Genomic DNA, 72,089 nt, shown 5'->3' on the forward strand with positions numbered 1-72,089 from the left:
TTCATTTTAACACATGTTAGAAATAGGTCAAACAGGAAGCATGAATATTCATATAGGATATTACATTATGGTTAAGAATAACATTTCGCGCACATTTATTCTTTAGCCATAATGATTGAAAGATAGATAGAAATACTCGATCTTGCACGTGCAATAAAATTAACGGTACCAATTTTCTTGCACCAGATGCGCATTTCGACAATACATGTCTCTTCAGTGATGCTCGTGGTCAAAATATTTGAAATCCAAAGCTTATATAAAAGATGAAGAGCTATAATCCAAAAGGTCCAAAAAGTATAGCCAAATCCGTGAAAGGAATCAGAGCTTTGCAAGTTTTTATTTATGGAGTTCATGACACGCGTGTGTCTCAATTCCATATAGACCATCATTAGGACATTATTGTACTTTCTACATTTTCCACATTTCTAGTAGCAAAAAGAGGTAGCCTAAGGGCCTATTTCCTCAGAATTTAATTCACTCAAAAGGCCTTTTAATTAAAGTCCTTAAATCTTACTTAAAATCAACAGTAACATAGATTCATAAGTTACATAGATTCATAAGTATATATACTTTTAATGACATTTTGCGCATTTAAGAACACAATTGTGTACAAATGGGAAATGCCTCAAGATGGCTTAAAACTATGAAATTCCTGTAAAACACCATTTGGCGGTATACAGACCTACTTCAAATTGCTTAAGCGAACAAGTCAACAAGCTCCAAATTGAAGTCTGGGTAAAAGAAGTTGCACATGAAAGTTTTGTTTCGACTTAACCGTCATGGCAACATAAAAGAGGGGCGAAAGATACCAGAGTCACAGTCAAACTCATAGATCGAAAATAAACTGACAACGCTAAAAAAAAAAAAGACAAAAAAACAAATATTAGTCACAACATAGAAAACTAAACACTAAGCAACACGAACCCCATCATAAACTGGATGATCGCAGGTGCTGGAAGAGATGTACATACATTTTGAAAGGGTTAATAAATGTTTCATATATGCGCAAAGAATATCCAAATGAGACAGATGCAGGCCATTCGGCATTCCTCGGTAGAATCCGATAGTCTCCTTCTATCCGTTAGATGAGGGTACGGAATCGGCCGAGTTAAGACGAATGAAGGGTATATGTTAATGACAAGGGTAAAAAATGACACCTCATAACCATGTACATAAATTTGATTGATATATCTCGTCGGGAAGCAAGACTTATGATTAAGGAAGCATTCATTTGGCTGTTGTGAATTATAAGTTACATAGTGTGGTAGTGATTAATACGGTCAGTAAATTCCATATGGAATTTACTGACCCCATATATACCGTATTAAGTCACTAGTGCACTGTGTAACGAATTTATCTTACCGATTTTCTTAACATGTTGTATTAATAACCACTTGTTAGTTATAATAGTTATAAAGGTACCAGGATTATAATAGTACGCCAGACGCGCGTTTCGTCTACATAAGACTCATCAGTGACGCTCATATCAAAATATTTAAAAAGCCAAACAAGTACAAAGTTGAAGAGCATTGAGGATCCAAAATTCCAAAAAGTTTTATTTAAAAAAAGTTCAAATGTGTTTTATGAATTTATCACAATCATTCATTGTCTGTTGAAACCTCAAGATTTTTCTCAGTACCGTTTTGCTTTTATAAAGGGACATAACAGCTCTACTAAACGTGTATTGAAAAACCCCGCCTACCTACTAATCTAATATGGAATATACACGGTTTCCACGAGGTTGTTTTTAAACAATCATATTCCTAGAAATGTATAGGAGGTAAGATAAGAATAAATACATAGTCACTTTCAATGGGATAAGTTACGTTAAATTAGACACTAGAATTGGAACAGTACGATAGTCTTAGTGCCTTCAAAATCCAATCAAACAATCATTCATGGGGTATGCAAAACATAAGCGCAAAACCTAATCTTATGTTAGAAAAAAGTAAAATCACAAAAATACTGAACTTAGAGGAAAATCAATTCGGAAAGTCCATAATCACACGGCAAAATCAAATAACAAAACGCATCAAAAACGAATGGACAAGAACTGTCATATTCCTGACTTGGTACAGGCATTTTCAAATGTAGAAAATGGTGGATTAAATCTGGTTTTATAGCGCTAACCCTTTCAGTTTGATGACAGTCTCATCAATTTCCGTTATATTTATATTGATGCGTTAACTAATCAGACACAATAAATAAAATAGTCAAAATATGGGTACATCAGTCATCATCGTATAACAATTTTAAAAGGAACAATTTAACAGAAGACAAAAATATCTATCTACAAACACATTCATTGATTTGTGTGTCTGACGTGAAGCACCATTAAGCTCTATGCACCAGTGAAGACAAACTACCCTTTGAGGGGCTTATATCGGACATGCAGCATTTCATAAATTAGTTTATCTCTATGCATATACGCTCACTATCAGTGGAATTTCAAATAATTTTTAAATAACTTTAAATATGGTCGACCCAATTTGCAGAATCTACTTTTTTTTCATTTTGTTATCGTCTTAAATATGACTGCTCCTGCTGAACATCAAACGGAATTAACAAAAATGGATCTTTTTTTCTATACAACCTGCGAACCATTTTTTTTTTTAAACAGACCAGTTTTTCGAAGTAATGTAATCTGCGTATCCATATTCAGTCACATGTCACATTCTTCCTTAGTGTACAAGTGTAAAAGAATGTAACGATAAGGAAGAACAAATGTGTAATTAAAGACACGTGTCATTGTATCACATGTTCTCAATAGGTCAAATAGGAAACATTAATCATCCATATAACATGATTTCTTAAGATACATGTCAAAAGAAATAATTATATATAACCTTTTAGCTTAAGAACAACATTGCGTTTTAATTTTTTCTTGGGTCATGCATGGTTGTTGAAAGATAACGCCAAATGATTTTGATAGAACCATGGACTATTATGTCAATATATCACTTCCATGATATGTTTTCTTTCAGATGTGAATTAGTTTAAGACCTATGCAGGTTTTACAAAACATGTAAAATTTGGAAATTGGGTTCCACTGACAGCGTCATGTGGCTGCGATGATATACGATTTAGACTATTTGGAAACATATGCCACTGTGATAAAGTATATTATATACATGTATAACATCTTCAGTTTTCAATTTCTATTGAGTTTTACAGCAACAAATATTTTATTTGTCCCTATGAGTGAAACAATTACAGGTAAAATTGGCCTTACTGATGTTTTTTATTAATCAATTTAAAATTTCAGTTCGTTTACGTGACTGTGGTAAGTATTTTATGCATGCTCATGTCTAGAACAAACTTTGTTAAATATATACCGAACGGATCTCACATTGGAATTACTGTGGTGGAAAATTTGAATGTCCGTTGGAAACAAAAACAAAATAAACCTAATCGTTAAGCAGCCGCTGTTTTAATATATAATAACAAGATCCCTTCTTGATTCGGAACACACCTCGCAGCAATCATTTAGGAATCCATATACACTTTCTATCAGGTTGAATGGAGATGTGTCACTTACCTATTCAGAAACACATATAGCCATAGAATATTTCAGTCAATACAATCCACTCAACTATGATAAATATCTCCGCAACATGCGTTTTATTTTGAACTATGGATAGGTATATAATTTATAAAAAAAATAATGAAAATTTTGTTACAAACACTTAAAATAATATGCATGCAAATTAGAGTACACCATCTTTTAATGGCATGTCTGAATTACTGTGGGTTTTTTAACAATGATATATTGCATAGTTTTAGCTTGCAATTAAAATAAATAGAAATATATAAACACTTACCGATATTCTTTAAGAGCTGGAACAGGGTGTGTTGTCTTTCCAGGTATGACAGTTAATTATACTATGGTCTACACAGACACTAACGTTCACCTGTCCCCACTTTAGCTAAAGGTTGATCATTACGTAAACATTGTCACTGATGTTGTTTGTGATTGATTTGGTGATAATAACCGATCGATCTTCCCTAGTGTGGCGTTGATACATATACACATACATTTACCATTTAGCTTATGAATAAAGAAATGGATATATCTTCTTCAGACAGCACCAATTAGAAGCATGATCCAATAAAACAGTATAAAAGATTTCCATTGTCTTTCGTGTCTTAGTTAAATGTAAAATACTCATTATTTAAAGGTTAATCCTTAATAAAGGTTTTTTTTTATAATGTCCCTTCCTAGTTAGGAAGTGAGGGAATTAAGAAATTTAGAACAAAGTTACCACATATACAGCCTGCTAATTGAATCAAAGTTAAATGATGAATTTGCTGATTTGTTGCGTTTCATAAGTTTTCTTTGATAGAATTAGTCAAAGTTTTGAAATTTGAGGAGCTACATAATCGATTTTGTAAACTGTAATATCCGTTAATTTAAAAGTCAAAAGATGGAGCTTATAATTTAACCAGTTTATACCAGTTGCATCAATTATATGCAAATGTTGAACTGCATAATTATATTAATTGAAAAACTGACTCTAAAAAAATCTAGAAAGATCTGGAACATTGTTAATCATTGGTTAGTTTTGGTCTGAAATAGTAAATTATTTCATTAAGATGACAACCATGAGATATTATAATTTTGTGAATAACTAAATTTCGACCTCGATCAGTTATCAGGAATGCCTTACTGATTATTAATCTTCTCTCCGATTGTTTAATGAATTTATACTAATTATAAATATACATGTACACTCTGGCTATCAATGTTTATGTATGTCCATGCTGGGTTACTTTTGTATACACATTTCTCTTGATATCCTGTTTTAAAATGCAGGGGAAGGAGAGATGTATTGTTGACAAACTTTACATTTCCACATTTTACTAGTGCTGCTTATTTATTTTAACTTTTGTATTACTTCTAGTATCGAAGTATGTACTTGCATTTATGAGCAATATTACGCATGATCTTCACATGTGGAGCCGCATTAGATTACCCTTCGAGAACCTGAGATCCCTTTTCCGTTTCATTGGTGGTTTTCGTGATGCTCAGTGTTTAGGTATCTTTGTTGTATTTTGTGCAATGTTTTTTGCCAACCTGCCTTAAAAGGCCAAGTGAGCTGTTCTCATTACTTGGCGCCCGTCGTCGTCATTCGTCGTTAACTTTTACAAAAATCTTCTCCTCTGAAACTACTTGGCCAAATTCAATCAAACTAGGCCACAGGTACATGTACACTCGTTATTGGGATATCTAGTTTGAAAATGTGTCCCACGAACCTACCTGCCAACCAACATGGCCGCCAGGTCTAAAAATAGAACATAGGGGTAAAATGCAGTTTTGGCTTACATCTCTGAAGCTAAAGCATTTACAGCAAATCTGACATGAGATAAAAATGTTCATTGGGTTCAGATCTATCAGTTCTGAAATTTTCAGACGAGTTAAACAACATGTTATTGGGTTGCTGCCCTTGAATTGATAATTTTACGGAAATTTTGCAGTTTTTGGTTGTTATTATCTTGAATACTATTATAGATAGAGATAAACTGTAAGCAACAATCATGTTCAGCTGAGTAAGATCTACTAAAAGTCGACAAGACCAAAATTTTCAATTGATTCCTTAAGGAGTTATTGCCCTTTCTAGTAAATATTTAAAAAAAAATTGTAAAATCGTTTATAAAAATATTTTCTTAATGCCCGCGTCACACTGTCCCGATTTTTACGCCGATGGCAACACGATAATGGAAATTTTCAAAATCGGGGCTGATCGTATCCAGATCGGGCTATTCGTAGTGCCATCTTTAACCATCTTTAACCATCGGCCACTTTTTCTAGCCTTCGGGGACAACTTCGGGAAGGGTTCTAAATTTTTTAACATGTTAAAAAATCCCCGAAGGTGCGCCCGAAGTTGAAGGTTCGTATTGAGTTCGTATCACCATCCTAAATATCGTAATGTCACCGGGAATGCATCTTTGCACATCGTATTGCATTCGTGTTTCAATCGTTTCCATCGGGCAGTTTTGACATTACGATGTCTACACGAATGAATCACGAAGATACCCGAAGGTCTTACGATGGCAACACGACTTCGTGAAGACCTCGTAATCCCGTTGTGTTGCCATCGAATAAAAGTACGAAGGCGACAAGATGGAACTACGACGGCAATAAATCCAGCTAAATGTAAGTAAATTTTCGCGCTAAAATACATTTAAAGTGCCATGCGCGATATGCACTGGTCAGTCCAATACGACAGTTAAGAAAGACGTTCACAAAACATGGAGCTCATATCATATGATTCTATGAGAACAAGAAAGGCGACAGCGTTGTTTCTATTAATTCAAATGGAATAAAGAAGAGCAGCTATTACAGGCCCAGGATTTACTTTTACAAGTAAAATATTATTTTTTGTCAATTTTTTATATCAAGTAACATAATTAAAGGTGAAAAAGAATTTAGAGTTTTTAATTTTTATTAGACAATGTCGGAACATATTCAATTTCTTCTATTCACAACAACAACTCGAAAAGACAAAAACGTTAGTTATGATAATAGCGATATGTTCAGGCCTTTTCCATCTGGATGGTTTCATATCATTACATGCTGGGGTTCCTTTAAATAAACGCGCCTCGAACACCAACACTGCAGGTACACGTATACAGGGAAACCAACTTTTTATTCATTATTCTGACTTTTTATGTATCGTCTGAGTTGTTGTCACACGAATGTTTACTCAATAACCATTTTGTTTTCTATATGTCATATTTTTGCCGCCTTTGTTGCTTTCCCCACATCCTTCCTTGGGCATAATTAAGGGTGATTTTTCAGACTAGTGCACACATTTTACAGTTCAAACAAGGCAATGTCGAGCGTGGCATCCACTCGTATGTAACATATTGGGGACAAATATGGACACTATACTGTATTTGTATATGACACATGCAGAAAATAGTAAATTGAATATGCATATTTGATACATAAACTATTTTTTTTAGAAATCAACCAAAACATTCAGTAACTTGAAATACCTTTAATATTGTCTTTAGAACCAGAAGGTAAAAAAATGAGCAACCAATTTCCTGTGTATTATGCTATTTCAAGGAGAAAAAAACAAGTTCCTCTGCATGACCTTGACCTTTGGCCTTGAACGTAAAAAATGCCAGATCATTACAAGGAGGAACAATTTACCAAATGTGATTAAAGTCTTTGGAAGCATATTGGTTTAAGAGTGTCCACAAGGTTGATATTGCCTTGTATTACAACTGCCACTGTGACCTTGACCTTTGAACTTTAAAGTCAATAGCGCTTAAGATATTCTTAACGAGTAACACCATACCAAGTTTTGAGCATTTTGGTTCTAGAGTGTCCATAACAATTTTATCTACACGCAACTTACATGTAGTAGGCGAGGGGATAATAAACTAAGTTATATTTAATATTGATCAAACAATTTAAAACGCGTGATGCCTTCGGCATATAATTTAAATGCATCGTAAGCTGTACACGACGTCTTTTAGACATCGTATGGCCATCGCGCCATCATCGTAATCCATCGTGTAGCCTTCGTGATATGTCGTGTAGGCTTCGGCTGAGATATGAAGCTTAAATACCCGTCTTCGGTTAACCTTCGTATGTCCAACTTTTGCTATCGTATATAATTTCGGCATCATCGTATAGACTTCGTTATTCATCGTACTTGCTTCGGTCACTTTTTGGTATTTTAACGAGATCGGGACCAACTTCGTACGGACTTACAATTTTCGCATTCGGGTGTCCATCGTATATAAAAATCGGGACAGTGTGACGCGGGCATAAACAACTGCGACAAATTTCACCAAACTTTGCCACAATCATCATAATCATCTAAATGTAGTTAAAAATGTGTTTAATGACCTAGTCTGCCAAGCAAGATGGTCGACATGGTTAAAAATAGAACATACGGGTAAAATGCGGTTTCAGATTAAATCTCTCAAACTATAGAGCAAAAGTGTACTGGTTGCATTATTTCATGCATCAATGTATACAAAAATATCCGGTGAGCGACACAGACTCCTTTTCGACTCATGAGTTTGAACATCCCTTTAGTATTTTAGGCCTCTCTTGTTTACAATATTTCTGCATTTTACGGAGCAGAATATTGCTGTTCATTCTATCTTGTTAATGCAATTATTTTTCAGTTGATACCTGCAGGCAAGAATATTTATTTTGAAATTACCCTTGTCATGTCGCTTCTCATAGATAATACCAGGCGTCCGTTTTTCCCTATGGAAGTGCGTCCGCCGTTCCATGTGTCCGTCTGTCCGTCCGTCCTTCTAGTATAGTTAGCGAACAAGTTAGAAAATCAGGTAAAACTAAATTTTACTTGTAAAAACAAAATTAAAAAGTTGAAATACAGTATTTTCAAATCACACAAGCTAATAAACAAATATTTAAAGATTTATACGATTTTGATTATGGTGTTTAAACTAACTTACAAATTTCATAAATTAAAAGAAACATTCGTTTATATATATAGGTTATTTTGAATATTTTCATTGAAGTCGTACGAAACCTCAAATTTAAAAATTATTAAACCAAATATGTACATATACTTTTTTCTGAAGACAATTCCTTGATTTGTCCACATTTAGATAAAGTTTACTTTTTTTAATTGCTTGCTTCCAGAAAGCAATTCGCCGACATATTTTCCGTATGCAAGTGACCTTAGTGTGACCTGTCTCGTAAAAATCCGGTGATCGCAATACGCATAGATCTCTCATTGAAATAAACTATAATTATCTGATTGTATATGTTATATACACGTGGTCAATTTCCATGCTTCTTTGTTGACTGTTTACTATAATGTGATAATCGGTAAACTTCGCCTTTAAAATATGACAAAGACTTAGCCGCCATATTTTCTCATCATAACTGACAAAGAGAGAAACACAATTAATGATTATACGATATGTTTGCGTAAAAAATGACAAAATAGTGCACAGAAGACTACGTTTATGATAAATACATGCATTGGTTCAAGAATTGAATAAACATTATTGTTCACCAGTCACTCGTTTCATATGACTTTAAGCGTTTTTTTAAGTCTTTTTTTTTTATCATTCTAGAAATGAAAAAGAAGAACAAGTGTTACTATTAGGAATTCCTTTGCTTGATTTGCGTTCAGTGACAAATATTTCAATTATGTCATATATTTAAGTATGTCAATCATTTCAGATAAAGATCTCATAGTTGGCAATGATAACGTCTTAGATGCATGGATGTGAATTCTCTTTGTAATGTTTGAAAAGCAAGTATTAAAGACACGCAATTAATCTAATTCAAGATAAAATATATAGCAATAAAAACTACCTAGTACATTCCTTATGTTCAATGAGTACACGATTGTTGTTCCAAAAGAAGCTGTATAATGACGTATTAGTTGAACTATCAATTCCCTCTATAGTTATTAAGTAAATATATACTAAACTCTAGCGGTGAACAGTCAACGTGATCTTGTTTCACATGTTGTCGAATCTCAAGGAAATTAATATCATAGGTATGTGTCAAGTCAAGTCAAAATGCAAAAATCGATGGGTTTCTGTGAAAACTGTTAAAATATGGAAAAATAAAGGTTGGCAGGTAGGTGAAACTTACATAAATGAAAAGATAAATGAAAAATGAACAGATTGATGCCCGATTTATATAATTCCAAAGCCCTCAATCGGCAGCAGAAGCGACGAAGCAGCGCACCTATTTTGGCTGGGCAAATAGCCACTTTTTGATATGGGACGAGCTCTGACGTCCCACGGCCCCAGCTTGTCTGGCAAAACAGCCGTTGGACGTCAGAGTAATCTCGGACTATTTATAGGGTAAATAGTTCTTTTGTTACTTTAGAGTGTTGTGGACTTTTCATTGATTATTACATCGCACATACTGATAGAAAATGCTCTTTAAAGACTTTGTTAGAAAAGAAAAGAAATATTGAGAACGTGGAATAATTTAGTGTGACATGTCACATGATATAAATGTTGTTTACCGGAGTGATGTGTATTGAATTATAAGGTGTCTTCGTCGAGGTCCACGTTCAGCGGTCTTTTTTGATTGTACATAGACTTGAATAGAATGTTTTTGTTTTCAGATGGTGTTACCTACAGCTTTGATAGGCTGACGATGTAATAATATAATAAAAGAAAAAAAAATGAATGGGAGAAATATGGATATAACACTTATTATGTATGTCTGTGTTGAGATGGCACGGTACTAAAAACAATATCTCTGATGGAAGCAGCTTTATGTTCAAATTTAAAGTAATTGTAATAATTTGTCCGTATTTTCATGATGTTTAGTATTGGATGTGTATTTAATTTCACTGAGGTGTTGAGATATGTCACAAACATCTTTTTGTCTCGGGAGATTAAATAATGTTTTTGTTTTGTTTTATTATAATAAATATGTTGAATGATTTTGTATACTAGCACAAATGTATACTAATTTTATATATGGTTAAATTTTTTAATTTAAATTTCTTTGTCTACAGTTCGAGGGACACTGATTCCCTAGTGGTTTTCCAAGTGGATTGTAGGCAAAGGGATTTTTCCTTTTCAAAGTGTGACTAATGCTGTCTTAAGTGCAAATAAACAATTTGTTATTGGTTAATATATTTTCAGCAGACATGTGAAGAATCAAGTGGAAATACAATTGTCAATGTTCCTGATTAGGAAGTAAAAAGTGTGTTTGATTCTACAACAGTACAGAAAGAGACAAGCCAGCATAGTATACACTTGGAGGTGAAGTCCCTTTGCTTACAAGCTTTCCACATGCTGAAGATGTTATTAAAATAATAAAATAATGACAATGTTCATTTTGATATGAGTTCATTGCCTTAACGCAACTTTTAAAAGTCTGTTTATGGTCAATTTCATGAGAATTTAGTGAATTATGAAACTATTTATAAAGAACTGTGTACATGTATCTTGAAATGTTTAGTAGTGTTGTAAAGTAATTAAGGAATAATATTTAATAAAAAGGATATTTTTGTTTTGAGTATTAGGAATACTATTCCTTAAGGGAAAGCCTTGCTAGTGGTGTAATGTGTATAACTTCATTGGCGGAAGTACATGTGATAGTACATCCTCATTCTTTCAATATCAAAGTGATGGTTGGTTTAAGGGCAATGTTTGGTCAGGCAATACATATTGCCTGTTTGGATTGATGAGATTCTTGATAAGTTCCCCTCTCCCACCCATAAGTAAAGTACCAAAATGTGGATAAGTTTTTATATTAATATTTAAATATTGGTATTACATGTATGCATTTTGGGTTAATGAGCACGAGACAACATTAGAAAAACATAAGGATTGACTAAACAAACCTTCCCTTTAGCGATTTTCAAGGGAATGGTCAATTAGGGCAAGTGTATTCGTATGTTTGTGCTTGCTATTTTATTACACATGTTACAATGATAAAAATAAGATTTTATATCTCGGATGACAATAATGTTGATTATAATTAATGCTTCATTTTATGAGCTCCAGAGTAGTTACATATAAGAAACAACTGCGCACTATATCCAGTGAGCTCTTGTTTATTGCATTGTGTATAGTAGTCCACATTTTGGTTTCTGAAACGTATAGATATTATCTTGTATTCGGTTCTTTCCTCTAGAGTTTTCTATGCCCATAACTTTACATGAACTGGATGCAAGATTATATTAATCACTGAGGATATGTGTATTGTCAGTAAAGTAATGATTATTGGTTTTATGATTACTGCGTACTATATGTGTCCAAAATCTAGAACAAAATAAAATTACATGTAGCCTCAATCATTCTAAGTTAATTAATCACTAATTAGCCTACATGTATCATGTTAATTATTTTTATCAATTTTTTTTTAAAATTCACTTTGTTACATGAAAATGTCAGATGAGAATGGAAATAGGGAATGTGTTAAGACAATAATCCGATCAAAGAGCAAAAACAACCGAAGTCCACCTATGGGACATTGTATTGCTACATATTGTATTCCATTTCTTTAACGAATCTTGATGAGTGGAAATATCAGAAAAACTTCCATTTGAACTTTCTGTTTAATTGAATAAGCAGAAAACACACATGAAAAGGGGGGTTTGAAATTTTTATAAAAAAAAATCACTGATTAAAATTTGTCATGCATATATATATTTTATCTCGGTTTAAAAGGATAGTTTACACTCTTTCTTTGAATTTCAGTAAGAACACGTGGTGCACAATCATCGGGTTTCAGAAAAGGTCATACGCATAAATTAAGTTTCGTTGTTCAATTCTCTATAGTTTTTAATATCTGTCGACACCAACAAATGATATGTGGGATTAAGTGCTATTTTGCAGGTTGCGGGTTGCAGGTTGAAGGTTGCAGGTCACACATATAAATATTATATATGTAAAAAGGTCAACATCTACCCCATGACTTATAAATTTACAATTTATTTCTTACAGTACACTTATTGTAGGGTAGAATTATTTTGTCATTTTTTTTTTTAACATAATCATAATTTTAATAAACATACATGTACCCATCTGTTGATTCTTATCATACTGCTCAATTGCTATTAAAAGTTCTAAACATTGATTCTAGTGAAGTTAAAGTAATAAAAACTTCAAATTGACATAGGCTGAACAGGTTCTATAGAACACATTAATCTGTCTTAATCTAGTTACACAAATAATTAAATTCCTTTGAGTACACATTCAAAATTTTTGAGGCAGTAATTAAAAAATCATGGAATAATTATATATGCTCTTTTTCGCCAAATCAGAAGGGGAACCTCTGATTGCCGATCTTTACTCGGTGATTCTCAACTGTCAAGTCAAACTGTAACTTTATTTCTATGAAACTTTATTCCAGGTGAGCAACAAAAAAACACACTTTTAAAACAGAAGTGTGTCCAGCGGCTTGAACGGCAATTTTCTGTATTTATGTTTGGCCTCCCCAACTTTAAAATGGTTTGTCAGAGACAAAACACAATTATTAAGTTTACATAAAATTTCTCTAATATAGAAGTGACGTACTTTATAGATACTGAGGTGTACAAAGGAAAGCGTTTTAAATCGAGTGACGTCCTTGATTTCAGGTTGCATGTCTTATTAGTATCTTCCAATTACAAGTGCACATCCTAGACATATTTTTCGAATTATTATAACTACAAGTGAAACAAGTGGTCACGGAAGAAACAAAAGCATTATACGACTTTGGAGAAATAAACTTATAAAAAGAGGTTAATATGATAAGTTTCAAACTGCGTAAGACATTACAGATGTGAAACACAAGATTAAAAGTTGCAGTACTCTGTCAAATATATTTGGAAAAAAGGAAATTTCACATACAATGGTAACTAAATATATTGTAAAACAATATTCAATAACTAGAGGCCCTAAAGAGCCTGTGTCGCTCACCTTGGTCTATGTGCTTATTAAACAAAGGACGTAGATGGATTGATGACAAAATTGTGTTTTGGTGATGGTGATGTGTTTGTAGATCTTACTTTACTGAACATTCTTGCTGCTTACAATTATCTCTTTCTATAATGAACTTTTATTTATATAAATAAGGTCGTTAGTTTTCTCGTTTGAATTGTTTTACATTGTCTTATCGGGGCCTTATATAGCTGATTATGCCGTATGGGCTTTGTTCATTGTTGAAGGCCGTACGGTGTCCTAAATTGTTAATGTCTGTGTCATTTTGGTCTCTTGTGGACAGTTGTCTCATTGGCAATCATACCACATCTTCTTTTTTATATTGGCCCAGTTAATTAACAAAATTTATGAAAATGTTAAAAATTGACTAAAAAGGGCAATAACTCCTTAAGGGGTCAATTGACCATTTTGGCCATGTTGACTTATTTGTAGATCTGACTTTGATGTACATGATTGCCGTTTACAGTTTATCTCTATCTATAATAATATTCAAGATAGTAGCCAAATATGTCAAAATTTCCTTAAAATTACCAATTCAGGGGCAGCAATCCAACAACGATTGCCTGATTGGTCTCAAATTTTCAGGGGGCAGATAGATATTGACCTTACGAACAATTATATCCTTGTCAGATTGGCTCTAAATGCTTTTGTTTTAGAGATATGAGTTAAACCCTGATTTTACCGTATGTACTATTTTTAGCCATGTTAGCCATCTTTGTTTGCGGGCGGGGTCATCGGACACATTTAAAAATCAAGATACCCTAATGATGATTGCGGACAAGTTTGGTAACATTTTACCCTGTCAGATTTGCTCTAAATGCTTTGGTTTCAGAGATATAAGCCAAAATCTACATTTTACCCCTATGTTCTATTTTTAGCCAAGGCGGCCGTCTTGGTTGGATGGTCGGGTCACCGAACACATTTTTTTAAAACTAGATACCCCAATGATGATTGTGGCCAAGTTTGGTTACATTTGGCTAAGTAGTTTTAGAGGAGAATATTTTTGTAAAAGTAAACGACGACGACGGACGCCAAGTGACGAGAAAATCTCGCTTTTTCTCAAGCTACAGCTTACATAAACAAAATAACACATTGTGTGTAGATTATACAGGGGGAAAAACATCATTTTAATTTATGTGATTAGAATCTAATCTAAATGATAGACTTGTGAAAAAAAGATACGAGAAGATAGCATTTGGAAATGCTTTGAGAATATAAAAGAAAAATATATAGTCACCGTACGTAAAAGATATAGTCTTTGTACGTTTTTCGGGTTAAATACAAATAGGGAAATCCCATAGTAGTCATCCCTGTCTCTTCAGGTAATTTTCCCCCCATAAGCATAACGTTAAAGACGCCATCTAGGATGGTGGAGTAAATTTTCGATATGGGTAAAGGGGTCATTTTGTTAACTAATAACATAATTGAGAAATTTTTGCGTGTTCTTAATAAATAATTAACTTTGATTACTTATTATTAACCTCTGCAATTAATCTAATGGTTTAAATCAGATATTTTAAAATTTATTTTATTATTTCTCCATTCACCCACAAAATCCTTAATCAATTTAATTCAAACTATTGCGTATTATATTTTCCATTAATAACATCTAACCCAAATGATTTTCAGTTTATTTTTTATTCTTTAATAGTTATCCCACGATGACGCGGTGTGTCAGTGTAAGATCTGGCCAGAGGGTGATCTAACACTGACACACCAAGTCCGAGTGGGATAACTATTTTACATCCCAGCTGTTTTAGATTAGACGAAAACCCATTTCATAAAATCTAGTTTAGAACGCCACACAACCATTGTAATATACTTTATACATTACTATATGATTTATACCCTTTTTGACCCCCGAACACGATGAGTAGAAATCAAACAATGTCAACTCGCCCCACTGGCCAATCGGCCCAACCAATATCGCCACTTTATAAAAACAATCGCCCCACTCTTGTTTACCGACTCGCTCCACTTTTGAAAAAGTGTAAAATCAAACTGAACAATCACCGACAAATCACTTATTAACGAAAAAGGTTTAAACCCCACTTAATAAAGGTCTGCCAACTCGCCCCTCTTATAAAATATCTTGCTTCCTTTAAGTATGTTAAATTACTGACAGTTTGTATCCAGTCGTCCTGATGTAGTGGTTGTGTCGTGGCTTGATATGCTAAAGGTTTTGAGTTCGAATCCCAGCATATACACAGGATTTTTTCTACGTGAATTTTGATAGATAGTCTTTTCCGTATAATTGTATATTTAATTATAAGTTTTATAGTGGATTTGACATTCCCGCCAAAACGTTACAGAACAAAGGAAAGTATGCATAATAAAGAAACTCAAACTAGGGTGATCTGGTAGGGTTGATCCGGCTCACTGTTAGAATAAAGGAGCTGGGGTGCAATAAAAAATTCTCAATCTTTAATTGTGTAAACAAATTACTTAATCATTATTGATTTTCGGCCCTCTGGGAACATGACTCATTATTGATTTTCGGCTTATCTGGTCAATCCCTATGGGACATACATGTAAACGTGTAAATAACGATATTGATTTACGGATTATATCATTACTGTGCTTTGGTAAACATAATTTATGCATTTTTTCAGCACCTTTGCGTCTTACATATTTCATCTATAACATGTAACCCTATTGATTTTCGGATATTTTATTCTTAAAAATCCTTGATCTTTAAATTTTTTCGTGTTCGTACTCTAACTTAGTTTGCCTCAACCAACTGTTATGAAACTTATGCACAATGCCTATTACCACAAAACTCAAATCAACTATAAAATTGGGTATTGTCACTTTTACCATTCAAAAGTTATGTCCCTTTATATCATTATAAGCGAGGCCTCATTTGTGTCCCATGTACACATTCCCCCATTATTTTTTTGTGTGTGTCTTGTATTCATTAACAATTGATGTTAATGAGAAGATATGGTAACTATGCTTCTCTAGCCTTTCCTTGAATGCGTAGTCAATTTTCACATATCAAAGGTCATCAAAGTGTTAATGTTGCTAAACTTCTTAAGCCTGGTAAGTATAAGTCTATTGACAGTTTTTCCTATTATAAATTATTAGAAAGCGATGAGCCTCAATAATAAGAAATCTGGGTCAGATTTGTTAACCTTTGTATGAATTAATATGACAAGACTTTCATGTCTAAAATAATCAAGTTTCGCTCTGTTAGGTCAAGGAAACTATCATTTTCCAAAATCTATAGGCACCCTTGAATGAACTGGTCCTGATCTTCAGTTTATTCTGGGAAAAAGAATAAAGTATAAAAATAATGATTTATGTTCTAGAATATTTTAGTGTACTCTGATACTATTTTTATACTTAAATACACTCTTTTTTTCAATTCGTGTCCTATCTTTATCTTCATATAGTTTCCAAAATTTCTTTTTCTGTAGCGTTTTCTGTCATAGCAGTGGTGGACACTGAATTCTTCTGTTTGTGTTAAACGTGAAGTTTATTTTAATTTGGATGAAGCTTAAAGTTTTACATTTGCCAGTTAAGAGACATAAGAATTACCAGTCCTTAAAGGTGCTTATTTTAACATGTGTTCAGGATTCTTCTATCTCTTTGAAAATTGCCTGCCATGCATTATTTTCTCTCGTATTTCCGTGCATGATACAATTATATTACTTACATCACATTACATCTATTCAATGAAAGATAAATTGAGATGGAAATGGGGAATGTGTCAAAGAGACAACAACCTGACAATAGAACAGACAACGTGTATATGCAATAAATGTAAAATATCATATTAAATAATCATACTTTAAAAGGTTGAAACAAATATGAAAAGCAATTTTGATTTCTTTAAATTTTATTCACCAAGTTTAAAAAAACAAAAAACAAATACATCTAATGTATATGTAGCCTATTGAAACTGCGTGCACATATCTTTGCTTTCATAGTGGATTCATTGGAATTGTTATTCTCCATAGAATAAAGATATAAATATGATTATATAATTAATTACCCAATAAATTTAAAGATCAAGGATTTTTAAGAATAAAATATCCGAAAATCAATAGGTTATATTATAGATGAAATATTTAAGACGCAAAAGTGCTGAAAAAATGCATAAATTATGTTTACCAAAGCACAGTAATGAGACAATCCGTAAATCAATATCGTTATTTACACGTTTACATGTATGTCCCATAGGGATTGACCAGATAAGTCCAAAATTCAATAATGACTCAGTTCCCAAAGGGATTAACCAGATAAGCCGAAAAATCAATAATGATTAAGTAATTTGTTTACACAATTAAAGATTGAGGATTTTTTTAAGAATAAAAAATAAACTGAAAATCATTTGGGTTAGATGCTATTAATGGAAAATATAATACGCAATAGTTTGAATTAAATTGATTAAGTATTTTGTGGGTGAATGGAGAACTAATAAAATCAATTTTAAAATATCTGATTTAAACCATGAGATTAATTGCAGAGGTTAATTATAAGTAATCAAAGTTAATTATTTATTAAGAACACGCAAAAATTTCTCAATTATGTTACTAGTTAACAAAATGACCCCTTTACCCATTCGAAAATTTACTCCACCTTCCAAGATGACGGCTTTAACGTTATGCCTACGGGGAAAAAATTACCTGAAGAGACAGGAATGGCTACTCAGGTGAACTAAAAAGGAGTTACAATGTCCCTCGCATTTCACTTATTCAATATTTTCAAGTGGAAAATTAGCTCTTTTTAAAAATATCTGTTTATATAATATCGCTGATTTTAAACTTTAATACTAGCATATTAAGTTTTATAAAAATCAGACAAGAATTGTACCCGTGAGAGAACTAACCAAGACTGGACGAACGGATAGACAGCCATACGAACGGAAGGACGGGCGCCCAGTATTTCAATGTCCCCGGCAACGTGTAACACAGTGGACAAGACGCTATCTATCATAGCGTATAAACGCAGTAAGAATTTAAAGATGCATCTTATTCAATTGAAAACAAGACTTTTAAATACTAGGTAGACTTTCGAGAAGGACCCTTGCTAAGATTGCAATATAAACTTAGCTAAAAAAACCCAGAAGCACCGATAATTACAAATATATATACAATGGTATGCATATACATGTAGTCAAAAGGCAATACCTTTATATACAAACCGTGCGTGTCAGGTCATCAAGTTGATGCTTTAGTATGTATGTTCTATCGATTAGTTGAAAGTTTTACCTAGATATTTGTTACGTTTTCTCTTTTTGAACCGAAAGTGTAAATGTATTATAGATAAACCATAAGAGTGTTAGACAAAATAAGTGCATTTACATCTCCACATTTATGATTTAATGTAAATTGATAGATTTCTCAGTATTGTTGGGTGTCAGTTTATTCACACCAGAAAGTTGTTTAATTTAATTGGATACCCTGACTTAAACATTTATTATAGAATTATCATGTTATACACCCTCTCATGCTAATGCTCTCGTGATACATTTTGTATATATAATACTTAATTTTGCAACCCGGCAACCGGCAACCTGCAACCCGCAACCCGCAACCTCCAACCTGCATTTAAGACTATTTCATGACATGTACGGTTTACAAGTGAGGGATCTTATAGAAAATAACAATAAAAGCATTAAAAATATGCTTCGATCTAACGGTATAAATTATTGTTTTTTTTGGTTTTTTTTTAAATGGATATGGATCAAATGCCTTGTTGTTGCATTATTTAGTCTTTTCTGTCTACTAATAAAAGATTTAATAAAGATTTAAAAAAAAATATGCCTTTCGGTTCCTCAGACTTGTGTTTTTAATGGACAAAATCTAAAAACCAAGATAAGCCATAGTCATGGTAAGTATTACAGACATACATGCAAATATTGTTCCAATGTATTACTAGTCCTCATCATGAACATGCCTGAAATATTTGCCACTGCGCGTAAATCGAAAACCAAGCAATCAATCATACATCAGTAGTAAAATTAATATATTTTTTTTTTTTTTTGTTATATTGCATATTGCCTACAGTAACTGCTGAGATGACTTTATCATTGTACACGTACTTTGTCGGTGTTGTTATTTGCTAGTTATTGAATATGTCTATCGTGAATACCGACAATCAAAGGCACAGGTTCAGTTTATTCTAAACAATAATAGTAGATATACACAGTATACTATAGTGTTTTTCCCCATTTTGAATGGATGACATTTTTTTTATTTCTGTATATATAATAATATCCAATCAAATTTTAAATGTCCATGCCATAAACACATATAAATTGATAAACAGACGTGAGAAAAATCATATATTATAAGCGTGTTAATATTTTACTTCACTCTAATTATTCTTCCGCTTCGCCTACTTCGATACTAGATCCGCCTCCTTTTGGAGTACAACACTTTGACTTTCGGATACCCGAAGAGTTTGGTTTACCACATTGTCCCTCTGAAACTGTACTGCTCAAACATTTTTCCATACAATAACATCGGGATTGTTGACCTATCGATGACATAGTTGTTGCTGTTTGTTCTGAGTCGGGAGCTTCCGTTTCCTGTTGTTCAGTCGTGGTTTTTGTGGGTATAGTAGACTGCTGAATAGGTTTAGGAGTTCCTGCGGCAGATATCACTGTTTGCTTTGAGGCAATGTTGTTGTTTGAAATACCGGACAGCTTTGAAACAACGTTGTTGTATGAGATACCAAACTGCTTTGAATCAGCATTGTTGTATGAGATACCTGACTGCTTTGCAGCAACGTTATTGTATGTGATACCGCTTTGCTTTGATGCAACGTTGTTGTAGGAGATACCCGACTGCTTTGAAGCGTATCCATTGTATGAGATACCGGACTGCTTTTGAGCAATGTTATCATGTGAGATACCCGACTGCTTTGAAGCAACGTTATTGTTTGAGATACCCGACTGCTTTGTGGCAGCGTTATTGTACGAGATACTGGACTGCTGTGAAGCAGCGTTATTGTTTGAGATACTGGACTGTTGTGAAGCAGCGTTATTGTTTGAGATACTGGACTGCTGTGAAGCAACGTTATTGTTTGAGATACCAAACTGCTGATTTCCAAAAGAGTTTACAGTCTGGGGACTTTGAATTGAAGCTATAGTACTTTTTGCAACTATGGCTTTTTTAACAGCAGGATTTCCAACGTCTGCTTTGACGACGTCTAAAATTTTCATTAAATTTGCCACAGAAGTGATTTGCTTTGTACCTTGACTTTTGCCATGGGCTTGAATGTATTTCTTCAAAGCCTCAGTGTAGGAAAACTTCAGCTTATCTTGATTCCCTGAATTCAATTTTGTTTTCAATGAATTAATAAAATTTTGATTTTTATAAGAAAACTCCTTCATGTTCACCCCATTCTTCTCAGCGATTGCGTTTATATAAGAAAAGTCGTTTGTCTTTTTCCTTTTTGTTGAAAATGTATTTGCATGTTTTTCTGTATTTATCGGACTGGCAGAAACGATGTCTTTCTGTACTGGTGCAACTGGTATGCCTAAAATAAAAATTAATGAAGAAAAACAAAATTATTTTGTGTTCTTGTTGTAAAATTTCAATTCACAGTAACACTTAATCTGTAATCCTGGCATCTAAGATGAGTTTAGTTACAACAAGCGTTTTGGATAAATTTGACTATAATTCTTTGATTTTTTTTTAATGCTTTATTTAGTTTCAAAACAATTCCATTTCTAGTTTAAATACAAACTTTATAAATAAGACTATACAAGATTAACGCAGCACACATTTTTACATCCCATGTTCGGTTTTATCAGGTTCACAACACATACAATTTAATATGACGGTGCTTAAGAACATGTTTGGTTTATACAGGTTTTCGGTTTATGCAGGATTCGGTTTAGCCAGGTTTCACTGTATATATAAAGAAAGAGAAATTCGTTTTTTGTTACAGTATATTGTAAGATGAAAAAAAGGACATTCATCAATTTTTTTTAAACGGGTTTCAATGGGGCATGTTTAGGATATTTTGTGAGTGTTCTTTTTCTTCGTATGTGGAACGTAAGATGTAAAAATTATAATTTTAAAGGAAAATACAAAAAAGATATGGCCTAAGTAAAATAGAATCATATTCGAAACAGTGTGGTCCTGGCCATTGATTGACAACCTAAATTATCCCATTGACTGGGACAGATTAGGTGAACGTTTGTCTGTAACGACCAGTGCTCACTTCTTGCTTATTATAGAATTTAAACTGTGGGGTCACCAAAGGTTCTTAACGCCTTTAATAATAAAATAATTCGAAAAATTATTCAGGAATAACCTTTATGTTTTGATTTATATTATTGATATAAATCAACACATCGTATTATTCCGGATTCGTTTTTCGAATTTTTTTATTTAGGTGTTGAGAACCTTTGGTGACCCCACAGATTCAGTGTCTTTAACAAGTACATAGTGAGCAGTGATTGTTACCGACAAACGTTCACCTAATCTGTCCCAGTCAATGGGATAATTTAGGTCGTCAATCAATGACCTGGCCACCGTTTCACAAAGCCTTCTTAACTTACGATCATGGTATCAGTTTACGATCGGTTTACGTGTGGTGCTACGTTCCCGTTACGTGCGTTTCACAAAGGCATCGTAAAGAACTACTAAGTTGCTCGCAAGTTACGTTATGTGTATCATCGTAAGTGTATCGTAAACCGAGAAGAGTGCTTTCTTTCACGTCCGCGCTTTTATCGAGTATGGCATGCCAAATAAACATTTTTAAAGATAATTATTATGGACGGCGAATTATGGCGATATTTTTATATCAACATTAATACAACTAAAGAATTTTAGTCCGTTTTCAATATGAATTCAAGATATATGACGCTTACAGTCATAGGACAAAAGTGAGTTCCCACTCAAAAAATGTCCAAATATTTCAACCAAGGATTTGTATAGTATACAAATCCTTGTTTCAACTAAAATCGGTTTTTTTCAAAAAAATATTACCAAGTCAGTCTATGAGTGATTTTTATAAAATAGATACCATAAGATGCAGAAATGTCTGAAGTTTAGTTGTTTATTTTGCCATATTTTTAGTGAGGTTCTTTTTCATTATTCAATGGGTTAAACACAAATGCAATTTTTTACGATTTTAATTTGGTAAGAATACATAGCAAACTTTGCCGTGAGTCAAGCAATATTTTTCTTTGTGTTCACCTCATCAGTAATAATATATATATTAACAATACTTTGTACCTGTATTCTTTTTGGAAACAAAAACAGTCAAATATATTAAACGAACTATCCGACACAGTGAGGATCTAGATTAGTGGCAACGAGGGGGTGCATTTCTTTGTTCTGTAATTCTTTTAGCCATTCTTATCTTTTCAGCGTTAAAAAATATGCTAATACTTTAAGTTATGTGCCCCTTTAGAATTTGCACTACACAAATGAAACCATTTATCAATTTTGTTAAATGTCTGATTGAAACGAAACACAGAAAAATATAAATATTTTAACTTAGCTTATTTGTAATAATTTGGATATATGGGATGACAATTTAAGCAATAGATAAGATGAAATTAGTTATATTTGATCTTATCTAGTTTGTGATATATGAGGAAATAGTTCCGAGAAGATAGCGCTGAGCATAAAGTTTTATAACATATACAGCAGCATTGGTTATCCGACATTAAGAGTAATCTGCAATCTTGACAGAGTAAAACAATTTTCAGCAGAACATGTTAGATTTTATTATTGATAGCCCAATATAGAAAAAATGCTTATCAATAAAGTCGTTTTGGAGGGTTTTAAAATGTATTTAACTTTTATTCGTAGTGAAAGAAAAATAGGTTTTCCCCAACCCCAAAAAAATCAAAAACAATGTCATCCGTCTTCGAGCATTCGTCTTCCAGATCTATAAAATATATTGTTTTTTTTTTTTTTTTAAATTGAAATGAATTATGGATCTCTCAAATATGAAACTGAAGACGTAAGAATCATTCCGGCGAAAGAGACGTCCCTTAAAATTATCCATAAATTTTGAAATTATAAAGAAACTTAGGTTTCAACTCCATTAGACAAAGTTGATCTTCGTCTGCATGATTTTGCTATTTATTAGGTTATGTTTGGTCTGATAGCTCTTCAACTGTTTCTGTTCTTTGTGTGCATGCTTCGTTCCAAAATTCGAGAATTATAGCTCTTTGATTGTATGACTAGTTGTTGTATGTTTTTTCAGCTGTACAGCTCTTTTTGTTGTCAATGGTTGTTTTTGTCGGAACTCTTTCACGAAATTTCATTGTTGTAATAATTATTGACACAATGTAGGAGAAGGATGTAAGGTTAACTAAGTCTGAAATGGTGGATGAAAATACCATTGCTTTTTTAATGAACATAATTTGCATGGCTAAAATCATTGAACCAGTTCTGATAGGGACCAGTTCAACATTTCATTCCAAATGATATACGTATATCAATATTTAATTTAGTATGCAGAAAACGCAGAGTTTAGTTATTTTCTTAATCAACTTTACTTTATATTCTCTCTCTTTTTTTTTTGGGGGGGGGGGGGGGGTATGGGCATTATTCTCTATTCTGTAAACCTTATTCACAACCTCATATATCTTGTGTTATTTCAAATAAATATCTGATATTCAAGCGCCTATTATCGGGATAGGATGCTTAATACTGTAAGAGTATCCACAAAGAGAGTTTTGGTGGTCTCTTAAAAGTCGGTGCATGAGAATATTACGTTCTCGTGGATATTAAATAATATATACCGATTTGATTGGCCAATAACTGTTTTAACACACGACGCCATCAATTTACGTGAATATTTTGGAAATATACAGACGATATTCCGCAATCCACGGCTCCTAGGAAAGTTTCTTGTAGTGTAACGAAAAGCGGGAAATACGCGTTTATGTAGTTAAAAATTGGTAATTTTAAATTATTAACTTATTTTACATTTAAGCTTCTTCCTTTTTTCTTAAATTGTTACATTATTTGGAGAATTGCGATTTAATGTTATTTTTTTGTATCATTTGTATCAAATTTTATTTTTATATTAAAACTAGAAATTGACCTGTTGTCTCACAAGGAAACAGCTGTTTTGACGTTTTTTCTAGAAAAGTTCCTAAATATTTTAAAAACTTTGCACCCACATTATGTCTTCAATTCAGTGAGCAATATTGAATTTCATGCTAAATACAGGAGCTTACCAGATTAAATTAACGCGACCTATTTAAAATAGTCAAAACAATAAGTTTTTATTCCAATTACAATTGAACTTTTTATATCAATTTGAGATTTATGTCATGTTGATCTGTAATATATTTATTTGTATTAAAACTTGACCAAATTCTTAAAATCTGTCAGACCGTACGCGAACAGTCCGACGTATGCGTATTTTGAAAAAGTACGCATACGGTGTGGAACATAGACATCTATCTATATTGTGGAAAACTATACTATACGTACTATGTTGCCTTCTGTATGTCCTTAGCTTGTCTTTGTCATTTGATTGCTGTCTTATTAACGTATAACCTACATTTCCAACAGTTTTGTATAGCTAAAACGGCTATTGCGAATAGAATAATTGTCTTTCTTTACCTAAATAATATGCTTAAAAGAAGATGGACCGAGGAGAGATGTGCACAGGCACTTGTTTCGATCTATCAATGGGAAGGTCGACAATCCATATATATATATATTACATAGTGATAATCGACCTTCCCATTGATAGAAACAGATGCATGTGGCAATGTCACTAAATTAAAAAAATATAAAGTAAACAGAAAAAAATGCTTCACTTTTAACTCCTTAACTTCCCCTCCCCCTTCCAAATTTTTTTTCTACTGTATTATTTTTATAAGACATGTCGCTTCTCCACAAAGTCTTATTGATCTGCAGCTTACCCCTCGCCCTATTAGTTTTGGTATATATGATCTACATTAAATTCGATCCAAAAATAGTCACTAGAAAGGCATACAGTAACATATCTAAATAGTTGCAATAAATGCCATTAACCACGAAACTAATTACAGTCAGAATGATATTTATTTCGATATTCTAATTAAAATACATTTCTTTTTCTGCCTAAATAACAAAAAAATAATTATTATCTGGTTTGACTGGGAAACATTGATTTCAGATTTATATTGTACACATAACTTTAAAAATGGGAATAAAACATCCTTCTTTAAACGTTTTATCGATTACCACTGTGCCTGTAGTGATATAATTATAAATAGATTTCAGAACGCGGACGTGATAGAAAGCCTATTTATTAAATTGTTAAGACGTACGCCGGTAGGAAATAAGATGAGTAAACAATGATTAATACCTTAGATTTGCATTAAGTAAGTTGCTGGCACATTTGCATATATACAAATAAACAAACGAAGAAAGACTTTAAGTGTAGTTCTATAATATTGAAGATTCTTCTTCGTCTTCTAACATTTGAGGCATCTTGACCAAGAATAAAGAACGCTGCAGCCATGTTAGATGGATTAATTTATTTTCGTAGAAAAACTACGATGGAGTTACGACTGGGTATAGCTGTAGTAAGTTACGCCAGGATTTACGCATTATTTACGATCATCTTAACTTACGACGGCTTTGTGAAACAGCTGTAAATCCTACGATTTATTTACGATGGACTTACGATGACACGTAGACTTACGAAGGCTTTGTGAAACGGTACCCAGGACCACACTGTTTCGAATATGATTCTAAATGAAATCCTAGAGAAAACAACCCAATTACCGAGGTCACAAAAACTGTCAAAATAAACCAAGAACTAATAATCTGTAATATTGGTTTCCTACATTCCAGGACAAGGTTTGTAGACCAATAGAAAAGTTGTAAAAGTTAATAATTAGTCTTATTTTGCTATAAATACTCAAAATACCATAGCAAAGTTTGTAAATATCAACAATAACACGAAGTGACATGTTCACATGACAATGAAATGCAATAAATGGCTTATTAATGACATGTTTTAGTTTTTTGTCACCTTTTCGTTATTTACAATTATAATAGATTAAAAGAACATTACTTTTTGTTATATAAGTTTTCCTTTTATGCATTGTCAAATCAGATTTGAAGTCCGACAATGAGAAGATATGATTGGTGGAATACAACAATTAGTGACAGTGCATGCCATTGTTTTACATGCTATAGGTACCAAGACGTACGAGTCAGTCAACCAATAAACATGCGGCCAGTGCACTTTTAAAACAAACAATTACCTGTTTTAACGTACAACATTGATGATTTATAACAATTTATTTTCTTATTGTTTTTTTTTCCACATAGGAATGTAGAAACACTTGGCATTAGATATGTAATTATCAGTTCAACATTTTTCATACAAATTTGATGTTAACGGAAAGATTTAAAGCTATATATATATATATATATATATATATATATATATATGTAGACGGTCGGGAAAAAAATAATTATTAACTCAAAATTCTGCCTAAGGTGGTATGGGGGTCTAAATTGAAAATGATAGAATTTGTTCATACTTTGCAAAAAACGAAGTATATATATGATAAAAAATGTAATAAAAATGATAAGTCGCTTTTTCGCAAGCTACAGCTTACGTTGCCAAATTGAAAATAACACATTGTGTATAGATTATACAGGGGGGAAAAAACATCATTTTAATTTTTGTGATTAGAATCTAATATAAATGATAGACTTGTGAAAAAAAGATACGAGGAGAAAGCATTTGGAAATGCTTTGAGAATATAAAAGAAAAGATATAGTCGCCGTACGTAAAAGATATAGTCATTGTACGTTTTTTCCCGTTAAAATACACAAAAAAAAAAGCACCGAGCAAAGTACTATGCCTTCAACCCCAGGGCAACTTCTTGTTATGGACCGGAAAAAAACGACCGTGCGAGGGCTGTATAGCCAGTCAAGGTCGTTAAAAACTTCCATTTGTAACGCATCCTTGAGTTAGCTTTTTTGTCTAATCATTCATTTACATGTAATGTATTCATTTTTTACGCATATTCTCAGTACCAACATGGTAGTTTTGTATCATACCATATTTTCTGTCTATATTCATGTATATTCATACTCTTCAGAATTAGGATAACAAATACACATATATATATATATATATAAAATATTTACTGTGAAGTCATTGAATGTCCATCAACATTAAGCTGAACTCTTCATATTTTTATAGTAAGGACGAATAAAATGGAACGATATGCCAAAATTTTCAAATATTAAACAAAAAACAAAGGCCTGATTTATACAACTATGACAGATAGAGGCCTTGTCGCACTTTAAAATCAATCAATCAACATGTTGGATTTCAAATTTCGAGCATGATATTTTGTAATCTAAGCACCGAGCAAAGTACTATGCCGTCAACCCCAGAGCAACTTCTTGTTATGGACCGGAAATGGCGGAGGTAACTCGTGCAATCTTTCTCCTAGCCAGGAATAGAAGTACGAGAATCAAAACATGCTGACAAATTATTAAAAAGCCGTTGGAAAAGGCTACACTCATGAGATTGGTAATCAGAGTACAGAAAATCTACTGTTATCTTGATAATATTTTTTTCGTTGAATAATCAAGAATTTTCTAAATAGACTGCCGAAATTTACCCAAAGGAACTTACATCAAATAAATCAAATGTAAACGGTAAGAATTTTCATTTTCTAGATTTAGATACTTCTGTTTCACCTAGAAAAGTCCACACTAAAATATACGACATTGTTAAATTTTTTTTGGATGGTGATGTTTCTATGGCACTATCTGGTCCGAAAATCTAGTCTTAGATGCATGATTTATTTGTATTAAAATTGAGAATAGTAATGGGAAATGTGTCAAAAGCGACAACAACCCGACCATAGAGCAGACAACAGCCGAAGGCCATCAATGGGTCTTCAATGTAGCGAGAAACTCCTGCACCCGGAGGCGTCTTTCAGCGGGCCCCTTAACAAAATGTATACTAGTTCAGTGATAATGGACGTCATACTAAACTCCGTACACAAGCAACTAAAATTAAAAATCATACAAGACTATAACAAAGGCCAGATGCTCCTGACTTGGGACAGGCACGAAATTGCGGCGGGGTTAAACGTTTATTTTTTTAGATCTCAACCCTCCCCATGTACCTCTAGTCAATGTAGAAAAAACAAACGCATAACAATACGCACAGTAAAACTCCGATGTCAGAATATGAAACAAAAGAAAATAAACAAAATGACAATAATACATAAATAACAAGAGACTACTAGCAGTTAATGACATGCCAGCTCCAGACCTCAATTAAACTGATAGAAAAAATTATGTCTTCATCACATGAAAATCAGGCACAATCCCTATTGTTAGGGGTTTAGTATTACACGATCATGAAATATATGAGAAGAACATAACCCGTGTCATGCCAACAATTGGTTTTAGAATAAATGTGTTTAATTCCGATGCAAAGACCCTATAAGTGAATCAATATTAAAGCCAACATATGCAATCTTTAATGACCTGACAACAGTATCATAACTATATCCCTTCTTAATAAGTCTGTTTAAAGGTTTTGTTAGCTTTTGAGGTGAATTCTGAAATTTTTGTGCTTTGTTAGAATATCACCATAAAAGATTGGATGTGAAATACCTGAACGTATAAGATGTCTGCATGTTGAGTTATATTTACAAATTATTTCCTTTATACCGATGATAAGATTTAGTAAATGTTTTGACTAGTTTGTGATAACGAAAACCCTGGTGTAATAATTTTTCAGTAATACACAAATTTATCTCGCTAAAATCTAATACGTTGCTACATACACGAGCGAATCGTATAAGTTGAGATATATAAACACCATAAGATGGTGACAAGGGAACGTCACCATCTAAATATGGATAATTTACGATAGGAAATGAAAAATCATCTCTTTTATCATAAATTTTTGTATTAAATTTCCCATTAATGATATAAATATCAAGATCGAGGAAAGGGCAGTGGTCATTGTTAGTATTAGCTTTATTTAAAGTAAGTTCAACAGGATAAATTTCGTTAGTGTACATACTGAAGTCGTGGTTATTGAGAGCCAATATATCATCCAAATATCTAAAAGTATTGTTAAATTTTTGTATCAAATGTTGTTTCGATGGGTCTTTGCTGATTTTAGTCATAAATTGTAACTCATAACAATTTAAAAACAGAAATAAGTGATTATTGGCTTTGAACTAGCTGCTAGCTATATATATAGTAACTACGAGTACTCTCAGATCTGTACTTAGTGTCTTTTTGTTGTTGAGATGTACAAATACACGGCCACGTGTACTCTGTGTTATTATTAGATGTACTAATATTTAAAATTGAGAAATGAAATGGGGAATGTGTCAAAGCGACAACAACCCGACCATAGAGCAGACAACAGCCGAAGACCACCAATGGGTCTTCAATGTAGCGAGAATTCCCTCACCCGTAGGTGTCCTTCAGCTGGCCCCTAAAAAAATATGTATACTAGTACAGTGATAATGGACGTCATACTAGACAAGAAAATAAAATTAATATTTGTATCCATCTGATGAGTTAAGCCTTTTCAACAGATATTTATAGTTCGTTCTTATGTTGTTCTGTTACACCTCTTTCCCAGTTTGTTTGTTGTTTTTTTTTTTTTTTTGGAAGGTTGGGGGAGGGGGGGGGTTCGTTTCATGCTGTGTTACATATTTGTTTTTCGTTCATTTTTTGTACATTATGAATAATAAGGCCAATAGCTTCTCGATTTACAGTGTTTTGCATTTGTCATTTTGGGGCCTTTTATAGCTGACTTTGCGTTATGTGCGTTTGATGAAGGCGGCCGTACGGTGACTTCTGCTTGTAAATTTCTATGTCATTGTCTCTTGTTAAGAGTTGTCTCATTGGCAATCATACCACATCTTCATTTGTATAGTGATAAAGAAGGAGTAATTATTTTTCGGAATATCGGGATTTCGAAAAAAAGTTCAAGTTTTTAAGGACAAACAAAAAAGAAATATTCTCCTTGAATTTTACAAGTTTTATTTACCATGTCTTTCAAGAAAGCGGTATTACAGTATAAAACGTTATACATTCGAATCATGGACCTCCCGCGTCTTTTTGAACAGCCAATACTATATCCACCCTAGATTTATTGTATAGTATCGGCGGAAGAAAAGGACAAGACACACATTTCCACAAAACAATACATAGAAGACAAAAGATGGAGCAACACGGACCCTATCAAACATTGTTGGTAATTTCGGGTTCTTCGGAAAGGTAGGCGAAATTATAATGTAATATAATATACTGTATTGTCTCTTGCATGCTATTATTCAAAATTTTTGTTTTGAGGGTAACATTTTTTTTAAAGTTTTGAAAAGAAAAAGCATGTGTCGTTCATTATCGTATATAATAGGAAACGAACTTTATTTTATCATTTGTTAGCCAAGTTCTGATTTCCTTTTGAGAATGAATTAAATACGAACCGATAACATTTGGAATCTTTGACTTTTATACTTATATAATAACAACATTAATAATAAATACAATAAAGTCTAACAACAGCTGATGAAAAAAATGATTTAAAATCTTACCGTTAGATAAAGTCACAACACCAATAACGAGGATTGATATTAATATACAGTTCTTCATTTCGAAAGATCATAAATAAAGTTTTTCTCTAAAATTGTCAAAAAGCTGTCCTTAAGCTTCTAATAATTTAGAAAGAATATGTTTCATCTATTAGTTATTAATATACTCATCATTGTGTAGTACTATACATTAATCACCTAATATATATCCGACAACTAACAACATGTATAACGCTATTGACATTACTTACACCTATCGTTTCATGAAAAGAGGGTCAAACTAAATCTAAAAGAGTTAGGGCCATTAATTAATAAACAGTGTAGATCACATCACACAAGTCAGCTGTTTCTTTTACTTTACTTAATATTTAATTCAAATCATCATGCTTTTTGTAAATTCAAAAGAAAAAAGGTCGACATAATTGAAAGATATGTATTAGGACATAATTATCATATAAGGAAGCTTGTTAAACAAATAAATAGAAAAATAAGGTGCTTTGTGTTGAGTAATCAAATAAAATTAATTATTTTGACATTTTAAGTAATTTTTCGAATAAGAATTTAAAATTAGTGCAAGTTTTTTAAAGTACAAAACGTAAATAAAAATTGATAACATATATTTCATGTCTAAAGTCAGGAACAGCGTCATAGGTTTTTGAATGGCATAATATTTTTGTTTTCTTTGTTATATAAATAATTTGACTTTAATGACAGGTCTTTGACTCTTACGGTTTAGTTCATTGACCTTTGTCTAAAGTCAGGAAAAACGTCATGGGTTTTTGAATGGCATATTTTTTTGTTTTGTTTGTTATTTAAATAATTTGACTTTAATTACAGGTCTTTGATTCTTTCTGTTTAATTCATTAACCTATAGCTAGCTTTAAACTCAATAGCCTGTTTTAATATAAAACAAAAAGCAAGTGTGGTTTGATTGCCAATGCGACAACTCTACTAAAGAGACCAAAATGACACAGACATTGCAACAGCTATAGGTCAGTCAGGTTTTTCGAATGTGGTTACCTCGAGTCATAACCATTTTCTTTGGAGATTTTATGTTTAGATTGATATCTTCCGTAGAATTTCGTTTTTATTTTAAACTTTTGAGATTCAAGGCTATTTAAAGCTTTGCATATTGCACAGAATTCTCGTCGCGTGAGTAATAAAATTTTCTAACTGTTTTCGTTTTCTAAATATTAGTAAACTAAATAAAAAGAAGTAAGCACCATGTCCTAAATGTTTGACTGAGAAATGAGACTCAACAAAAGAGTTCAGTTTATTGAAATAACGAGCAGCTGGTTGCCAATGAGTAGTTTTATTTTGAAAAAAAAACAAGTACCTTAAATGAAGTTAGGAGAGGGTTGGGATCCCACTTACATGTTAAACTTTAACCCCGCCACATTCAGTGTATATGTGCCTGTCCCAAGTCAGGAGCATGTAATTCAGTGGTTGTCGTCTGTTGATGTGTTACATATTTATTTTTCGTTCATTTTTTGTATATAAATTAGGTTGTTAGTTTTTTCGTTTGAATTGTTTTACTTTTGCACTTTGGAATCTTTTATAGATGACTATGCGGTATGAGCTTTGCTCATTGTTGAAAGCCGTTCGGTGTCCTATAGCTGCTAATTTCTATGTCATCTGGTCTCTTGTAGACAGTTGTTTCATTGGCAATAATACCACATTCTCTTTTGATATTATAATGCAGTTGTAAATCTTATAACAATTTTCAGTGAAATATCAGTTGATATCAAACTTCAAACTATAGCACTATGTTTTTATCCGACTAGATTTTTAAGCTACAAATGTATATTATAATGCAAAAATTGTAAAACGCAGAAATAATCTATTACTGTCGTTCATTGGATTTCTGTTTAATGTTTTGTCTTAAGTTTGTACATTTATTTCTGTCTTATTTACTAGTATATATATATATCTTATCTTTGATTGTTTCTTTTTCATTTCATTAATCCCAGCCATATATTCATTCATATACATATATTAAGTCAGGAACCTCATTTAAGAAATTATTTTGCTATCAATTGAATTTGACTATAATGACGTTGTCGTATAAATTAAATGAAGTGTAAATCTGGGTCTCAAAAATTTGTTTTCCATAAAGAAAGTAGAATCATATTTGATTTTATAGAAATTTCAAATATATTTTTTTTTTGTTTTGTTTCCGTTGCTGTGAAGTTAGAGAATGATGTACACTATAGCTTCTGAAGTCATCCTAGTAGTTACGTTAGACATGAAGACAAAATTAAAGCATAATAGGAATTCAGTTTAAACTTCAGTTTTCAAAGAATATCATCAGATCATATGGAGAGAAAACAATTTGAATGAGATAAAAACATTTAAAGGCAACGGGTGAGGACAACATATCTAGTCAAGCAAAACCTGTTTGGAGAGTGTTTGAATTTGAAATTGTACATATACATTAGCTGCTAATGCTGATGATACAGATGTTTTGCTCATGCTATGGTATATATATAAATTTGAATAAATGATGTTGGATGTTTGACACGATCGCTCATGCTACGGATAAAATTAATAACAGAAGGGTTACAAATTGAACCTTGAGGTACACCTCTCTGAATGTCACCCAATCTGCTCAAGACACTATTGACTTTAGTTTGTTGTTTTTTGTTGGAAAGATATGAATACAAGAGGAATACTGAATGTGTAAATACATCACAAGCTAGTTATTTATCACGGAAAATATCGGGAGGTAAAAAAATCAAATACCTTTGAAAGGTCAATAAGTTCAACTGCAATGAAATGATTGTTTTGCTAGAGCATGACGCTAGTCTCTAGTAATGTAAACAGTGTTATCTGACATCCGTGGTCCCTTCTAAAAACACAGATATGAATAAGATGTCGAAATGAAAAAGTCATACATCTGCATGTGTCTCAAACTTTTATCATACACTTTTAAAAGAGGTAGAATAGATAAAACACTAACAGGAGGATAATTGGATTTATAGTGTATCCAATTTACCTGCAGAAATAGAAATGTCACAGTATAGTAAAAAATAAAATCACAAAAATATTGAACTCCAAAGAAAATTCAAAACGGAAAGTCCCTAATCAAGTGGCAAACTCAAATGATAAAACGAATGGACAATACCTGTCATATTCCTTATTTGGTACAGGTGTTTTCAAATATAGAAAATGGTGGATTGAACCTGGTTTTATATAGCGCTAAACCTCTCACTAATACGCCAGCCGCATCAAAGTCTATTATATTGACAACTATGTGTGAACAAAATGTCACAAATAGGGATACAACAACAACACGGACCCCCCCCCCCCCCCAAAAAAAAAACAAACTTGGGGTGAATTAAGATACTCCGGAAGGGTAAACATATCCTGCTCCACAAGTAGCATCCGTCGTGTTGCTCAAGTTATTACAAAGCCGGTAAATAGTCTCATTCTGTAGGTCACATTCGTAAAAAGGGGACAGGATTGAAGTTACGACATAAGGAACATATCCGATATTATCCGTGTAACGGATATTCCATAACGGTCAACCAACTCGTGATGGCGTACGTAAAATGTACGAAGAAGTGTTTTCAACTTCACCATTTTGAACTCTTGGTTTGAACTGGAAAGTTCACAATTGGGAAGCTAATACCATCTCGTATGTCGTAAACTTTCGTTTTCAACCGACCCTTATAGTCAATTTCTAGATATGTCATAATATTGGCAAAATCAAAAGCTCTAACACATCAAACGAATGGATAACGACTGTCATATAACTGACTTGGTACATACATCGTATGTAGAAAATGGTGGATTAAACCTGGTTTTATACCGCTAAACCTTTCACTTGTATGATATTCGCATCAAATTTCATTATATTGACAATGATGGGCACATGTGAACAAAACAGACATAATAGGTAAAATAGTCACAATATGGGTATCGCAGTAATCATTGTGTCAACATCTCAAAACAAACATAAATTATATTTAACAAAAAAGCACAAAAGGCATCCATCAAATTTAAAAACCACATTCATTTTTTCGCGTGTATGAGGTCAGAAAATTTAAACGTTACATAGGAAGAAATACAACATAATTTTGTCGTTCAAAGTATTTAAAAAAAAAATCACATTGGGAATGGTGGTATACAGAGTTAAAAAATTTATGTTAGAACTTATTTCATAAATAGACCAAGATTTAAAACTATCCAGAAATTCTCAATTTTCAAGAATTCTACACGTGAGTAAACAATTTTGTCATTCAAATTATTTTCAAATATATAATAGATCAATAATATTATGACATATAATAGAACAATAATATAATGATTGGGTCTTTAAAAGTACAGAGTCACGTCATATGAACCAAAGAAACAACAAAAAAAGTCGCAGATACGGAACACACCAGCAAAATTGAAAATAATACGGACACATTGACGGGATGTATAAGTACCGAGCCACGTCAAATGGATATCACAGAAAACAGACCAAACAGTAAAAGTTATATAAATAATAGAACAAAAACAAATAAAAGAACAATAAAGCACTTTGTTAAGATGACGAACAACGTCAGTACGCAGAATATGCACCAAGACCATCATGTATTATTTGTGAAGTTGATGCGGAATATTAATCAACAAGGTCTTGGTACCTTCTGATGAACTTTTTTTTCAGAAAAAAGAACGAGACTTTCTATGAAATACACCTGGTAATGGTTTGCAATGTGCTAGTATTTGCATCTATGATACGGAAACGTGATTTTAAACTTCTTTCGACAACGTTCCTTGTCTTCATGTGGCATGCATTATATATTTGCTGATTTCTTGTTTTGGGGTTCAGCACAGGATTTGGAAGCCATGGTCTAAGTAGACTGGTTCTCTGTACTTTATCTGTTTGGCTCTGACAGATATGACAGATACCCTTTTGTTGTAAGGAAGAGGACCAGCCTATGGTCTAAGTGGATACCCATTATCGCCTTATAGCTATCAATGATCATTTGTTCTAACCTCAAATATTTCACTTTAGCTTGAATTAGCCCAAATAAGGGCGCCATTTAGATACAATATTCAGCAATTTCATGTCAGAGTCGCATACTTATTTAATAGGAGTTATATTTTTTCTCTTCAAGTATAAATGTTCACCTTCTGATAGAATTTTTTATCCAAAAGTGCATTCTGTTTATTGCTCCGACGATATTTGAGAAGTCATCAATGCTATAAAAGCCTTCTACCACGTTATGCAGCTGTGTTTGAACAGTTAGCATCTTGATGTAATGGTTGCATTCTCATTTCAAGCACTGTCTAATCAAGATGGAAATGTTATGTTCTTCGGCATTGACGAACTGAAAATTCCCAGTTTGGAAAAATCTCTAAGCAACTATCAATTGTAAATACGTAGGGAAAGTGTGAGACCACCTCGTCGGTCTTTGGAGATCAAATTCAAACATTCTGCAAATATTTATACTTACAGAATATGACAGTCTGCATTTTGTTATTATTACTGCGTCATTTCAGTAATCCAAAGGATTGTCAGGATCTCTGAGTATTCTATTTCTGCATTTATTTTGTTGCAATCGTCTACGGCAGGCATATTTGTTCACAACTCATGTTAGGACATCATAACGATGTCTTAAATAATTAATGTCAATGGACCATTTTAAGACACCTTTCGTGTAGTCCTAACTTAATGATCGAATATAAAAGATGCATATTAAGTTATGACCACTTTGTGTAACCAATTTCGAACTAAGATTTGTCATTGTGCAATTAACTTAGGCTTGTAAGATGGATTAGGAATCTGGTTTGCGATGTTGACCCAAAAAGGTAGGCCCAAATTCCACTGAATTCAATTCACAACATGATCATTTTCAAGAAATCTATTAGTAAATTGAAGAGTCTAACAATGTTAGGCGTTACATCTAAACATATAATCGTAGGTAGCTCAAAACAGCTACTGTTGCCTGTATTTGTCAGTGTTTGCACATTTTGCTTATCTAGACTAGAATCTAGTATATAGTATCTACAAGGACATCATTAATCAAAACTCAAACTGTGTCTGAAGTGTAGTAATTTATTGGGTTTTTTTTTAAATACAAACTAAGCTATTTTGAATAGCGTCCTTCAGTTTGTATACATAAAAATAACACATTCAAGGCGCTTTTCAGAGTTTACCTTTATTAGGAGCTTGCAAGCTACAGTTGAAAGCCTGACGTACAAATATGTACGAACGTTATAAAAGCGCTATGTGACTAAAAAGAAACATAAAATCTGTATAATAGTCAAAGAAATATAAGACAAATTTTGTCCGAGGGTACCTTGCACATTGTTTGAGACAAGTTTGCGATTTCGCTGCGTGCTAAAGTTGACATCTTAATATTTGTAAATACAGAAGAGGGCCCTCATGGGGTTTTTGATTATGTGATTACTTGGCCGTTTTTTTTTTAATGATTATTTGATTATTAAGCCAAATATTTCATGATTATTTGATTACCTAGGACTGTATTTTTAGTTTATGATTATTTGATTACTAAAGATAAGCAAATATTTAATGATTATGTGATTATATTGGCAAAAAAATGGTGATTATGTGATTACTAGGACCCCCCCCCCCCCATGAGGGGCCTCACAGAAGCACTAATTACTGTAATGATAATATCCACAGGACCTAACAATCCAACAGCTGCTGAATTTATCCAATCCTATTAAATCGAATATTTTCTTGATTTTCCATCAGCCGGACCGCTTAAATAAATAAAGCCTTTAGTTTTCTCGTTTGAGTTGTTTTATATTTTTCATTTACGGGCCTTTAATTTTATAGCTAACTACGCGGTATGGCCTTTTATTATTGCTGAAGGCCAAACGGTGATCTATAGTTGTTAATTTCTGTCATTTGATCTCTTGTTGAGAGTTGTCTCATTGGCAATCATACCACATCTTCTTTTCTATATACACATGATTTGAAGGCCAGTTATGTATGAATACGTAGATTTCTGCGCGGTAGAAAGAGTCATAATTATGATGGTTATATGTTATATTAAATAAAATCAATTCATAAGATATGTAGATATGATAAATTAATGCTTTATTCGATTCACCGGTCATATTGAAAGCTAATGCCATTTTCAGAATTCTTAAATGTAAATATTGAACAACTATGAGTAAAACTAGTTATGTAAAACAATAAATAACTAACAGAAAAGTGTCAACCTCACGAATTGCAGTGTAAAAATACGTATATCGTCATAATGATAAAAAATTTCTTTTTTTACACAACCGTCATACATCAAATATTTCATGCAATCGACATGTCCCACTTTTTCAAATTCCAATGTTTGCTGTTTTTCTTCGACATCTTTATCGATGATGATTCATGTAATTCGATTTGAATGAATTTTATAATTTCATTTGTTCGTTTTATAGTCTAAATTTACACAAACATTCTACATCCTTCAAAAGAGTACACATCAGGTTAACAAATATAACAGATATAAAACATCATACCCGAATAGAAAGTAATTATAGCAATTAAAATGGTTGATTATCTATATCAATGTATAATCATTATCTGCATGGTAAGTATTGCTTTCTTCGCCCTGTTGGACTGCAAATTTTTCTTCCTAATTGTACTTATTTTCCAGTGGCACTACTCTATATTAAGCAAAGAACAATAAATCAATCTCATACTATAGTCTGTAATACATTTGTAGCCAGTTTTGTCACTAAAAAGCTTATTGTATAATATAAACGTATAACATTGGTATTTACTCTGCCTTTAGTATCGATATATTATATCCTCCTTTTTTCATCTCAAAATCAACTACAATTGAGTTTGCAATAGACATATTTTTCAAACATAGCAATGTTTGGATGTTGTTTTATCAAAACGTTATGAGATACAAAGAAATGTCTTGAAATGCACCGTTAGCTTGACAATGACGAATCGGAGGGCCTTATGGGATCATAAGGACCGGATGAAAGACTGTCAACAACCTGTATTCCTTGAGTAACACCATTATTTACAACACGGTTCATATGTCCATTTTGCATTTGTAAGGAAAATGAGTTTGGACCATTTACAATACGCCCATAATCGTCGTTATATGGTTGTTCATTTAACAAAGGAAGAGAAGGCTGCCGCGGTTGATCTGAAATAAAATTCAAACTTTATTATAGACATTATAATATAATCATCAAATTATCATCCTATTGTTGTTGGTATCATATTATATTTATATAAAAATCGAATACTATTATCATAGTTAAAAGGATCATTATGTCGTATTTGTATTTATGAACAATGTTCGTTTAACTGAAAATACTTATAAACTGCATTTTTTATAAACATCTTGCAGTTTTCTTTTTAGTAGAAATTTAAAAAATCTCAAAACTAATAAGCAACAATCACAAGGTATGTGTAAAATAATAAAGACACTTAATAATTCAAACTGTAATAGTTCTAAAACATTTTTTTCTGAATCAGCGAGGATCAGAAACTCCAGTAAAATTAGCCTTACACCTGAAGAGTTAATATTAGTTTTATTAGACATAACCTACTGAAACCATTTGACACACATAACGAAGAATGTAGCTTATTTAAAATAGATATCATCATGATGCAAGACGTACAGCCACAGAATTTTATTTATAGCTGTCCTGTTTATATGGGTCAATTTCCTTAATGCGCCACGAAATGAGGAACCCAAAAGTTTGGGGTACACACAATTCTCTGTGTAGTGATATTGAACTTGTTTCTATTTTTAACAAATGACTGAGCTTAACCAGTTGCGGATGTTCGAGATATGCTAATTTACGGGTTTACAAGTAATCTCACTTCGTACCCCGAAAATTTAACCACATATGTGGAAATGTCACAGCTTCGAAACATGTTATCATACAACTCAAAGTATACGATATAGACTGGGCTTCAGGAAAAAACGTAACCAAAAAATTTACCGCCTATTGAAAAACAATTAAAGATATTGACCCATATATAACTTAAGTGTGTTTTTATAAGGTGTGATTTGTGTTCTGTATTAATAGTTTTTTTGGGGTTTTTTTTTTGGCAGATGTTTTGGTACTTTTTCTATTGAAAATTGTTCTATAAGAATTTTTTTCAACACAACTTTTCAGTACTTATTCACTCTCTTATATATGTTACATACCATGCACTTGAGCCGCTACCGTTGCAACAAGCCTATGGTGGTTCTGTTCTTCTGTAATAAAACTTTTTTTATTTGTAAAACGATTTATATCTTCACATGTCCATATGGAAAGTAAATGAGAAAGTGTTTTGTTTTCTAAACCTAACGAAAAAACCTTTAATCATATATGTTTCTCTTTTAATATCTAGTTAAAACGCAGTTTATGATATAAATGTATAACCGAATTATTTAAAAATCGACTTCAGATGCGCAAAAAGTACATATATCTCAAACCGTATAATAGCTAAATAATGAAGAGATAATGTAAATACAAAAGTTTGCTCGTCTGACGATTGTTATATTTGAAAAATGTGCAAAAAATGTGCAAAAAATGCTCAATAATGTTATTTTCCGATTGCGAATTTTTCAAAGCGACATTTATAGCAGAGCATTTATATATAAAACTGAGAATTGAAATGGAAACAGCCCGACCAAAGAGCAGAAAACATCCAAAGTCCACCAATGGGTCTTCAACACAGCGAGAAAATCCCGCACCAAGAGGTGAGCTTCAGCTGGCTCATACACATAAATGTGTACTAGTTCAGTGAAAACGGACGTCATACTAAACTCCAAAATATTTCAATTAACTAAAGTTAAAAAAACAACATACAAGACCAACTAAGGCTAGAGTCTTGCGATTTAGGACCACCTCAAAAATGCGTGTAGTATATACATCCAAAGTTCATACGATATTTTAGAGTTTGCTTTTGTATTAATAGTTCTTCGATAGAGGATAATTTATTGCAGACAAGAGAGCTATTACGTGTAAGACCACCACTGATTTCCCCTGTTAGTCTTCGTTAAATGTGCAGAATTTATCTTTGTTGCAAATAAAGAAATAATTGGCATGAGTAAAGTTTTATCCTGTCCAGTTCTATAGAAAAAAAGTCACTAAACATTTCATTGCATACTGTAAATTCAGAAATTATTGCGTGCATTTATTATTGCGATTTTTTCATTTTAGACTTAAATGCAATTTTAATTTTTACGATTTTGCGAAAAATCCTGTTAAATTCATATAAAATATTTCAAAATGCGAGTTTTAATTATTGCGTTTACAACTCAGTCGCATTTTTCGCAATAATAAAAACCTCGCATTAATTTATGAATTTACAGTATAAGATAATGACCATCATTGGAAGTTAACCAATCAAATTTCTCCCCTTATTTTATCTTTGTACAGGGTTTAGTCACCATGTAACCTCAAGATTACAAAAGATTCTATAGAAATCCCAAATAAAAAATAATGGTGTTTTGAAATACCCAAGACATATATTTATGAAACAGAAATGTTTTACTGCAATAAAATGTATGATTTATTACCTACAACTGTCAAATTCAAGGGAATATTTTTTTCAACCTACTTTCGTATAAAACCGGATGTGACATACCATGATTTGTGGTATTTCACCTACATCAAGGGCTTGACATAGTGGAGTTGAAGTTATTTCTCCGAAAATTTAATAAAGTTACATGTTCATACTGTTATACCTGTGAAATATACAGTCACCACAAAAACTAGTTCCGTGATAGTGAACTCCATACTAATTTCCAAATTGTACACAAGAAACTTAAATTAAAATAATACAAGACTAACAAAGGCCGGAGGCTCCTGACTTGGGACAGGCGCAAAAATGTGTGTTTATATAAAGTTGTAGGTCATGTACTGAATTTAACACTTTAAGTGATTAAAATTTCAATTGTAGTAAGATTTTCGATATTACCGTCAGCAACACTGCCTCTTGCACCCCTTTGAGATTCTTCTTCATCAACAAAAGGTATATTTTGTTCTTCCGTGTTTCTTGGTGGTTGGTTTCCAAATATTTCCTCTTCATCAATACGCGCTGTATCATTAGTAGGAATATTTTGTTCTTCTGTGTTTCTTGGTGGTTGGTTTCCAAATGTTTCCTCTTCATCAATACGCGCTGTATTATTAGTAGGAATATTTTGTTCTTCTGTGTTTCTTGATGGTTGCTTTTCAAAGGTTTCTTCTTCGTCAATAGGCACAGCAGTAGCTTTCTTGTTATTTTCTTTAAGTCCACTATTATAACTCATTGTTTCTTCCTTTAATGTATCAATTGCTAAAATAGGATAAGATAGGAGTCAAAATAAGAAAAGTAAGATTTTTTTTTAATTTTTTTCTTTTTGAGAAACAATAATATGAAATAAAAGTTGGCTTACTTTATCATTCGATAGGTATAAAAAGACAGAAGCTGATGAATACTAGTAGTAGCCTAATGCTCTTTATCTTTGGTTATAATCTTTTTATCTAATCTATATCTAAAAAAAAATAGACAGAAGACACCCAGGGGACAATTTAGCTTGATCGTTTATTAAACTCTAGGTCAAGTCATGTGTTAATATAAATAATGTTTCTACATACTGTCTTTGTTCTCTTCATGCTCAATTCCACTTTTCAATAGTTCTGTTTCTCCATTTTCTACTATATATATAAAAGATACCATTTCATAAATGTGGGCAAAAAATTACCTATTGCTGTTCAAATGTTAAAATTGTTAGCATATGACAAGTAAAGACAGAATAAAGAATTCAGATTGCATACCATGTCAATTCCGTTTAGTTATAATGAATGTGGCTATATCAAATTCATTACTAATACTGCCAAATAATTAAAGACTATGTTTAGCCTTACTTGGTTTTTTATAACGAAAACTGCACGTACGATTTTAACTGTTACTAGTGTAAATGATTCTAAACCTTAACGTCTGTAAATCAATTTTAATACTACAAAAAGACACCAAGCCTACCCAGGCAATCTATGAACTTCAACCTAAAGAAATAAAACCATCTCTAGATGGCTCATATTGGTCGTCCGCGTAAAAATGAATTTCTATGTGGATCTTGTTTAAGCAATAATGAAAATATATGAGAAAAAAAATTGAAGTGAGTTCGGTATTTTTGTTATTTTATCTCTTAACTTTTGCAATATCAGATTGAATCACAATCATAACTTGCTAACCCTGCTCCAGTACATAGTATGCTACTTTAAGATTAGTGTAAATTTGAACTGACCGGCAATGTACATGGATATCTCGTTATCAAAATACTAAAAAATAATCATAATGTATGTTGTAGCTTGTTGGATTGTATCTAAGATTTATTTACCATTTTCTTTCTTTCTTTTCTTTGGTCGCTTTTTTCTTCTCCTTTTTATAAGATAAATCATTATAACTATAAGAAGAATAAAAACGCCAAATATCGAACTGAAATGCAAAACGAAGAAATAATTAGGACGACACTTTTGGTATTTTTTTTTTATATACATATATTATATACATATAAAGATAAAACGTTTGGTTAATATAAATTTATTTGTATACAGTTATGTTGATATAGGATTTTAGTGCAACTGTCAAGGGGAATTTTAACGACAAACTCTGACATTACCTGTTAAATATCACCTTATTGGAACAAAATGCTAACTTGATCTTTGACTTGTCAAAGTGTAAACTATATAACAAATATCAGGTCAATATGTTCAAGCATTACACAAAAATGTGGAAAATTGATTATTAGAGAGACCATAACTCTGCACAAAATTTTCAGACCGGAACAAAAACTTGATCTGGAAATTGTGATAATTAAACAATATACCTATTATCAAATCATTGCCTTCAAGCATGAAAACAAATGTGGAAATTGATTTGACACACGGAGAGACAGAAAGACAGAGTGACAGAGTGCAAACCTTAATCCCCTTCATTTTTGTCGGTAGGGGACTTATAAAAAGTAAAATCACAAAAATACTGAAGTATGAGGAAAATTCAAAACATAAAGTCCCTAATCAAATGGGAAAATCAAAAGCTCAAACACATCAAACTGTCATATTCCTGACTTGGTACACTCATTTTCTTTATTAGAAAAATGGAGTATTGAAATTGGTTTTATAGCTAGCTAAACCTCTCACTTTTATCACAGTTATATCAAGTTTCATTATATACGTGAATAAAACAAACAGATATAATAGGAACAAATGTCAAAAATACAGCAGTCAACATTGAGTTATAATCTAAATCATTAAAAAAAAATATACACATATGTAACAAGGAAGCACAAAATTGCATATAGAAAAGGCATATTAGCAAACATTATATAAAGACAAGAATACACAAATTTACCATAATACAATAACACAAAGATGGGATGTATAAGTACAGAGCTACGTCATACATGTATATGTAAAAGATAAAAATAAAAAGGCTTAGACAAAGCACATAGCAAAAATGAAAGACAAGCAACAACAATTTTTCGAAGTAACACCAAAAGTCATATCTATAGACAAAGCACATTAGCAAAAATTAAGACAAGAATACGAGAATATCATATACATTAATGACAGGACGTACACTAACCTCGGGTATATCGATGGGTATTAATGTTGTGATAAAGAAATGTGTGGTGTCTAGTTGTTTGTAAGGCTAAACACTATACACTTGTATAACATAGTAAAACCTGAATGCAATCCAACACGGGCATTTGGGTCATTGTTTGAAAATCACTTTTCTTATGTATGATACAACTGCGGTTTACACCTGCACCTCTGTCTCTTGGTGTTGTTGAATCATTGATTGATATTCGATAAACGTGTAGTATACTGTATATTTATGAAACCAACAAAGAAGTAACTTACCCAACTACTACTCCTAAAGGAAATTCTGAAATAAAATAAAACGGCTTACATCACTTTTGTTATACGTCTAGAAAAAAAAACACCAGCTGGGAACATTTTCTTTATTAAAAAAGATTATGTAAGGTGCATATTAAGTGTTGCTTTGATCGATGGAGTCCATTCATTTAAAAAGTAGACTGAAATTAACAAACATTTTTAATTACTAGTTATTTAAAAAAAAATACAGAAAGAACTCTTACCTCCATCGGTAGTTGAATTCGATATAGTAGAAGTACTCGTCTTTTCTGTCGTAAATACAGGTTTAGTGAGTGGATTAGGAACACATGATCGGTCAGTAAATCTATCACCTTCTTTGACTGTCTTGCCAGCTGGACATCTATAGATAAAACAAATCCGACGTGGTTAAATATTTTCACAAGCATACATATTGTTTTCCTCGACTGAAATGAAAAAGATGACTATAAATAATTTAACAGCTTTCAAGTTATGCGACAATTGATGTTCTCTTATGAGTATAAAACTATGACATAAATCTATTTAGTGTTTCAATTGCACACTCACAGCGACACATCCTCACATCTAAAATGAAAAACACAATCACAATACATAGTAACTTACGTTATATTTGTTTTTCTTTGACAAAGGTAATTACTAGACTCTGATTTGTAAAATCCCTTATTACAATTACCACAATATCCTACAATGAGAAAAAAAACATATGTCGTGAACTTGCGGCATAGTAAGTAAAATAATCGTTCTTTACAACAGTAAAAACACATTGCAACAGTAATGCATACCATTAACTGGTGACTATATACCATTTACCGTGTTACATACAACCTAAGATGAAGCTATATTTTATGAAGGTTTTTTTTAGTTCTCTAGGGCGCTGGACACAGCGCAAATATTGTTGCCGCGATATCAAACAACAGATGCTAGAATCTCGTTGATTGATGAATAAAACATTTGCAGATCTAACATTGTTGGGCTTAATTTGAGACGATGTATTATATATATAAAAACCTTTATTAAGTGGTTTTTTATAAACTTTTTTAAGTATCTCATATCCCAGAAGAATTTGTAGAGAATTCATGGCTGGTCTCTGTTATTGTCCAGATATTAGATTTAGGAATAATCGCTTGACCTAGGGAAGAAAAACTACACCGTCACATACTCCATTTACAATGTCTATACAGTGTTAAGACAAGTTATCTTTTTTTTTAATCTATTTTCAACGTGATTATTATTTTTTTATGACGAAATAAATGACTCCAGAAGCTTCTGAATCTGCTGGAAAAAAACTATTGTTACATTATGCATTATCGTAAAATAATTATCTATTCGACAAGGATTAATTACCTGATTCATGTAGCTCCTCGCCAGGCTTGTTACATTCGACTAAAGTTAAAACACATATATTTTCATCGCCTCCACTTTGTTTTATATATCCTTTAGTTCGATCGCATACACAAATGCCTTTTTCATTTCGTATTTGTTCTAAAAATGAAATTTGGAACTAATAAATATATATATTTGGTATATATATTGTCTATACAAAAGTAGTAACTGTAGTGAAATTTAAGAAATAAACAATCGTGATAATGGTTATGGTAAATAAATAAATAAATTTAAAAAAAAAAAGTGACGGAAGCTACCAAAGGATTATTTAAACTTATTAGTCGAAGACAAATTGAAAACGCCATGTACACTATTGGTACCTTATAAATTAAATGATTTAGACGCGCTTTTCTTATTTTACCTGAACAAGGAACGTTCCGGGAATTGTCAATGACTGCATCATTTGTCGATGGTGTTGCAAATGAGCATGATGAACATCATGCTCATTGCTTTGTATTTTATTTATCCTTAATTGTTGGCATCGATATCATCTCATGAGATTGATTCAAGAAATAAACTGATAACATACATCAATATCTTTCAGTTCAAAAGATTTGTTTAACCAATTATAAATATTCTTCTGATTAGGAACTGCTAAAGGAGAAGGTTCATTAAGACCCCTTTTTCAACAGCCCCCGAAACAAACTTATTAAAAGTAAACTAGTTACTTTTTTGGAAAGTAGAATACTGGTACTACCTAAAAATGGGCTGTTTTCGACAATATAATGCACATATATCGGGTACTAGCATCATTAAGTCAAGATAAATTTCTAATCACTTCATAATTTAAGCATTTGAGTTAGATTTTAGACGGTTTCTAATGAAAGTGACCGCATTTGTGTTAATTCTTAATATTTAAATGTAAGTTGTATTTGATGATTTTACATAGAATTGGAGTGAACACGGATGTGGCCACTTTCCTTTTTGACAAAAACACAACTAAAGAGTGACATATTATGGTATATTTGATAGATTTTTCATATTCAAGCTTGAATTTTGGTACTTTCATGATTAAATCAGTTCCATTCTTTCATGTAAACTAATTACTAAGACTGAAGTAGTCACTTTAGGTAGTGCATAACACTACAGGGAGATAACTCTGTTAAAACAGCCGACCGTCTTAATTACGTTCTATTGCTAAGGAAATATAAAGCTTTTCAATGATTATAATAGGTGTTTGTCAAACTGCTATATAACACAGAAGTTTTTTTTTCTGTTAAAGTGGTTGGTTGAAATTTTACGAAATGTTTTAATTTATGTCAAAGTGTCAAAGTAAATATTTTGTCAAAATATTATTCAAAATTAAACGACCCAAATTAATATAAGTTAAATTGTTTGGTATAGCCTTAAGTGTTTAAAAAGTTTCCAAAGTCCTTCATCAGATGAACCTAAAATTTTAGGTAAAAATCGACACTTACCGGACTTTCCTTTTATAAACCTTAAAATCTTTAAAAATTCGAAAATTTAACAATAGATAAATATTTATTCCAAATCTTTACCTTTTTTTTTAATTTTTAATTCAAAAAGGATTCGGGATGGCTTATTGTAACTAAAATTGCATAATTACACAGCATTGCTATTACAATTCTCACCTTGTAGGCATGTGGGCCGGTCTACACATTGTGATCGTTCAAACCACTCTGTTTCGTATGTATCTGCAATGTATTGTCCTTCTGGACATGGAACACAAACATCTGTGCTGTTCTGTGTGTTACAGGGTTTAAAGTCCTCAGCTTTGAAACAAAAATGGATAGCAGTAACTGTCCATTCGGTTTTTTTTTTAATTTCAAGGGATAGTAAACTAACTCAATATTCGATACTGAAACCCAGAACAACATTATTCATGTGATTATATAATTTGCCCTTATTTATCTTACTCTTTTTTATGTGACTATTTTTTTGTCTACATATTTGTGCTCTGGCTGCATTTAAAAATGAGAATGTTGGACAATATAATGCATGATCTGTTAGATTGCTCTGCTAGATAAACATGATAGATCAATAATTTGTTGCCTAAAAAAAGTAAAATTACAAACAAAATGAACTCCGAGGAAAATTCAAACCGTAAAGTTTCTAATCAAATGGCAAAATTAAAAGCTCAAACACATCAAACGAATTGATATCAACTGTCATATTTCAGATTTGAATCAGGCATTTTGTTAATTCGAAAATGGTGGATTGAACCTGCTTTTATAGCGTTAAAACTCACACTTGTATTCTAGTCGTATCAAATTCATTATATTGAAAACGATGCATGAACAAAACAAACAGACATGTTTATGGGTAAAAAAGTCAAAAGTAGGGGTACAGCAGTCATCATTGTGTTACAATCTTAATCACAAAAAAAACAAACAAACAAAGACGCACAAATCAGCATATATCAAATTAAACAACCCCATTGATTGCTTTCGTATTTTGTATATTATTTTTGTATGTTTAACCCCCCATTATGGATTTAAAAATTCCAAGTACTGGGACTTAATGGTTAAATTAACATTAACTCTGACATAGAATTGATCGTTTGACATCAGAATGTAAACGTCACATGGGTAGAGATGTAAAATAATTTTGTCGTTCAAAATATGAAAATATAGTCTATATTTCTTTTAGGTATATCCTCTGCCGAATGTAGATTAGAAGTTTACCTTGTCCCTCTTGCTGCTTGTCTATATACTTATTGTGTATTTTTCTAAATAAGAGCCACGTCATTATGTATCAAAGAAACACAAAAAAAGCATATAGACATAGCATAAGCAAATATGAAAGACAAGAATACAAAAAAATGCAGCTATGTTCTGCAATGCAGGAATGACAATACTCTACATATATAAATTATAATTCTAGAAAAGTGCTTGTGGTTCTAAAGACCGTCTCAACCTTGTTGCGAGTGTGTGCTCCATACAAAATGCTTAATTGAAAACACCGATTAATGTACCCTTTATTTACACAAGGGTGTCGTACTTCGGTGTGTCAAACCGATGTTCATATCCTTTTTTCTCGTTATATAAAAGCTTATAATTATTTTTTGTTCGATCACAATTATATTTTATATTGTGTTGACCATCAAGAACACGAAATAAGGGATAAAATAAGAGAAAACGAACTTAATTGTTGATTGTATATACTAAGTATTGGATTATGTTAAAAACTTTGATCTATAGTTAAGATCATGTTGTCAGGGTTAAATTACATGCATGTTGTCTTGTGTATTTATCAGGCTCAAACTTATTTTGTCTACTGATAACGAAGCACCACTAGTTGACAGTTACATCATTTTGAATTATGTTACAGTATAAATCTTATCTTTGATACTATGGTTTTATCCTTTGTTCCACAGTACGATCTTAAGTTAATATGATACTGATCATATGTCCGAATTAAGACAGATGACATGCTATATATAATACAAAGTTGAAGAGTATAGAAATCAAAAAATCAAAAGCAGTGCAAAATATTGCGTAAGCCATATGTTCGAGCAGATTAAAAGCCCCGAATAGTTCAATATTTAATTCTTATTACACATAAGATAAATTGAAATCCATTTTACAAATTGTATACCTACAGCACTATGGAATGACTAATTTATCTTGTTGTTTAGGAGACGAAGTTACATCGCATCTGAAATAAGTAATGTACCTTTACATTGAACCGTCCAACAGCAAACGTCTCCTCGCTGCTTCTGTCCACTTAAGCAGTGATGGTTTGACATCAGATTATACAGAGTTTTTGTAAAGCTGAAAACATAAATAAAATGTTAATGGTATATACTCTTGCGATCTTTAAATAAATGTGTTCTATATATACATTTTATAATTAACCAAAGGTAGGTAAGGGTTTTGTGCATTGTTGAAAGCCATACTGTGGCCCAAAGTTGTTTATTGCTGTAACCTGAGTCTAATGAGAAGAGTTATGATATGGGACGTATTACTGGAAACCTCATTGATGAACTTATCCAAAAACCCCTGTCTAAAGATGGACTGGTCTTTAATAAGCGAACCGATTAAATCCCGCCTAGTCAAGTGAAATAAATCAAGTAATAGTAACATTAGTTTTCCGATATTCAATTCTCATCAATCTATTAAGGACAAACAATTTTTTGTAAGAAAGAAAACACTCAAATATATGATATACAAATATACAATCAACGTTTATATGAGTTAAAAAAAATGAGGAAGATACAAAGAAAAGTCATGTTAAAATATTGAGAAAGGTAGATATGAAAAGATCGATAACGATAAAAGATTTTGTGGTCTGTGTCAAAATATGCAGGTTGAAGACGAGTTGCATTTTTTAATATGCATGGCATATGAAAAGGACGGGATTTATTCTCAAAGAAGCAAACATTCAATGTAAACACTTCCCTTTTATTTAAAGTATGAGCAATTTGTTTGGTTGATGTCAGTTGAGTCTGAAAATATTAATATGTCAGTGTCAAGTTTTATAAGTACTTATTTTGAAATAAGAGACATCCCAAAAACTACATATACATGTACATATAGAGTGATGTAGTTAAATTTTATGTATTAGAGAGACAAATTATTCTAGTACGGAGTATAGTTATTTTATCATCAGGTCGAAAAATTGATGTTCTTAAACCCTGCTGATTGCCGTTGACAATTGCCAAACAACATGATCATATGATGTCTTAAATTGGATCTTTATATTAATTTAATACCAAACAGAAAACAATAAAATTGTTGCGCAGATTGTATTCCACAAACATGAGGTACTAAAATTAGTACACCATATCCGGATTTTAAAAATAAGTGTCACTTCAATGATGTTAGGGATCGAAATGGTATTTAGAAGGCCATATAATTTACCTCAATTTAAGACAGACTCTCTTAAAGAGTCGAAATAGGATGAACGGGTTAAATAAACCGGAGGGAAAATATAATACAAGCCCAAACGAAAAAGTCTAAATTGAAAACAACGTTCAAATCTATGATTGCGATGGATAAAAACTGCAATTTTTATTATATATATAAAAAATATATATATATATATGTGTTTATGTTAGGAAAAGGTGCCCTTTAATCGGATTCAATATATATACTCTTATGTTAATCGGATTCAATATATATACTCTTATTTAAATATTGCTCATTTTCTACATTTATGAGAACCTTCCAATAATACCTACTTATGGCTTTTAAGACTTCTGTTTAATATTGCCCAGCTTGTGTTTTTCTAAATGTTTGCATTAGGACTTAAATTGACCTAACAAGAGTTTTTTATGATACGTACCAAGATAGATGCCACCTGTATATTTGAAATTAATTACCTTTCCCGGGTTTTATGTGGCTTAGTTTAATTGCTTTCCTTGTTTTCCTTGTTATGATCGAGAGATGCATGTTGTTTTGTATCTGTCGTAATTTCAATATATAAACTTCATTTCATCATGACTGCTTTGGTATTTTATACATACATTCAGAAAATCAAACGAATTTGAACGTTTCTGGGGTAGGTAAATCTAGAAAAAAAAACATTTTTTGGGAAAACGATTTACAAAGTGGTATTTTCATTTTTCATGTATGTACCATTTCTTTTCTAATTGTAATGCTCATTGCATGCCTATCAATCAAATTACAAATATAGACAGTACAATATCATTATGATTATTAATACATATAATAAACAAATATTGTTCGGTAATAAAACGGAGAAAGTCAGCTCATACAGTTTACAATTAGAATAATTCCTGGTCTACTTCTATTATTCATAAGCATAGTGTTGAATAACATTTTAGTTTTGAAGATAGAATATTTGTTTTAAGATCTTTTACCCTTTTTGTTTCAAAATTAAATACTGATAATCACTGAATTCCGATAGATTGTTTAAAATATATTTATTCCAAAAATGAATCAAGGAACTTTCCAAAAATGTTTTATACAAAATTAAAGACGACAACACTTTTTATCAAAGAATTGTTTAGCATGACGTAGTTGTACATGTAGCAAACTGCATGTAATTATTTGACATAATCCAGAATAATATATAATCTTTTTTTTCCAGCACAGGGTGAACTATTGTTTGATGTTCATTGACATATAGTGTCAATATCGTTTAAGTAGACTTAACAAGGCGATGATAATCCACATACATGGGGTAGAATATAAAAAGAATAGAGGGAATTTTCCTTGTTCCGATAAAGTGCAAAACATGTACAATGTTTTATAACACCAGAATAAATTTAATAAAAAGAAGATTTGGATGATAGTCAATTAGACAACTCTTCACACGAGATAAAATGACACAGCATTTAACAACTATAGGTCACCTTTTAGCTTATTTTGCTCTCAATCTTTGTGTATATCATTTAAGTATATACCTATCCTTCCCCAATTTTCACAGCCGTAAAGTAAAATTGGCTCTATAGTATGAAAACTTATATGTTAAATGGTTAGGACACATAACACTGATGACTTAATACTCTAATAAAATTTAGAACTATGTTCGAGTTCTTGTATGTTCTTTTTAAGCTTCATTAAACTTGCTATTGTTACATATGTTAAGCCTAAAATATATATATAACATTCTAAATTCTATATTATTCTCTCCTATACAAACATATTCTGTAAACACACGGCCTTTATTATTACAAATAATAAATGTTCCTTTGGTATACTATTTTTATATACAAGCTGACATATACATGTAGCTAACTCTGCTATAAATAGAATATACGTCATAGCATAGAAATTTGGGTAACAATAACACTGACTGAACAAATGATTTTAACCTTCACATAGAAGTAAGCACTAATCGATACATGGAGATTAATGTGGTCAGAATACATCAAGTCGACTACACACAAATAAATTATCATAAAACAATGTTGAGGGCGGCAAAATTAACATTTCGTCTTTGATTTTCTCAGGTCAGTTTCGAATAAGACGATGTGTATCGCTTTGAAATAATTAGTTAACATATATACCCGTATCAATAAGTCACCGATTTTATAACCTCATTTATACGTACTTGAAGATTACACAAATTCATCAATATATTAATTATGTTGACATGCTTCTCACCTAAACAGGTTGAATAGTGTATAATAAGCTTCTAAAAAAAGATTGTGAATTTTCACATAAACACTTCCTGTTTGGTTATTTTTAGACCGCCTATTTCCACAAAATATGTCTTCAAAATGTTCAATGACTAATTTTATTTTTTTACAATATTTTTACAATATTTTTTAATATTTCATTAGCTGAATTACAATTACTACCTTCAAACTTTCTATATCAAGTTTTTCAGGCATGTCAGAAATATGTTTATGTTAATTCATGACAAATGTTTAAGATAAAAATAGATCTGCAATTTTTAGTTTTTTGCAATTCTCGAATAAGAATCAGACTCGGACTTCTCTTGAACTGAATTTAAACGTGCGTATTGTTATACGTTTACTTTTCTGTATTGGCTAGAGGTATAGGGGGAGGGTTGAGATCTCATTAACATGTTTAACCAAGCTGCATTTTTGCGCCTGTCCCCAGTGAGGAGCCTCTGGCCTTTGTTAGTCTTGAACTATTTTTAATTTTAGTTTCTTGTGTACAATTTGGAGTTTGGTATGGTGTTCATTATCACTGAACTAGTAAATATATTTGTTTAGGTTTACTTTTTAAAAATAACTATTAACACCACTGGGTCGATGCCACTGCTGGTGGACGTTTCGTCCCCGAGTGTATCACCAGCCCAGTAGTCAACACTTTGGTGTTGGCATGAAAATCAAAAATGTGGTCATTTTCATAAATTTTCTGTTTACAAAACTTTGAACTTTTTGAAAAACTAAGGATTGTCTTATCCCAGGCATAGATTGCCTTAGCCGTATTTGGCAAATCTTTTTGGAATTTTGAATCCTCATTGCTCTTCAACTTTGTACTTGTTTGGCTTTATAAATATTTTGATATGAGCGTCACTGATGAGTCTTATGTAGACAAAACGCGCGTCTGGCGTATTAAATTATAATCCTGGTACCTTTGATAACTATATTTACACCACTTGGTCGATGTCACTGATGGTGGACGTTTCGTCCCCGAGTTGAAAAACTAAGGATTTTCTTATCCCAGGCATAGATTACGTTAGCCGTTTTTGGCAAATGTTTTGGAATTTTGAATCCTCATTGCTCTTTAACTTTGTACTTGTTTGGCTTTAAAAATATTTTGATATGAGCGTCACTGATGAGTCTTATGTAGACGAAACGCGCGTCTGGCGTATTAAATTATAATCCTGGTACCTTTAATTTGATAACTGTTTACGTATACACCACTGGGTTGATGCCACTCCTGGTGGACGTTTCGTCCTCGAGGGTATCACCAGCCCAGTAGTCAACACTGCGATGTTGGCATGAAATTTTAATCAATAATGTGGTCATTTTCATAAATTTTCTGTTAAGAAAGCTTTGAACTTTTTGAAAAACTAAGGATTTTCTTATCCCAGGCATAGATTACCTTAGCCGTATTTGGCAACACTTTTTGGAATTTTAAACCCTCAATGCTCTTCAACTTTTTACTTGTTTGACTTTATAAATATGTTGATATGAGCGTCACTGATGAGTCTTATGGTGACGAAACGCGCGTTTGGCGTATTAAATTATAATCCTGGTACCTTTGATAACTATATTTACACCACCGGGTCGATGCCACTGCTGGTGGACGTTTCGTCCCCGAGTGTATCACCAGCCCAGTAGTCAACACTTTGGTGTTGGCATGAAAATCAAAAATGTGGTCATTTTCATAAATTTTCTGTTTACAAAACTTTGAACTTTTTAAAAAACTAAGGATTGTCTTATCCCAGGCATAGATTACCTTAGCCGTATTTTGCAAAACGTTTTGGAATTTTGAATCCTCAATGCTCTTCAACTTTGTACTTGTTTGGCTTTATACCATAAAAGGAGTAAAAAAGCTATCTTTTTGTTTTTATCTTAACTTTGACAATTTATATAATAATACAAAATCTTATAATCATATCTTTTTTTGATTTAAAGTTTTGATACGATTATTAAATTTAGCAAAATTTCTGTAAAATGCTGAGCAGGGGAACATGCAGTGTAAAATAACCAAACTCTGCATTTTTTTACTTTTCATGCAAGTGAATGATTCTACCTCTTTGAATCCGTATACGTATTCATGTGAACTTAAATTTAACCCCCTAGCTAGAGATAGATTACACAGGATTGATGCGTGTTCTATTAATAAAAAAATAAAATGTCAATATTGAAAGTGACACAACGGTAAATCATTTGATTGACTGATTCGATCCACAAAATAATTCTTATACCGGTAAAATCGAAAATGAACTTATTTTTAACCTTAAACATGAAATCAAATAGACATAGAAAAATCCATTTGCGCGAGGACCATGAATATTTATATTTTTGTTTATTTTTGTTTATGTTTGTATCGTGTTATGTGACCGTCGGTAGTTTTCGGGGTCATCTCGATAGTAATTAGATTGCGTATAGTCTAAAATACACGAGGAAATCTTATGTATATTATCTAGTATATGCACTGTTTACTGTCCGTATAAGACTTATTATAAGGTGGATATGTGTTTAATAATGTTATATATCAAATATGAGAATTTGAGTCAAATCGGTGAATATCATTTTGATAGCTAGTGCCCGTTTAATAATATAAAGTGTAATTGTGTTGTCTAAAGAATGTATTCAACAACGATAGTTAATAATATTCATTGATTGTGAAGAATATGTAATTTCCAACTTGTAGTTTGTTTTCAAAAGCTTCCTAAATATAACAAATATCATTGTATATTGTCTTAAAATTTCATTAGAAAATAGATTTTCAAAATATACAATTTAGTAAAATCAACATAACTATGTGCTACATGTTATTGTTATGTTATTGGTTATACCCTTTTTGAGATTTGATTAATTGGTCATAAATTCATTTTTTTAACACTGTTCATTTTATGACTATTTTTTTATATACTTATTATAATAGTTAATTTTTTTAATTTCGATATATCACTTTCTTTCAAAAAAAAAAGAGTACAGTGACCTATAGTTGTTAATTTCTGTGTCATTTGGTCTCTTGTTGAGTGTTGTCTCATTGGCAATCATACCCCATCTTCTTTTTTACATTTATGTTTTTTAATCTGTTTATGTTAATGTTTTCCTTCAAATTATATCCTAAAATTTAGAGTGAATCTGTCCTGCTATTCATTTTACAGACCGCTTTTCCCCACAGTCTGAGAATTGTCTGACTTCTGGCAGCCTTTGTAGGGACTTGGGCCTTGGGATGTCATAGGGCACCACATCCAGAAAACATTTAAATTGCTGATCTAGATTTGGAGCGACCTATTTCTATTACTAAATTGTAAAAGTTAATTTCAAAGTATTTAAACCTTGTACCATTCTATTCCTTTTGTCAGAATATGTTATTGTATTCATGTACTAATATCTCAAATCTTAAACGAAAGCTCGATTTTGAAAAGCTTAATTTAACTTTGAAAAAGTTCCCAAATGATTGGGAACATATCATTTCGTTCGATGAACATATACTTGTCAACTTGTTTTATGCAAATAACATATTTATATATGTGTGGAGAAAAATGACTAAGCAAATCGAATGGTATATGATTAATATACTTTCAAATGAATCTTTAACGATTTACAGATAAAAATGTGCTACCCAAAGTCTTGGTCTGTAAAGACCATAATTTCTTATACAGTGCACTGGAATGTCCCATGACCTATGTTAATTCCACAAAATACCCTCAGATGATGTCAAATAATTCTTTGGCCAACTATTATGTATTGCATAGAATACAATATAATTTAAATTGCTCCACAGTAGCATGTAAACAAAACTCAGGGAGCACCTATTGGCATAGCCACTTGATACTTAATTCAAAATAAAACTTTTATTTATAAATACTAAAGAATATAGCTTTAATTATTGTTTATTGTTTATGATATTTCATTATTTATACTTGTTTAATTAGTTTCTATCAATGTCGTCCTCTTTTTAATCAATAATAAACATAGAATTAGCTATTCTGTTTTTAATTGCCAAAACTGAATAACTACTATAATGATGTCATAAGGAAGGAATGATTGGTCTTGTGTATTGGCATTAAAAAGGCTCATATCACCAACACTTTCGTTTCTCAGATGCAATAAGCTATAGACATGATAGAAGAGTGGCGACAGATCCCAGAGGGATATTCAAACTCATAGATCGAAAATAGGTTTACTTTTGGTGTATATAATGATTTAACGGTACATGTGTTTTCTAAACTTGTTTGCTTTTCGTTTATTGTTTTCAACAAATCACGCTCTCTGTGTTTTTTCTGGTTTGAATTTCTTTATTGATGCACGTTTACATACTTTGTTATCTAATAGTACCTGATTGGATCTTAACCTTATCCAGTCAGCGAGGCATGAAATCTAGGTCAGAGTGTCTATATCCTTATTGAATGACCCATTGGTGGCTTTCGGCTGTTGTCTGCTCTGTGGTCGGGTTGTTGTCTCTTTGACACATTCTCCATTTCCATTCTCAATTTGGATCTTTCCTCAGATACATCTGTAGAATAACCCAGAACAATGTGGAAAAACAGACAAAGATAGTACCTGGGATATGAGCTCGGACCTAAACTTTAACGGAAGTTATTAAACATTGAAATTTAGGTCACGTTGGTCTAATTGATGTTGCATGATTGCATTCTCCCTCAGATACAACTATTGTAAGATTACATGGTCCTATCTCTAGATATGAACTTGTACCTAGCCTTAATCAAAGTGAATTAAGTATGAAATGTATGTCACAGTTCTAATTATTCTTGTTGTGATTCTTGTTAGGTTAAATTAAATATAACAACAAGACCGAACTCAAAGAAATTTAATACGGAATGTACCTAATTAACTGGCAAAAAAAAAAACGGAAAACGCTCGTACACATCAAGCCATTGTAAAACAACTTGACTTGGTACGGATATTTCACTTTGCAGGAATGGCCGTTTAAACCGGTTGTACAGCTTACCACGATTGTATAATAGTTGCATATAATAAGATTATATTGACAATCATATGTGCGCACAAATAAACCAGACATAATAGATAAAAGTGTCAAAAATCGCGATAGGGCAGTCAAAAATTTGTATTAATCGAAATACTATTAAACAAACAATTATGTCAACATAGCAAAACAAAATGGCACTTAACACTCTATAAACAAATCACATAATCTAATTAGTTATCAAAGGTACCAGGATTATAATATAGTACGCAGACGCGCGTTTCGTCTACATAAGACTCATCAGTGACCCTCATATCAAAATATTTATAAGTCCAAACAAGTACAAAGTTGAAGAGCATTAAGGATCCAAAATTCCAAAACGTTGTGCCAAATACGGCTAAGGTAATCTATGCCTGGTAAACTAAAATTAAAGACAAGAATTACAAAATGACCATAACACAATATCACAATGGCGGGATGTATAAATACCGAGCCACGTCATAAAGTGATCACAACAAAAAAATACCTAAACAAGCAAAAGAAATAAATATTCAAAGTGAGATAAAAAGAACACTGTTAGACGTGATTGAAATGATACACAAGGTCAGTACCTAGAATATATACTTCTAGACCAGCATATATTATTTTTGTAGTTGATACGGTATATTTATCTACAAGGTATCTTCCAAAGATTTTAGAGAGAAAGGACGAAACGCTCTTTGATAAAGCCTTGGTTCACTGACTTTCTGCTCAGACACTGGAGACGTATTAAAAAGTCTGAGAAGAAGCTGCAATCTCTTAAATACCGAATGAGTTGGGAAATGTATATCCCATATGCAGGTGAAGTTGGAATAGTGCTGCTAAGTTGGAAATGTATTGTTTCAAAATTAAAATCGTCTCGTTTGTCATTGATTCTGATATTGAAATTAACGCTTTTGTCAAATTGAGGAAGAAATCTTAAAATGAGACTGAGGGAATTTTCTTTAATTTATAGTTCTGTAAATAAACTCATCATAGATACCAGGATTTAATTTTGTATTAACGCCAGACGCGCGTTTCGTCTACAAAGGACTCATCCGTGACGCTCGAATCTAAAAAAGTTAAAAAGGCCAAATACAGTACGAAGTTAAAGAGCATTGATGACCAACATTCCTAACGGTTTCGCCAAATACAGCTAAGGTAATATATTCCTGAGGTAGGAAAGCCTTAGTATTTCAATTTTTTTTTTTTTTTTAGCAGTCAATTTATAAATGTTACCATATCAATGATAATAGGATATATTAATGGAACCCAATCAGAAAAGTTTAGAATGTGGATGGAAAGAAGACCATCAATATATCTGAATGTGAAATTGAATTATCTAATTTCTTTGTTCTTCTGATTAGTGTCTTATGGAATTCCGATTCATACGAAATAAGAACAAGTCGGCCAGAAGAGGCGCACAGCTGACAATCTTGAAAAGTTTAGCTCTAAATTCAACAAATAGTCCAGCTAATTCATGCATATTTTAAAAAGAAATGTCGGTTTGGTGAAAAAGCATGAAACTTTGCACAAGAGTAAACATGTATATTGTGGTCCATTTAAGCTATGGACCCACTCTGAAAAAATCTAAAATGGCGGACATTTTCAAGATGGCGAAAGATGCTATAAATTTCACAAATCGTGAAAAAAAAGTTATTTGAAACTAAATCTTTTTTTTTTTACCGCCAAAACAAGTGAAATGCACAAAACCAAATTTCAACTATTTTTGTTCTCTATCAAATTGTACTTCAACCACATTTCTACACGAAAGTATTTACACTTCTTCAGTTGTCAAATTATATCACTTCTTAATTTGCCATCTAGTCTCTGTCACATTCCCTATCACAAATACTGTTCAAAGCAGCATGGCCTTCACGCATTTGCACCGTCCACGACATTCATTTTTCAATTTTAAGGCCATGCACACTTTATCTGCTCATTACAACAGACTGAAGCTTGTTGCAGGGATTCAAATAGGGCACCCACTTCTATGTTTTGTCTTTCTGCTATCCCCATTCACTCGTTGAACCTCCTTGGGACGAAGGTTCTAGACATTTCCCCCAACAAAGGCTTGCCATGTAAACAACTCGTTTTGTGTGTTCTAGTAAAGCAGATTTTGATGGAGAAATGTTATCTATTGCCCTTCCTTTCCTAGTGAATAGATCTTTCCGTGCGTCGTTCAACTTAGTACATTCACTTGTTTATCATATATATATATAGATCAGTATAACATATCGCTCTATCTGAAGCAAGAAATTGGAAATAACATTATGTGATGCTGTTCTACTAAATGTTTCAAACACAGGTGTAATCTCTCCAAAAGAAGTCCATGCATCCCATGCAGTTTTTTTGTCCTTGTAAGCAAACTACGAAACTTTATCAAAACATGTGAAGGAGTGAAAGAACAAAAGTCCTTGTGACCTTAAAGGTCCAAGATTTTTTGCGATGTCATGAACAACTAAATATCTGTTTTTACCAACTCCAAAAGCAATCCAAAAACTCTTTCCTCTCAATTTCCTAGACAATAGAAATTGCAATAACTTCGACATCCGTATTATTTTTTTGTCTACGTTTCTGTGTGTATCACGAGTTAACGAATCTCTTCTTTTTTTTTTTACTGTATATGTTGGTTTTTTTAAATAAAGATGCTTTTCAACTATAGTCTTTATTTCATTGTTTGTGTAGTTATGATTGATATAGTACATCTTCAACATATTATGTTTTTACAGTTCAACTTCACTCTACCCATTATCAAAGAATATGTGTTTTTTGTTTGTTTTTTTTATCTATATAGGAATTATTGCTTTGAATACATCATATGATCTGGAACGGAGATCATTACTAATTTAACAATGTTTAGAACATGGATTGCTAAAAGTATAATTATCAAGTAGAAATTGCAATATATATTTTTTAATATGTTCAAAGACAGTTAATATCTTTAAGGTAACATTATTATGTTATTATATATTCAATTGGTAATTTATTCCTTTTTTGGTACTAGATAATATTTTTAGAGCACAAATTTGTAATAAGCTAAAACAGGGGAAGTAACTCCAAAATCAATTTCCACCACGTTTGGGTTAATTAAAAACTGTGCTTGTCGTTAACAAGTTGAGATGGAAGGCATTTCTGTAAATGGCATAGTTTTATTTTGATGACTTAAATTCAATTCTAAAGTCATGAAAGTCTTCATTTATATACGCTCTTCCATTAATTGTGACTTGGAGATCGAAAATGCCGACCCAAGCTAAACACACTCGCTGACACATTCATCAAAAGTATGACAAAAAGATACATTGTCCTAGTTATTAACACCATCATTGTAATTGATTGTAATGACATGATTAACCTGGGGGCAATCACACAGGTGTCATATATGTAATTTTACCAAAACGGCACAAGATAATTTTGGAAAAAGACGTCAGGGCAGACGGGCGCATATGAAGGCACCCAGGGCGCAGCTGAGGGCACCCAGGGCGCGGCGCCCTTCTATTTTGGGCTAGCGAGACCACTGGTATAAACAGTTCGCAATGTAACTCGTTTTAATCCTTCTTCTACAGCATCATACACATGCAGCATCATCAGTGTATATTCTTCTTCGTGTGTGCACGGTGATAATTTACTTCTATCTTTTGGTAGTCTGCCTGGAACATCATTTCCTTTCGTAGTTATCACCTGTTTCTGTTCATCATACCCTCTTTCTGAGGCTACCAATTATTCAGCTAAATATATGAACAGCTCCGTTTTATTGGCAGGACGCATCTTCTAACACCTTTGCCTATTTTACATCTTGTTGAGGCTTTAAAACTTTTCGAGAAGTACTCATCCCAAACTAATCACGTCGACTTATAAAACGCAACTGACCATGTATGTAAGGCATGAAAATGTCGTTGAAATAGTCTTCAAATATCTTACTTCCGCAGGGTTTCAACTAAGGATGTCAAAAGATCGAAAATTTAATACGCTGGTACTGCTAAAACACGTTTTGCGATTATAGAGAAACTTGAAACTAAGTTATAACACATAGGAGTAAGGATAAACGAATTTACGTTGTGGTAGATATTATTTTTCTTAGTATACAATGGATATTCAAATAGGAACTAATTTATATATATAAGTCGGAGAAATATTTCAAGGTTTTTAAAAGGCAAACGAGTATCCGAGTACTCAAATTGCTCTCTGGTACTCGACCTTCCGAGCGAGTACTCGATTACTCGAGTACTCGTTGCAATCCCTTTAACATATTAATGATTGCTGTGCCATCTTTGACCAAAAGGTCTGCATTTGGTGGGTTCTCTCGCAGCACTGTCAATCTTACCAATTGAACTAACAGATCAAATTTCAATCTAAAGTATTTTCCAAACTGTGAAAGAGCTTGAGAATATTATTGGTTTTCCTGCCGAATGAATTCATGTAAGTCAACATTTCTTACTTGACATGAAACATATAATTGTGAAAATAAAGAACAATTTTGCTTCAAAGATGTCATCTGCTGTTTGTCTTTTGTTTCGGTCTTCGGTTGTTGTCGACTGAACAGCTGTAGCTTGTTTTGTTGTATTGGTACAAAGAGTGACTTTGAATTATTTTTCGGATCTTTCAGTTACTAACTGATGGTATTGGTTTTTTTAAAGATTTCTACATTTTGTATAGTCTCACAGACACGTGTTAGTTAATTACTCTGGCAATTTCCGGTCCAGACACCATCCAACGCCGAAGTTGTGCCATATTTCAAGCCTGTCACTCCACTTTTTCCTTTGACAAGTTTATTATTTTGTTCTTGTGCTTGATCTATACCAATTTTCGAAAATTTACTCTACGATTTATGCAACACAAACTTGCCATTTCCAAATTATGTTGCAACACATGGGGCTGTAGTGTTCAATGCCATCATATCGCGTACATGTACCGGAAGCCACTTTGCATAGGTTGGATCGTCTAAAACAAAGAACCATGGAATGATCTGCGTCATACAATCTTTGTATAACTTGAATTTACCTTCTCTTAATGATCCAACAAACAGCAGAATGTACAATTCAAACTTTAATGTTAACGACCAGAAGTCAGCTCACGCCATTCCTCAAAAGAAACATCAGTATCTTCAGGGCTGCGTTCTTCTATAAACAGTCTGTATGATCGTTGCATAAGAATGTACAGTGCACTTGTAGTTACCTCATGAGCGTTAATTTTCGTGTTCTGTAGACATGAGACGCTCTCAAAAACTAATCTACTGTTCCCAATGATGCTATGTTCGCTTGACTCAAGGCACTTGTAAAACCACTATTGTCTAATCAATCGCCTATGGTTCTAAGCGCTGCTATTTCTATGTGAAAACCTCCAAACAGGACTACTATTTGGTCTTCCACTAAACCGATTTCACAAGTGCATACTAGTAGATAGGCTAATCACAACTGATCGCTGGTATCTGTCAAGCATTTAAGAATTGAACACAGTGTTTTGCTATATTCATTGAATCATTGAATGTCAGTATATATATATAGTTTTCTATAAAGGTTAGTATTATCGAGATAGGAATATATTTTGGAAAGGTAAGAATAAGTTTTATATATGTATATTGTGCTAGAATTATGAAGGTGAATCTATGTGTAATTCTTCTATATACACAACCAGCTCCGCAAGAACAATGGATACGGTTTTCTGTATTACATCATCTCAAAATAAAAACAAGTTTCTTAAATTGCATCATCTCATAACAAAAACAAGTTTCTTCAATTTCCTCATCTCATAACAAAAACAAGTTTCTTCAATTACATCATATCTGTTAACAAAACAAGTTTCTTCAATTACAGTATCTCTTAACAAAAACAAGTTTCTTCAATTACATCATTTCATAAAAAAAACAAGTTCCTTCAATTATATCATCTCATAACAAAAACAGGCTTCTTCAATTACATCATCTCATAACAAAAACAAGATTCTTCAATTATAGCAACTATTAACAAAAACAAGTTTCTTCAATTATAGCAGCTATTAACAAAAACAAATTTATTTGATAAATATTTAGTAGATATCTGTATTGTATTTTAAGCTTGGCCTTTGTCATGTTTGTAAAACGTAGATTTTACTGTCGCAAATTGAGTTAACCTAACGACGAGTAGCGGAGCTAGGTAAACGGATATTTGCGACAATAAAATCAAGTTTTTACGAAAGCCAAGCACAAAATACTATACAGTTATCTCTGATCTAATGCAGCCTATTAAAATAAATACTTTTTAACACATATTTTGGCGTAAAATGACATAAATAAAAAAGTCTGAGTAACTGTTACATTGTCTTTAGCAACTAAACAATCTGACGTCATATGTATACTCACGGTGTCAAACATAAAACTCATGACGCATTTATACCTTTCGTACGCTTCAGAATGGTTCCAACGTTGACAAAAAGAACATTTTTAGGCTCAAAATGTGCCTTTCATTTTTACTTTATGAGAAATTATATACCAAAAATAATCAGATTTTAAAAAAGGTGGCTTTCTTAGTTACGGACTGGTAGAACGTGGAATTTTTGTCAACGTCCAATGAAAATTATCGTTACAAAAGATTTGCGTTATAATAAGTTATAACAGTATTGCAGTAAAAGAGGTGTCTCCATCAATTAAGAAATTGAGTCTCAAAAGCAGTTTTACTGGCCACAGTAAGCATTGCAAATGAAATGGATATATTTTAGACAATCCAATCCACAATGACAGGTAGTAACTCTTCAAGTGCAATACCAGTATTCGTATTATAATTTAATTTAAAATTTAACGCGTCTTCTGATTGGCTGACGTTATTTTGTTATCATTTCATAGACATAATTTAGTCATGTGACCGTGACGTCATCAACGTTTTTTCGTGGTTTTCTACGGTTTAAAATGGAATTTAGAATTAAATTATAAGAAATGACTGTAATATTTTTTCTGTCTATTCGAAATAACATAAAAAATGTGGTGCACACTGTTCAATAACCCGCTACGCGCGTTATTCAGTGTGCACCACATTTTTTATGTTATTTCTTCATAGACAGAAAAAGTATTACAGTCATTCCTTAAATAAAATAAAGATCTAAAAAAAAATGAATATCGCGGGTGTGTTAAAGTGGATATGAAAAGGAGATAACGGGTAAACATAAAAAGACATCAAAAGACATGTGCACAGAAATTGCAATTATCATTCTTCTGGATATACCAAATAACAAACAGGGCATTTGTTTGCCTAATACGATCCACAAAACTTATTCTTTCACAGGTAAAATCAATAAGTAACTCATTGTTTTAACCTTTAACATGCCGTCAAACAGACATAGAAAAATCCAATTGCATGAGATCACTTTCTTTTTATATTTATTTTTGTGTTAATATCGTGTTAAATGAACGTTGGTCGTTTTCGGAAGTCATCTCGATAGAAGGTCCGAGACCACAATTGTCGTCCCTTGATTTTCGTTGTTCACGAATATAGTCCCTAGAATTAACAGTGGGTTACTTGCCATTAATTTGTATACCCCTTCCAAATTTATTTCTCCATGTTCAATGCCTCAAATTGCCAGACGATGGTGACATTACACTGTACAAAAAATTTGGGTCCAGAATTTTAAAGGAAAGTAGTGATTTGGTCTAGCTGAAAAATGTTAAAAATTAGCACTTCGGAAGCTGTCAAAAGATTTAAAGACGCCCTAAACATAAATTTGTCCATATTTTGAGTTAAAGCCTTTAAAGTGTTCTATAATTTTGATATAATTTGTTCCAAAAGTAGTACGACACACTGTAAAAATTTCATTGGGAAAGCGCAGGTAGGATTTTTTTAATTTTCATTTATGTTCTAAAAGAAATGCACTACGAATTAATTGTGGTCTCGGACCTAAGAGGTAATATTGTAAATATAGAATCTGTACTTTGGCAACTTCCCTAAATGATTTGATGGTGTCAATTTGTCAAAAGCATAAAACTAAATGATTTCAACTTTTATTTTATAGAATTTCTGCAAAAATTTTGGCATTTTATGGTCAAAATAGGCTTTTATAGCTTTTTCAATATTGATGCATAAATGGCATCCTGATCCTCTATCTGACAGGTTTTCATGTGTCTATACTTGTTTTTCCATGCCTTTATCTAGTTCTTTTACTTATTTATGAACTCTGAATCTACAGAAAAGAAGATTGTCTCAGACAATATGTGCAAAATGTGTTGTATAAATGACCCTTGTCTAACGCCCTGTTTGGATAAAGTCAAAAGTGGGGAGCTTGGTACATAAATTTGAAGTCCATAATAAAGATCTCACTAAAGTTGTATCAAAAGCACTTTACAATGTCTATTGTACCTGTTCCATTTCACATAATATCTTTCTTTTCTTCTGTAGGATAGCAAGTGGCTTAAATATAAGCCTGTTGAGACTAAAATTGCATGCAAGTTTTTCACTAAAAAGGCAAAAATCTTTGTATCAGACCATACTGTCTGCAAGAAAAGTTAATTGCAAGAGTCTATTTGTGTTCAGATTTGTTGTATCATGTCACATGCGTATCGAAATGATAAAAAAAGACACAAATTGTTATTTCTTATATCCTCAATATGCATTTCTTAAAGTAAATATGTGGCAAGGTCTAAATTGACCCTAATCTTTTTCCAGTCTTACTTGGCCTAAGACCCTTTTAAACTAATATGATATGTTATTTGTAACGTTTCTTTCCATTTAAAGTACATTCAAAACATATGTAAGGATTATTTATAACCACAAAGCTTCACAAATTTAAAATTGCTGGAAAATATTACATCTTCAGGTAAGCCCCCCCCCCCTTTTCATTGAAAAACCTCAATTTTTAGGCGCAGGCTCATATAAATTTGACTGTTGAATAATTATGCTAAGTCTGATAAATCAAATGAATACGCTTTTGCTTTTAGTACATGATGAATTATATATTAAAGAATTTAAAAAGTATTTTGTTGCAATCTTTTAATTTTTAAAGCCCCAAATGTTGATAGTTGATTTTTTTCAATTTTAACGTAAAAATTTAACACGCAAAGATGATTTTAGAATTTTATACATTGTCTTTGACATATATCCTATTGTTATGAAACTTTGTAAGCAGTGTTATAATTTATTAAGCTTTGATCATACTAAGTTTTTTTGAGATTGGTCAACTCTTTCTATCCTATTAGGTCCGAGACCACAATTGTCGTCCCTTGATTTTCGTTGTTCACGAATATAGTCCCTAGAATTAACAGTGGGTTACTTGCCATTAATTTGTATACCCCTTCCAAATTTATTTCTCCATGTTCAATGCCTCAAATTGCCAGACGATGGTGACATTACACTGTACAAAAAATTTGGGTCCAGAATTTTAAAGGAAAGTAGTGATTTGGTCTAGCTGAAAAATGTTAAAAATTAGCACTTCGGAAGCTGTCAAAAGATTTAAAGACGCCCTAAACATAAATTTGTCCATATTTTGAGTTAAAGCCTTTAAAGTGTTCTATAATTTTGATATAATTTGTTCCAAAAGTAGTACGACACACTGTAAAAATTTCATTGGGAAAGCGCAGGTAGGATTTTTTTAATTTTCATTTATGTTCTAAAAGAAATGCACTACGAATTAATTGTGGTCTCGGACCTAAGAGGTAATATTGTAAATATAGAATCTGTACTTTGGCAACTTCCCTAAATGATTTGATGGTGTCAATTTGTCAAAAGCATAAAACTAAATGATTTCAACTTTTATTTTATAGAATTTCTGCAAAAATTTTGGCATTTTATGGTCAAAATAGGCTTTTATAGCTTTTTCAATATTGATGCATAAATGGCATCCTGATCCTCTATCTGACAGGTTTTCATGTGTCTATACTTGTTTTTCCATGCCTTTATCTAGTTCTTTTACTTATTTATGAACTCTGAATCTACAGAAAAGAAGATTGTCTCAGACAATATGTGCAAAATGTGTTGTATAAATGACCCTTGTCTAACGCCCTGTTTGGATAAAGTCAAAAGTGGGGAGCTTGGTACATAAATTTGAAGTCCATAATAAAGATCTCACTAAAGTTGTATCAAAAGCACTTTACAATGTCTATTGTACCTGTTCCATTTCACATAATATCTTTCTTTTCTTCTGTAGGATAGCAAGTGGCTTAAATATAAGCCTGTTGAGACTAAAATTGCATGCAAGTTTTTCACTAAAAAGGCAAAAATCTTTGTATCAGACCATACTGTCTGCAAGAAAAGTTAATTGCAAGAGTCTATTTGTGTTCAGATTTGTTGTATCATGTCACATGCGTATCGAAATGATAAAAAAAGACACAAATTGTTATTTCTTATATCCTCAATATGCATTTCTTAAAGTAAATATGTGGCAAGGTCTAAATTGACCCTAATCTTTTTCCAGTCTTACTTGGCCTAAGACCCTTTTAAACTAATATGATATGTTATTTGTAACGTTTCTTTCCATTTAAAGTACATTCAAAACATATGTAAGGATTATTTATAACCACAAAGCTTCACAAATTTAAAATTGCTGGAAAATATTACATCTTCAGGTAAGCCCCCCCCCCCCTTTTCATTGAAAAACCTCAATTTTTAGGCGCAGGCTCATATAAATTTGACTGTTGAATAATTATGCTAAGTCTGATAAATCAAATGAATACGCTTTTGCTTTTAGTACATGATGAATTATATATTAAAGAATTTAAAAAGTATTTTGTTGCAATCTTTTAATTTTTAAAGCCCCAAATGTTGATAGTTGATTTTTTTCAATTTTAACGTAAAAATTTAACACGCAAAGATGATTTTAGAATTTTATACATTGTCTTTGACATATATCCTATTGTTATGAAACTTTGTAAGCAGTGTTATAATTTATTAAGCTTTGATCATACTAAGTTTTTTTGAGATTGGTCAACTCTTTCTATCCTATTAGGTCCGAGACCACAATTGTCGTCCCTTGATTTTCGTTGTTCACGAATATAGTCCCTAGAATTAACAGTGGGTTACTTGCCATTAATTTGTATACCCCTTCCAAATTTATTTCTCCATGTTCAATGCCTCAAATTGCCAGACGATGGTGACATTACACTGTACAAAAAATTTGGGTCCAGAATTTTAAAGGAAAGTAGTGATTTGGTCTAGCTGAAAAATGTTAAAAATTAGCACTTCGGAAGCTGTCAAAAGATTTAAAGACGCCCTAAACATAAATTTGTCCATATTTTGAGTTAAAGCCTTTAAAGTGTTCTATAATTTTGATATAATTTGTTCCAAAAGTAGTACGACACACTGTAAAAATTTCATTGGGAAAGCGCAGGTAGGATTTTTTTAATTTTCATTTATGTTCTAAAAGAAATGCACTACGAATTAATTGTGGTCTCGGACCTAAGAGGTAATATTGTAAATATAGAATCTGTACTTTGGCAACTTCCCTAAATGATTTGATGGTGTCAATTTGTCAAAAGCATAAAACTAAATGATTTCAACTTTTATTTTATAGAATTTCTGCAAAAATTTTGGCATTTTATGGTCAAAATAGGCTTTTATAGCTTTTTCAATATTGATGCATAAATGGCATCCTGATCCTCTATCTGACAGGTTTTCATGTGTCTATACTTGTTTTTCCATGCCTTTATCTAGTTCTTTTACTTATTTATGAACTCTGAATCTACAGAAAAGAAGATTGTCTCAGACAATATGTGCAAAATGTGTTGTATAAATGACCCTTGTCTAACGCCCTGTTTGGATAAAGTCAAAAGTGGGGAGCTTGGTACATAAATTTGAAGTCCATAATAAAGATCTCACTAAAGTTGTATCAAAAGCACTTTACAATGTCTATTGTACCTGTTCCATTTCACATAATATCTTTCTTTTCTTCTGTAGGATAGCAAGTGGCTTAAATATAAGCCTGTTGAGACTAAAATTGCATGCAAGTTTTTCACTAAAAAGGCAAAAATCTTTGTATCAGACCATACTGTCTGCAAGAAAAGTTAATTGCAAGAGTCTATTTGTGTTCAGATTTGTTGTATCATGTCACATGCGTATCGAAATGATAAAAAAAGACACAAATTGTTATTTCTTATATCCTCAATATGCATTTCTTAAAGTAAATATGTGGCAAGGTCTAAATTGACCCTAATCTTTTTCCAGTCTTACTTGGCCTAAGACCCTTTTAAACTAATATGATATGTTATTTGTAACGTTTCTTTCCATTTAAAGTACATTCAAAACATATGTAAGGATTATTTATAACCACAAAGCTTCACAAATTTAAAATTGCTGGAAAATATTACATCTTCAGGTAAGCCCCCCCCCCCCCCTTTTCATTGAAAAACCTCAATTTTTAGGCGCAGGCTCATATAAATTTGACTGTTGAATAATTATGCTAAGTCTGATAAATCAAATGAATACGCTTTTGCTTTTAGTACATGATGAATTATATATTAAAGAATTTAAAAAGTATTTTGTTGCAATCTTTTAATTTTTAAAGCCCCAAATGTTGATAGTTGATTTTTTTCAATTTTAACGTAAAAATTTAACACGCAAAGATGATTTTAGAATTTTATACATTGTCTTTGACATATATCCTATTGTTATGAAACTTTGTAAGCAGTGTTATAATTTATTAAGCTTTGATCATACTAAGTTTTTTTGAGATTGGTCAACTCTTTCTATCCTATTAGGTCCGAGACCACAATTGTCGTCTCTTGATTTTCGTTGTTCACGAATATAGTCCCTAGTGTTAACAGTGGGTTACTTACCATTAATCTTTATACCCCTTCCAAATTTATTTCTCCATGTTCAATGCCTAAAATTGCAAGAAGGTGGTAAAATTACACGGTAAAAAAATTAGGGTCCAGAATTTTAAAGGAAAGTAGTGATTTGGTCTAGCTGAAAAAGGTTTAAAATTAGCAATTCGGAAGGTGTCAAAAGATTTCAAGACGCCCTAAACATAAAATTGTCCATATTTTGAGTTAGAGCCGATGAAGTTTTCTATAATTTTTATATAACTTGCCCCAAAAGTAGTAAAGCACAATGTAAAAATTTCATTGAGAAAGCGCATGTGGGATTTTTTTAATTTTCATTTATGTTCTAAAAGAAATGCACTACGAATTAATTGTAGTCTCGGACCAGTAACATATATGGCTTCTAGACTAAAATACACACGAAATGTTGTTATATATCATCTAGTTAATGCACTACTAACTTCTTTTTACAAACTTATTGTAGTTTGGATATGTGTTTTGACTATTATATTTATTGTGTCTGTTTATTTAACGCATCAATGTAAAAATATCGGAAATTGATGAGACTGTCATTAAAGTGAGAGGGTTAGCGCTATAGAACCAGGTTTAATCCACCATTTTCTACATTTGAAAATGCCTGTACCAAGTCAGGAATATGACAGTTTTTGTCCATTCGTTTTTGATGCGTTTTGTTATTTGATTTTGCCATGTGATTATGGACTTTCCCAATTGATCTTCCTCTAAGTTCAGTATTTTTGTGATTTTACTTTTTAGTATGCTATAAATCAATATGGGAATTGGAGACAAATCGGTGATCACGATTTTGACAGTTAGCGACCCTTTTAAAATTGTCTTTTACATATCTTTTCAGTAATGGACATAACGCCAAACAAAACATGTTATACTAATTAGAATCATTTCATTTCATAAATGTGAAGAGCCCGGTTCATAATTTCAATGTATCATATATTTTACACCGACTTTTGATTTGTATCAGTAAATAAACAATCTTTTGATGAATAGACCGACCGACAGTGGAAAAGAAGAGAAAGGGATTAAGATATTGCGCAATTGTGAGTAAGATTTTTCCTTACATGAAGACGGAGAAACTGGTTGCCTTTTAGTTTGTATAATGGCAGGTTTTGCCTAAATCATTCAAGAAATTTCTCAGAATTTTATTCTTTTTTGTTTTTGCTTTGGATTTTCATTGGATCTGCTAACC

General features: G+C 32.1%; 2 protein-coding genes across 2 annotated transcripts; both read right to left on the minus strand.

Annotated features, from left to right (window-relative positions):
- Positions 1–19,567: 19,567 nt before the first annotated feature.
- Positions 19,568–31,067, minus strand: LOC139501440 (sericin-2-like). The gene is made up of 2 exons (XM_071290519.1): positions 30,935–31,067; positions 19,568–20,895 (listed from the first exon to the last, which is right to left on the minus strand). Exons 1-2 carry the CDS (start codon positions 30,990–30,992, stop codon positions 19,733–19,735), a joined length of 1,221 nt encoding a protein of 406 aa, XP_071146620.1. The 5' UTR covers positions 30,993–31,067; the 3' UTR covers positions 19,568–19,732.
- A 6,855-nt stretch (positions 31,068–37,922) lies between these two features.
- LOC139500571 (uncharacterized) lies at positions 37,923–53,233 on the minus strand. The gene is made up of 12 exons (XM_071289321.1): positions 53,194–53,233; positions 49,796–49,893; positions 47,752–47,892; positions 46,121–46,258; positions 45,380–45,458; positions 45,001–45,137; positions 44,762–44,786; positions 43,237–43,334; positions 42,494–42,553; positions 41,835–42,191; positions 40,072–40,122; positions 37,923–39,054 (listed from the first exon to the last, which is right to left on the minus strand). The coding sequence occupies exons 2-12, from the start codon at positions 49,866–49,868 to the stop codon at positions 38,831–38,833; spliced, it is 1,383 nt and encodes a 460-aa protein (XP_071145422.1). The 5' UTR covers positions 49,869–49,893; positions 53,194–53,233; the 3' UTR covers positions 37,923–38,830.
- Positions 53,234–72,089: the final 18,856 nt, after the last annotated feature.

Source organism: Mytilus edulis, chromosome 13, assembly GCF_963676685.1.
Source record: "Mytilus edulis chromosome 13, xbMytEdul2.2, whole genome shotgun sequence".
Lineage (NCBI taxonomy): Eukaryota > Metazoa > Mollusca > Bivalvia > Mytilida > Mytilidae > Mytilus > Mytilus edulis.

Excerpts from the sequence above, each read along its gene's own strand:
- LOC139501440 (XM_071290519.1), bottom strand. The coding sequence starts at position 30,992 with ATGAAGAACTGTATATTAATATCAATCCTCGTTATTGGTGTTGTGACT. Across the intron at positions 20,896-30,934 it reads TGTTGTGACTTTATCTAACG|GCATACCAGTTGCACCAGTA; the intron begins GTAAGATTTTAA and ends TTTTTATTTTAG.
- LOC139500571 (XM_071289321.1), bottom strand. The coding sequence starts at position 49,868 with ATGTCAAACCATCACTGCTTAAGTGGACAGAAGCAGCGAGGAGACGTT. Across the intron at positions 46,259-47,751 it reads CCGGCCCACATGCCTACAAG|AACAAATACGAAATGAAAAA; the intron begins GTGAGAATTGTA and ends TTTCATTTTTAG. Across the intron at positions 45,459-46,120 it reads CGAGGAGCTACATGAATCAG|GATATTGTGGTAATTGTAAT; the intron begins GTAATTAATCCT and ends TTCTCATTGTAG.